Genomic DNA, 72,089 nt, shown 5'->3' with positions numbered 1-72,089 from the left:
TTGTAACATTCTGTAATATGTGGAATATATTTTACAAATGAACCTCAATATACCTGGCAAATGCGCAATTACACCTTGTTCCCGAAATATTTTGCGGTACCGCAAGACCTTATGCAGGTACATGCAACTGGGAAACTGTTAATTCGTCGGAAGTTTGCAACTTGAATGGATCTTATTTCAGTCGTTATGAATTCAAGAGAATCGGAAATGAACGGCGAAATTGTTGTGCTGTTTATGTAGGACCTCCACACAATTCCACATTGATTCCAAAGGGATGACAACATAATGAAGCACGAAGGCAAAGCTGGTCTCGTAAATGTTTTTAATAATATGTGGTTTTCATCGTGACTTGGTTAACATGTCTAATGTTTTAAATATGTGCACAGCTGCATTTGAGATGTAAACTGACTGTACAACATTGAATTTATCTCCCATATAATTATACTAGAGAGAATGTGAATAACAACGAATTTGTTAACAAAACGCATTTTGTCCCCCCCCCCCCCCACAAAACGCCCCCCCCCCCCTCCAAAAAAAAACAACAAAAAACAGTAAAGGAGTAAACATGGTTTGTATTTTAACCCAAAAGAACATAACAATAATAAAATCCTGAATTAAATCCCATATACAATTCCATTCAAAGAAAAGAAACGTTCACAGGAATTAAATTTCATAAACATTGCGCATGCCACCTAAACGGTATTTATCAATGGAGGTCTTTATAATAGCTCATATCATGGACATATTGTGCGAAAATGGGAAAGCGTGTCTGTTTTTTTGTTATATAGGGTGAGAAGACATGAGCCCCCGAACGCTGGCGTACTGATGGGGGGGGGGTGTATTTCTTATTCGATACCAGTAATTTACAAATGTTGTTGTTATGACATGATTTTCCGGTATTTTTTCTCCATTTTTTTTTGTAAGTCTTACCTTTTTATGCGTTTGTTGGACGATAAGAAATTCCCAAATTACAGTCGAGCGAAAAATACGCTTATTTAGAAGCCTTTATGTCATGGTCTGCAAAGTGGCTGGGCTCGAGCCTCCCCCCCCCCCCCCACCTCACTTTTTGAAAAAGTATGTTAAAGAGAAAAAGAAAGAAAGACGGAGAGAAGAAATAAGTGACCTGCCAATGTCACAAATAAGGTATAAAAAATGCTCATCTGACCGTAATTAAATGCCTTAAACCCCAGAGCTTAAGGGGGCTCCGCCCCGAACCCCACCAAGAGCCTTAAGGCGGCCCCCTTGATGCTCATCTGACAGTAATATACCTAAAACCCTGAGCTTCAGGGGCTCTGTCCTTTGGATGCTCATCTGACCGTAATTAAATACCTAAAAAACTCGAGCTTTCGGGGGGTTATGCCCCCTAGACCCCACCAATGTCCCTAAGGCGGGCTCCTGGATGCTCATCTGACCGTAATTAAATACCTTAGCCCCTGAGCTTCCGCGGGCTCTGCCCCCTGGAGCCCACCAGGGGCCCTAAGGCGGGCCCGTGGATGCTCATCTGATCGTAATTAAATACCTAAAACCCCTGAGCTTCCGGGGGCTCTGCCCCCTGGACCCACTATAGGGTGTGCCCCTTGATGCTCATCTGTCCGTAGTTAGATATTAAAACCTCTGGGCTTCTGGGGGCTCCCCCCCCCCCTGGAACACGTCAATGGCCCTAAGGCGGGCCCTGGATGCTCATCTGACCGTAATTAAATACCTAAGCCCCTGAGCTTCCGCGGGCTCTGCCCCCTGGACCCCACCAAGGGCCCTAAGGCGGGCCCGTGGATGCTCATCTGACCGTAATTAAATACCTAAAACCCCTGAGCTTCCGGGGGCTCTGCCCCCTGGACCCACTATAGGGCGGGCCCCTGGATGCTCATCTGACTGTAGTTAAATATTAAAACCTCTGGGCTTCTGGGGGCTCCCCACCTGGAACACGTCAATGGCCTTAAAGAGGGCCCCTGGATGCTCATCTAGCCGTAATTTAATACCTAAAACCCCTGAGCTTCCGGGGCTGAGCCCCTTGACCCCCCTACCGAGACTCATGCCCTGGACCCTATGCCAATTTACGCTCTACCTGATCGTTAATACTCCACTTTGAAAAACGTTCCGCGGGAGCTGCATGTAACATGTAAGACTGGTGGTGATGCAGATTTTTTTCGTCTGCCCCCCCCCTTCCGAACGTTTTTTCTCATTACGTCACTGCCCCTGGAAGGTGAGCCCCCTGGAATGTTTGCCACCCCCAACCCCCCCCCCCCCCATCCCAAACTGTTTCCGGCGCGCCTGATCTATACAGTTCTAGCAATGATTCTTTATTCTAATGTTGCCATGTATTACCGTAGGGGCTATGTCTACGAGAACGAAGAAGAGAAAATAGAATTGAAAGGAAAAAAAAGTCATATATGCATTGGCATTTCCTGTAAATTCTCAATAAATGTTTATTAGTTTTCAAAATATTCTGGTGTCCGCAGTCTTAATATTGTTTTTAAACTTCAGATGTGTATCATTGTGAGAATTTCATGAGAGCTTTTGTCCCCGTCTTATAGAGTTACGATTGATCCAAATCAGACGTAAGTCCTCCAATCAATCGCAAGTTTGTAGTCTCCACTCACTGGGGAAAAGGGGCGGCCGAGCGACTTCAAAAGTTGGGGGGTGGGGCACCAAGAAAAAAGGACACTTTCTGAAGAAAAAAAGGCACCTAGGCTACAAAGGGAAATCTCAAAGAGAAAATAGACATTGTTTAGACTTCGGTATATACCCCTACATTGTGTTTACATTATCAGGGATGATTTCAATATTTGTTTCACTTTATACACCATACAAGATATTGCATAATGCATCATGCTTTGCAGTTGGGTGTGATGGTCTGAACATTTATTTGCGAGCGAGGAAAAGTGTTAAGATTTGTGAGGTCGCAGTGCGAAAAATTACATCTTATAAAGAGGAAAAAACCCAATCCTGATAGGGTTATAAGTACATTTTCATAACGGAAGACTGAAAAGACCTTAGATAAAATAACATAAGTATATTTTGATTTGATTATATTTTCTTCTGCATTCGTGTAATCATACAGTTTTTCGATAACAATAATAATATAAAGTACAATAAGTATTTTTCTGACAATGAATCATAAATTAGCAAATACATATATATATATATATATATATATATATATATATATATTTATATATATATATATATATAGATATAAAATGTCATAAATACTAAGTTTCCTCAAACATTATAAAACATGATACAATTATTTGCGGAAGAAGGACTGTCATTGTAAGCAGATTGCTTGATAAAACGACAACCCCAGACAAAAACTCATGAATATATTAACACATATTAAGCAGATACGGATAGGTAATTGAAAATACAAATTTCGATGATGGTGATATTGACAATGCAGATGAGGATGATGATGATGATGAAGACGATGATTGTTGTGACAGTTGCACTTAATTAAGTTATCACCCAAGTCATTTGTTTTTGTATTATTGATGCATGACATGAACACATATATTTGTAATAGCACTTCCTCAGGCAAGGTGCCTAATATAGCGCCACCTATTGATAACCACTTGATATCAAACTCTCAGAAGGCTACATTAACATGGTTGTGCTGAGGTCCAAGAATCCCCTTTTTGCCAGAGCATCAAGGAGATTTCAGTCTTAAGATTTGTCATTATGTCAGGCAAAGAGGTTAGTTTTGTTATATATTGAATGTATTTCTATGAATTGTTGAAACATAAAGTGTAAATTAGTGTGTGTATTTTGTACTGAGAGATGTTGATGTTAGTATGTAGTGTAAGACATGCAAGCCCATGCTGGTTTAATATGTACATTTGATTTGATATTAAGAACAATGATGACAGTAAAGATGCTTTAAATAATGTGAAGATATTGTGAAATACTTTGAAGAATATTATGAGAGTGCTGAAGCACTAAGTAGAGATTCAGAATTTATAATTGTTTAGTTAATTGTTTAAACATGCTATAGTGAAGTCTAGTTGTGATACTTGTAGTGTGAGTTTGTATTTATGTAAAGCCATTTAATGCAGATGGACTAGAATAGTGACTGAGGTTATTTTAATGAGTTATAAAGATCATGACAGAATGTACATTATTTTATGACTTTCTCAAAGAGACTGTGTTTATTGCTATATTGATGATGTTATGATGTACTTATATTTATTATTCTTTATCTGTGATTTATCCACAGTTTTCACGGAATTTACTGGAACGAAAATGACTCCAATTAAAGCAAAGAATTCCCGTAGAAGCCTTTGTTCAGACTTTTGATTTAGTATCGACCTCGCTGCAGCCACAGTGAAAACTCTTCTGTGGGATGACATCAGATCGAGCAGAGTGGTTCATTCCAAGAAGTGAATCTTCCATCACTAGCTAGAGACCGTCATCATGTCTGAAGGAGAAGAAGCGAGCAAAAGGGATAGAAGACCCACAGAGAAGGGTATCAAGCACCAAGCGGATGTCGCAGTGAAGTCATGGAAAGTCGCCATTCGACTTTGGAGTAGAATGGCAAATAAGCATCGTCAGCTTATTGTAGAAGACGACATCCAAGCTGAGGTGATCAAGGAATCCCGCAACAACGTACAGGAAGCTATGGACAAAGCCATTGTTGTACAACAAGAGCTCACTGATTTAGATCCTTCAGCAAATCTCGATGATGATGGCGAAGATAAGCTTGATGAGATGGAAGAGGACCACTCATCCTTGATGAGAGAGACCATGCGAATCATTATCCAGTTGAAAGGCGGAACTCACGCTTCAAAGTCTGGTTCCCGCTCAGCAAAACCAAGAGTTCGAGAATGGGTCAACGACCAAGCACCCGTCTCTCCCATGGAGCCTGCAATCAAGAAAGATGATGAAGTTATTCATCAACCAGCAGAAAAGTCCAGCAACGAAGATGTTCTCGCCAACAGTTTAAAGGAGCTGCTCTGCTTGAATAGACTACCTCTTCCGGAGCCCGGACATTTCTCAGGCAATCCGCTTGATTATACATCATGGAAGAGAAGCTACGACGCCTTAATCGAGCATCGAGGAATTCCCATTGAAGAAAGGTTCTACTTTCTTTTAAAGTATCTCAGTGGTGAGCCGAGATCCCTGGTTCAAGGTTATTCCATGATTGGAGATGCTTCAGGATACAACGAGGCAAAGAAGGTATTGGAGCAGAGATATGGAGATCCATTTGTGGTATCCAATGCCTATCGTGATAAGCTAGACTCCTGGCCAAGAGTGGGTTCCAGAGATGCATTTGGTCTAAGGAGACTTGGAGACTTTTTGAAGCAGTGTGACACAGCTTCAAGGTACGTTCATCACTTAAGTCATCTTGATGATGAACGAGAGAACCGGAAGCTACTAATGAAACTCCCAGATTGGTTGGTCGTGAAATGGAGCAGAAAGGTCGTGCAGTGGAGGCGAGAGTGGGGGACATTCCCACCCTTTTCTGTTTTCACCGACTTCATTGAAGAAGAAGCTATAGTAGCTTGTGACCCTGTAACATCTCTTCAATCTCTGCAGACCTCGAATGAAAGGAAGAAATCAGCTACTTCCAGCTTTATGCAGACAGAAACTAATCATCAGAATCAGAGAGATGGCTCTGCTGAGAGAGAGACTTTTTCATGCATCTTCTGCAAGGGTCGACATCACCTCACTGAATGTTCTTCCTTCAACTCAGAGACGATGCAGAAGAAGAGAAAGATTGTTATGGATAATGGACTCTGTTTTGGCTGCCTTAAGAAGGGACATATATCTAGGAGATGCACGAAGAGGGATACATGCTCTTCATGCAGAGGGAATCATCCTACTGTTCTACATGATGATGAGTGGAAAGAAAGACGACAGGATGCTACCAACAGAGATAGAGATAACATTGAAACCTTGGAGTCAACATCCTATGCATCAAATTCTGATTCCAGTCATACTACAAAGTCAACAATGATCGTTCCTGTGTGGCTGTCTCACGAGTCCTGCGACAAGGATAAATTAGTGTATGCCTTGCTGGACACTCAATCGGACACGTCCTTTATTCTCACGAAAACTAAGGAGACGATGGGAATTAAAGGAACAGAGGTAAACCTGCTACTCTCTACCATGACCAAAGCGAATGAGAGAATTGCAAGTGAAAAGGTGACTGGTCTTCAGGTGAAAGCATTCAACGACTCCACGAAGATCATCAGCCTCCCTCCTACCTTCACAAGAGACATCATGCCAGCAGATCGACATCACATCCCTACTCCTGACATGGCAAGATCCTTCCAACATCTGTCCAGGATTGCTGACATGGTAGCTCCTCTTCAAGATGTTGAAATAGGACTCCTGATCGGCTACGACTGTGCCAAGGCTCTTGCTCCACGTGCTGTTATCCACTCTCCTGATGATAGATGTCCATACGCAATCCAGACGGATCTGGGATGGAGCATAGTGGGCACAGTAAAGGCATGGTATGGAGGTAGTCACAACGATCCTTTGGGTGTGAGCCATCACACAACAGTACGATTTGTGCCTGATGAGGTACAGCTACATGTAAATGGACATCGATCAGAAATGAACTTCACTCATTCAGCGACCATGAAGGAAGAGAAAGCACCTCTTCATGTTGATCGACTTCTAGAGGCCGACTTCACTCCAGATGAGGGAAAGCCAGAAGCTGTAGATCTTTCTAAAGATCCTGAAGTGAAAAGTCGGACCCATGTGCAGAAAGTAGACAAGCTCGAGTTGGAACGATTTGATAATCTCTCTAGTTGGTGTCGAGCGAAGAAAGCTGTGGCAAACTGTCTACGTCTCAGATCTTACTTACCGAAACGTTGCTATGCAAGATGGGACAAGAATGTTGTGATGGAACCTCTATCTTCTGAACTACACATGCAAGCTGAAAGGGAGAGCATAAAGTTGACTCAAAGGAAGACCTTTAATGATGTAATGCAAGCAGTAGAGGGTGACAAACGCTACAATGAAAGTCGTCTGCATCATCTTGACCCCTTCATAGACAATGATGACATCCTAAGAGCGAAGGACTTTCTTCAGAGAGAGGAGTGTGACTTCATTGCCTTCAAATGCAATGTACCTACTTCGAGCCACATGGGTGGAGTGAGGGAGAGACAGAGTACCTCGAGTTACCTCGATCGCCCTATCCAAGCTAGTTCTTCTCGTGTCGAACGTAGACCAGGAAGAATTCCCGGCCAAGGAGCCACGTACAGGACTGTGAAGACCGATACTTTTATTTACGAACTATAACTTAAATGATCAAACTTCAGACATTGCATTTAATTTGAACTTGAATTCACCGAGAATGATTCAGTGAATGTGCAAAGTACAGGCTCAAGTCAAGAATACTGATATCTAATTTATGCATTTGTTTGTTTTTTCAGGGTCCGAGAGACTACGGATTACTGTTTGAAGAATATGATGTATAATCTAAGATTCACCATTTAAATGCTTCTATTTGATTATGTACTTACCGTAATTCCATTTTTTGGACAGTGTATTATAACATGAGTACTTTGTTCGTACTTGTGTGATTTTGAATTTAAGCGACATATATTATGCTATGCAAGTTTAAGCTTTACAATTGTATTCTGATGCTTTAGATTTAGACGAGGCTGTCAACCATTTTGTTTATTTGTAATGACGTTCTTAGAGTAAATTAATTCTTAATTTAAAGGAGCCATGTTGTGACAGTTGCACTTAATTAAGTTATCACCCAAGTCATTTGTTTTTGTATTATTGATGCATGACATGAACACATATATTTGTAATAGCACTTCCTCAGGCAAGGTGCCTAATATAGCGCCACCTATTGATAACCACTTGATATCAAACTCTCAGAAGGCTACATTAACATGGTTGTGCTGAGGTCCAAGAATCCCCTTTTTGCCAGAGCATCAAGGAGATTTCAGTCTTAAGATTTGTCATTATGTCAGGCAAAGAGGTTAGTTTTGTTATATATTGAATGTATTTCTATGAATTGTTGAAACATAAAGTGTAAATTAGTGTGTGTATTTTGTACTGAGAGATGTTGATGTTAGTATGTAGTGTAAGACATGCAAGCCCATGCTGGTTTAATATGTACATTTGATTTGATATTAAGAACAATGATGACAGTAAAGATGCTTTAAATAATGTGAAGATATTGTGAAATACTTTGAAGAATATTATGAGAGTGCTGAAGCACTAAGTAGAGATTCAGAATTTATAATTGTTTAGTTAATTGTTTAAACATGCTATAGTGAAGTCTAGTTGTGATACTTGTAGTGTGAGTTTGTATTTATGTAAAGCCATTTAATGCAGATGGACTAGAATAGTGACTGAGGTTATTTTAATGAGTTATAAAGATCATGACAGAATGTACATTATTTTATGACTTTCTCAAAGAGACTGTGTTTATTGCTATATTGATGATGTTATGATGTACTTATATTTATTATTCTTTATCTGTGATTTATCCACAGTTTTCACGGAATTTACTGGAACGAAAATGACTCCAATTAAAGCAAAGAATTCCCGTAGAAGCCTTTGTTCAGACTTTTGATTTAGTATCGACCTCGCTGCAGCCACAATGATGATGATGATGATGATGATAATGATTCGAATGAAAGAAGAGATGACATGATAAACAATGAAGAGTTGACACAGAAATTCTACCTTGAGTATTCTGATGATAACATCGTTTTAACTTTGGCCTTAAATGAGTAGAGTGAGCAGGCCCGTAGCCAGGGGGGGGGGGGGGGGGGGGGGGGGCACGTGCCCCCCCACAAAAAATTGAAATTGTTTAGACCCCTCCCCAGAACGTCGATCAATTACATGTATGTGTCCCCCCCCCCCCCCTAAACATCAAACTCTGGCTACGGCCCTGAGAGGGAGCAACATGATTTAATAGACTCTGGGAGAAAGTTCCATAGGTCAGGACCATGGTGTCTTATGGATTTATTTCGGGTATACTAGATGAAAATTTGAGGAATTACGAGTAGGGTAAGAGTGAATAGCTTTATTCATAGTGTAACAGTTTTGAAATGAAAGAGGGAGCATATTTTTTAAATACTTAAACATGATCAGTAAACATTGTAGCGAATTTATGTCAAATACTGTAAGGGTTTTCAGTTTGTAAAATATTGGACTTGTGTGAGATAAATAATGGTGAACCAGTACAAAATACGAAGGGCTTTCTTTTGCAATAAATAAATAGAGTTGATTTTGATTTTGGCGCTGGTGGCCAATACCAAATTGCAATATGTTATATACTGTAATATCAATAAATTATAAAGCATAACAAGCGGATAACATGGGATTAATTTCTTCTTTCAAAATCGTTTCAAAATTACAGTAAGTTCATTGGCTGCATGTATCTCTTTCAAAAAGTGTTTGAACTAACTATAACAATCCCATTTTTGTCTTGATGTCTTGATTTGAAATGTCTTGATTTGTAACTGTCCCTTATTACCTACGCATGTTGGTAATGAGAGACCTTTGGTGATGACGTCATAAATTATTTTTATCTTATTAATCAGTTACATCATGACCACAATTTTGTTTCCCAATAAAGAGAAGAAGTTACTAAAGAGAAAACAAAACTTTCTGTATGTGTAACATTTTTCATGTTTATGTAAATTATGGAAATGTGCTTAAGGGTCTCCAATTCCCCACACCTACCCTAGTACTAGAAATTAAAGAGGGCACTTACGAGAATGGAAAATGGACACTTATTGCAATGGAAAATGGGAACTTGTCGAAGGAAAAGGGGCACGTGTCAAAATAAAAGGGGCACTTATCAGAGTAAAAGGAGCACTATTCCTATGTAAAAAGGGGCACTTTTCGAGTGTTTGAAAAAGTGGGGGGAGGGGGCACTGTGCCCCTACTCCCCCAGGAGTGCGGCCTCTGCTGGGGAGTATTCCTACCATTATGGTCACCGTGAAGGCATAGGCATAACTAACACAAACTAACACGGTAAAGAGTTAATATTCCAGTTTATAGACTATGTACATGGCGCTATAGGGTGGTGAAAAGTTAGCGTAGGGTGGTGAAAAATTAAGAGTGCAGTTTATCCATAGACAATGTACATGGCGCTGTAGGGTGGTGAAAAGTTAGCGTAGGGTGGTGAAGAGTTAATATTCCAGTTTATCCATAGACAATGTACATGGTGCTAGGGTGGTGAAAAGTTAGCGTAGGGTGGTGAAAAATTAATATTCCACTTTATCCATAGACAATGTACATGACGCTAGGGTGGTGAAAAGTTAGCGTAGGGTGGTGAAGAGTTAATATTCCAGTTTATCCATAGACAATGTACATGACGCTAGGGTGGTGAAAAGTTAATATTCCAGTTTATCCATAGACAATGTACATGACGCTAGGGTGGTGAAAAGTTAGCGTTGGGTGGTGAAGAGTTAATATTCCAGCTTATCCATAGACAATGTACATAAAGGAAGGGTGGTGAAAAGTTATCGTTGGGTGGTGAAGAGTTAATATTCCAGCTTATCCATAGACAATGTACATAAAGGAAGGGTGGTGAAAAGTTAGCGTAGGGTGGTGAAAAATTAATATTCCAGCTTATCCATAGACAATGTACATGACGCTAGGGTGGTGAAAAGATAGCGTTGGGTGGTGAAGAGTTAATATTCCAGCTTATCCATATAGACAATGTACATGACGCTAGGGTGGTGAAAAGATAGCGTAGGGTGGTGAAGAGTTAATATTACCATTTATCCATAGATAATGTACATGACGCTAGGGTGGTGAAAAGTTAGCGTAGGGTGCATGGTGAAGAGTTAATATTACCATTTATCCATAGACAATGTACATGGCGCTAGGGTGGTGAAAAGTTAGCGTAGGGTGGTGAAAGTTAATATTCCAGCTTATCCATAGATAATGCAAGGTGGTGAAAAGTTAGCGTAGGGTGGTGAAAAAATAATATTACCATTTATCCATAGACAATGTACATGACGCTAGGGTGGTGAAAAGATAGCGTAGGGTGGTGAAGAGTTACTTTATCCATAGACAATGTACATGACGCTAGGGTGGTGAAAAGTTAGCGTAGGGTGGTGAAGAGTTAATATTCCAGTTTATCCATAGACAATGTACATGGCGCTAGGGTGGTGAAAAGTTAGCGTAGGGTGGTGAAAGTTAATATTCCAGCTTATCCATAGATAATGCAAGGTGGTGAAAAGTTAGCGTAGGGTGGTGAAAAATTAATATTCCAGCTTATCCATAGACAATGTACATGACGCTAGGGTGGTGAAAAGATAGCGTAGGGTGGTGAAGAGTTAATATTCCAGTTTATCCATAGACAATGTACATGGCGCTAGGGTGGTGAAATGTTAGCGTAGGGTGGTGAAAAATTAATATTCCAGTTTATCCATAGACAATGTACATGACGCTAGGGTGGTGAAAAGATAGCGTAGGGTGGTGAAGAGTTACTTTATCCATAGACAATGTACATGACGCTAGGGTGGTGAAAAGTTAGCGTAGGGTGGTGAAGAGTTAATATTCCAGTTTATCCATAGACAATGTACATGGCGCTAGGGTGGTGAAAAGTTAGCGTAGGGTGGTGAAAGTTAATATTCCAGCTTATCCATAGATAATGCAAGGTGGTGAAAAGTTAGCGTAGGGTGGTGAAAAATTAATATTCCAGCTTATCCATAGACAATGTACATGACGCTAGGGTGGTGAAAAGATAGCGTAGGGTGGTGAAGAGTTAATATTCCAGTTTATCCATAGACAATGTACATGGCGCTAGGGTGGTGAAATGTTAGCGTAGGGTGGTGAAAAATTAATATTCCAGTTTATCCATAGACAATGCACATGGTGCTAGGGTGGTGAAAAGTTAGCGTAGGATGGTGAAGAGTTAATATTCCAGTTTATCCATAGACACTGCACATGACGCTAGGTTCGTGAAAAGTTAGCGTAGGGTGGTGAAGAATAAATATTCCACTTTATCCATCGACAATGTACATGTACATGACGCTGATGTGGTAAAGAGTTGAGATTTTAAAAAATATATCCATAGAAAATATGTACATGACGGTGACATAATGGTGAATAGTTTCTGTGATTTGGTATTTAAAGAGTCAATGCCCCTTTTCCCAGAGAAGGCATATTTATTTATTTATTTATTTATTTATTTATGCATGCATGCATGTTCACAATTTCACAATTCATTGAAGTTAACATCGCATGAAAATGAATATAAAATAATATAACAAATCATTTCAATTTTACAATCCATTTGAATTGACTTCACATGAAAAAGAATATAACAATGATTTATCATACACACGTTGCAACTAATATACAGTTTGAAGAAAGAACACACAAAGGTGATGAAACATAAGCAAATAGAGCTTGAATCGTGTACCACCTTTCAAATATATAACATAGACTATGACAAATAACATTCATTCATGACTTATAATTATGGTGCGGGGATATATTGCAATTCAAAAGAAGATAATAACTTTTTAATTTCTAACATACATGAGGTGAGGTCTTAGTATAATTCTTTGATTTGCCCCTAAGTACTGCGCCTAACCCCCCCCCCCCCCCCCCCTCCATCATCTACTCTCATTATATCCGACCACAATGCCTATTTTAATTGGTAGCCAGCCATCGTTGCACTGATCATGCCTGACGGATACAATACACAAAGAATATATTGCGTGTGTGTAGTATAGCTGTTGTATGTGTACAATGCGATCCTTACACTTATCAAATTGGCAATTTTTACACATTGGATGGGCTACCTTCATCTCCGATTAGGTGTGTGAAGAAAAGCTTCACCCGTTATATATCTGTGATAGGAGAAAAGATGGCGGGCAGCGGCGGCTTTAAATTTGGGACGACAGCGACAGGAACAAGTGGAGGTGGTGCAGCTGGTGCCTTTTCGTTTGGGAATCCTAGGTAAATATATAATGATAGCCATGATGTGAGTTTTTTAAAATAAACTGTACCGTTTTTGATGTTCTTCACGAAGGAGATTGCTCACTCGTACTCGTGGGCCTTCAATCGGGCACGTTTTTCATGCAATGGTGTGTGCCTGCCGGCGATCCGCCACAGTTCATCGGGTGAGCTGTGGCCAACCATTAACCTCTGGCCGGGGGTGTTCTTTGCAGACGGGAGGTATGTATGTGAACAAAATAAATAGAAATCATTGAATCCCCTTGAAACTAGTACCATTTGAAAGAGCATAAAGAATACATCTAAACTTATACCAAGACTATCACCCTAGGTCAACGAATAGAGAAATAATGGTAGTTTAATGTTTACAAAACCAAAACACCCATTTTCAGTCCTTAACTTAAGGCAGCACACAAGTCAATGGAGGGTTGTGACATTTTTGAATGATCATTTGTGTGACTGCTTGAGCAAGCAGCAAGATATGTGTGCACTCATCGGCTAGCGGCTGTGATACACAAAGTTTCAGAGCAAAAAAACATTGTTACGGAAATCAAATCACCTAGATACAGATCTACTCATCTAGATCTATTTCAAATTCAATGCAGGTATATAAATTAATATTCAATCAAAACACATAATATTTGAAACTCAGCTCGCGTTCCTTCTAGTTCCTTCATTGAAATCCGACGCATTGATTGCTCGTGGCACAGGTTCTGATCGTCATACACGAAAAATATCAAAAACAAGACGAAATGAAATTTCCCCATGTCTAGATTGATTACCCTATTCATGATTTAAGTGCTAAAAATAGCACCACTATAGCGATTTGAATCTCTTTCAACTGTTGTGGGCTGCAATCAGACATTAAAAATCAGAGATGAAATCTATGAGATTTCTTCAAAATCGAACTAAAACAATAGAATTTGGCCTTGAGCCACATTTACAATCGGGTCTCCCATGGAATGGAAAAACCTGAAAAGTCATTGAAATATAAAGTCTTCTGGAAAGTACATGTAGTCATGGAAAAAGGAGAAAAAAAAAATCTTCTAAAGTCACGGAAAGTCTGGTAAGTAATCGTGGCAGGTAGATCCATCAAACTATGCAGGAAAAAAAAAATGCTGAATAAGCAAATTTGGAACTAAAACTTATATGCTTAATGTAGAGGCTTTATTTGTTTAAAGGGGCAAACATTCTTCTAATACTTGCCTTCACAGTGCGACAGCAAAACCAACTGGACTGTCCTTTGGCACTCCTGCACCTAACCCACAAGCTCCGACTGGAGTGGCAACAGGCTTTAAGTTTGCAGGAACATCATCACCAGCAACAAACCTATCTGGTGGACTGCAACTAGGAGCTGCAACAGGTATGTTTAGATATTTGTCCTGCAGAAAATATGTGTTTTGGTGAATTGGGTGTGCTTATTTGGGAATTAGTGTCCAGAGGTCCTGACATAATTTTTTAAATCGTAGTAGTGACGCTGATACCATTTCAGACTTCCACGATGTTACATGATCTGTTGAGGTATGAATACCCCACCCTATACCTTTTCATGTGGAATAAGTATTTACTGCTTCTAGAAAAATTGAGTTGAATTGAGTTTGAACTCTGGAGTTAGTAACTACAACATAAAAAGACAGGAACACCCCTGTAGGTGGTTATCTAATACAGGTACTAGTAAAATACAGTCTCGGATCAGGCAACAGTTTAAAATTCAAAATTGTTTGTGCAGTGTGTACTAGAACAAGTTGTCATACTTCATATATTCTATACCACTATCTTAACACATTCATTTTTGTCTGACTTCTTTTATATATATCTCAGCAGCATCTCCAGCTAGTAAAGGTCTTGGTTTTGGGCTTGGTTCCACAACAGCTACACCCGCTGCAGGTAAGTGATTTAGAATATGTCGGGCCATATTACTTAAAGGTACTATGTCCCATTTGCAGGCCAAAAAAATGAAAAAGTTAAATTCCAACTGCATTTGAAAGATAATACTTATTTAGAACTTCCCTAAAAAAGGTGGGGCTTGAAAATGTCTTCAAGTGGGAAAATAATGACTATTAGTTGTCAAATCGACTTTAGGGCTATAGAGCCCAAAAGTAATAGTCTTGATTTTCAGACAATTGTACCGAATGGTCATACGTTTTATGCTGCGCAAAGATTCAATCAGTTTAATCTTGGCCATCACAAGAAGTGGGTTATTGATGTAGACAAATGCTCATGTACCCTTTACAACTCTTTTCATGTATGTTATTACTAAAGAAGAAAAAAAGCCAGTCAGTCACTCAATAGTGTCTGACAGTGAAGTCTAGCAAGTAAATGGGTTTCCTTGCATAATTTGAATATGAGGACACTGCTAACGTTTAAATTTCACAGATAGGACATACATGACATATTCATAATTCCTGCAAAGTTCTACAGAATTTGAGGTTGGCTGCAAAAGGGACATAGTACCTTTAACATTTCAACTAAAAACAGTGTTGGTAAAATGTGAAGATGTAAAAACAGATTTGGGATTACGCAAGAGTATTTGTTCTGGAATACCTGCATTTTTTAAAGAAATCAAAATGAAAAGTTAGTTATGGACCAAGTATAGAAGAAGTATTATTGTATAAGAGAGAAATTTCCAAAGAATTTCAGAAGAGGAGAATAACTGCTAATTTATTAAAATATATCATTTTAATGAACTTGGCATTGAATGTGGGCAGTAAAGTATGATACATTGATTATTCTAGTTTGTAAGCTTGTAAGGTTACATGTATGTAAAATTTCCCATCAATTTCCTGCAGTTGTATACCAACTGATATTTCCTGTATCCCTTAGTTTAAGGTTACTTTGTATTATTTTTATTTTAGGTACTGGTCTAACCCTTGGAACACCAAGTACTGGTACAGGTCTATCTCTAGGGGGTACCATAGGAGGTACCAGCGCTGGAACAGGTCTGTCTTTAGGTGTAGCTAAACCAGGTGGGTTGAGCCTTGCCGGAGCTAAACCAGCTGGAGCAGGTTTTAGTTTGAGTGGAACTTCTGGGACAGGATTAACTCTGGGAGGTACAACAGGAACAGGCTTTGGCATCGGAGGGACTGCAGCCACATCTTCCGGACTTACACTAGGTGGTATTTCCACTAGTGGGGCATCGACTGGCCTTACGCTTGGTAATGAAAATACATGCATTTGTGTTCTGAAAGTAACAATGCCAAAGTCATGTGGGTTTATTTTTAACCCCTTAATTGCACCCAGATTATGTTACAGGTATGCGTTTAAGACAATTCAGTTCTGTGTTGTAATCATTTCATGCATCTCTTGGAAATTCTTAATTGAAACAATTTTTCATGTTTATTTTTCTTAATTCTTTGTAAAAAGAATTCAGAACAGTCATAGCTGTTGAAGGACATGAATGGATGTCACTGTATGTTCACATTTATGCATCATTTTTTTTGTTGTAGATGTTCAATTTCACATTGTAGGTGTTTACAATTTCTACGTCCTTGTGGTTTGCAGGTGTTGTTGCACCCACAGCTAAGGTTGGCCTGGGTGGTGTGGACCCTTCAACTCTGTCTACCTCCATAGCAACCACAAGTACTACTTCAGATTCAACCAGGTAATCTTCTTGACGTCATTGTTCAGATTGTCCATTGATTGCACAAATTGCAAAGATAAAAACAACTAACAAATCTTATTGAGACTCGGGGGCTGTCAACACTGGACAGATACATGTAATGGGGATGTTGAGTTGAATAATGATAAATATTTATCGCAAAGTTTCACTCTTAGGGCTAAAGCTTCATGTTAGCAAAAAGGGAACTTTACATTAACACATATTCCTGGAGATCAAGATAGTAGAGGAAGGAGTACCGGTATGTTGATTTATTTGACTTGTGATCCTTAGTTTGTGTGTCTCACTCCATCTCTCTCCCTCTCTCTCTCTCTCTCTCTCTCTCTCACTCCCTCCCTCTCTCTCACTCCCTCCCTCCCTCTCTTCCCTCCCTCTCTTCCCTCCCTCTCTCTCATTTATCTTTGAACAAATTGTAGCAAAGGACAAGGTGTAAAGGAAACCAATGTGCCTCAACCAATATGTCAGAACGTCAAGGCATTCAAGTGAGTATCAGTATAATGTTTATGAAATAGGAGTTTGATGCTTTAAATAGAACTGCTTATTGCCTACATGTATGTGAAGGAAAGGTTTTGAAGGCCACTATTTTTGAAAATGGTGTGTTGTGTTGTTGAATGGGTTGTTTTCTCTATAAGCTTGTGATATTGAACAGAGATGAGAAATTGTATTGCTTTGATAAATGTTAATTGTTATGAAATTATGTACTCCCTTATTTCATCTGATTCAGCATTGTGATGTCATTTTTTTTTTTTTTCTTTTTTTTTTTTCTTCAAAATGTGTCAAAATTTCTTTCCACAGTTATTCCAAGTTGTGCTCAACATATCTTGGTTTGTAGTTTGTATGTGGAATTTTATTCAATTATAACAAGAAATACTGGTATTAATAGATGATAGTTGAGAGCTAACAATTTATTTCTATATTTATTTTGTCATTGTTATTATTACTCTCTGTCACTTGCAGGGCGTACGTCAAAAAGCAGAAGTCCACCCGAGAGGAGATCTTGCGTTTCTCTGACAAACCCCTCCATCGGGTGCGGGAGGAGACAGCAGCTCTCCATCAGCTCCTCCGGCAGGCTTCCAGCAGTCTCCAGCGTAATGCTGCTGCCGTACGCAAGCTGAAGGAGCAGTCTGCTCAGCAGCTGAAGGATGTAGAGATTGCTCAGAGGACCAGGGAGATACCAGCTGCTCTGCAATTAGAATACTCTGCACCTACTGAGTGAGTCTTAAAGATAAAGTTGAGTTCTGGTCATGAGACTGCATTGTGAAAGAAACGGTGTGGAATCGATCAGAAAAAGTTGACCATCTAGCATATCAGTATTGGTGTGTACTGCAAGGTTCTGGAATCATCAAAATGATAAGAAATTTGGCCCAGTCTTGGTAAAGTTACAAGCACTGTACACAGCAAGATGTATATAGGAATACACGAACATGTGGCATAAAAATCCTACCCTGGATTTTTATGATGTTACATGCCATATTTAGAATATTAAGGCATGTGAAGAGCCATGCTTTTCAGGGAACATTCTTTATCTGATGTTCTTCCACACTGGCATAATAACAATGATAGCGCTCACAAATTATTGTTCACCTCTTCCTAGAACTCAACCTTCTCTTTAAAGAGATCTTGCTATAATATTTATTTTTGTCTGAAATTTAAATGAACTGGTACTGAAGTACCCTAGGGGTTGGAGTGAGAGATGTGACAACTTGTATATTGAAATCCTTTATTGATATACTTACTACCCATTCAAGGGAGAATTTACCCTTTACTCTTTTTGAAGTCCCTCGCATTATCACATTTATAACAAAATATAGAACGTTAGGTTTTATTCCAGGAGGTGCTTGAACAAGTTTCAGTTGTAAAAAATTCTGTTATTCATTGTTTTGTTGCCTCCCCAATCCTTTTTCAACAGACTATTTTTGTCTCTGTATGTTTGCAGTAATAGCAATCACATTGCACAATGTGTCGCTTCTTGTACTTGCATTCTCACACTATTTCTATTACTCCAGTCTGGACAGCTGTCAACAAAGCTTTAGGAATGCAACAAATTCATGATTACAATTTTTGAAATTGTTTTCTCCCCAGGTATTTCCAGAGACTTGTGTACCAGTTTGAGCAAGACATGGTGTTATGTAGACAACAGATTGAACAGATGGAGAGCTTCATGGCAGCCCTAGAGCAACCTGCTTCATACTCACCTCAAGGTATACATCAGCAATGTTCTGTATAAAGCCATAGCTTTGGGTTATGATGATGATGGTGATGATGATGATGATGATGATGATGATGATGATGATGACGACGATGCGGACCTCGATTTTAGCAAGGCTGCCATTATGGCACTCTAGCATTTCAAGGAATTAATTCCTGCAAGGTTCCAATTTACCTCATCTGGGTCGAGTATGGCATATGTAGATTAATGTCTTGCCAAAGGACATTAGTGCCGCGGGGAGATCGGATGGCAAACCATGTGATCCACAGTCCAGTGATGTATCCAATAGACCACGTCACCTCTATCAGTATACCTTTTATCAGTGCCAACTAATGAATGCCAAGAAAAACAAAAATAATGAGAATTGCAATTGAAAGTCGGCAAACTGCTGCTGATGATACCATACAATCATTTTTCTCACAAGAAATGTTTCATTGACTGTCTTCTAAATTGTTCAAATCTATTAATGTTTAATGATACCATCGTTTATCGACATGATTTTCATCAATATGAATTTACCTCTCTTTGTTCATGTCATTCAACTTTAGTTTGTTTACATTTTCCCCCCTAATTTATTTTTTCTACAGAACTCTCTAATATCATGGTGAAACTCAACGAGACATTCGTAGCTCTGGCTGCCCAACTTCAAGGTGTCCATGAGATAATCAAGGTTAGTACATCTATACACATCAGTATTAGCCATGTACATTAATATTAATATTGCTACTCAACATTTCTAGTGAATAGGTAAATAAGCACATGTATTGCAATACTATCTTACTAATTACATTCTCGAAATGTCTTTTTAGCACATGTCCTAAAGTTCTAAATTTGCAAGCATAGTGATTGGACCAAGTTTGTTGACATCACATGAGTTTCTTTACTTATTTTGGTAGTTAATAAACATGTCTCATATGTGAAGTACTTTCATACAGAAGGAATGTTTGATAGGATGATTATGTGAGATTACATGAGAATCTGGAATAGACTACCCTATGTAGCTGGAAATACACTCTCACTTGCTACGTTCCGGGAGGCTGCCATCCCTACTATCAGAAGTTTGCAGCCTCTTGCTGGATCCGGCTCCTGCAAACTGAGCAGCGATGTTTTTACTTGCACTTCTCAATTTTTACTGTACATACTCTTTATAAACTTCACTCCATTAATACTTCAGGGTTCAAGATTATGACCCAAATTTTGCCCCTGAATAGGACACTGTGTACTATGTATTTCCTTCTTACAATTGAGCAAGAGGTAATCTCAAGGGTTTTTCTCGAACCCCACATTTCAAACGGGGCAGCCGCAGGTGTATTTTTCATATATTCTGAAGTAATCCTATGACACTGTTCTTTTCCTCCAGGCCCAGAAAGAGCAGTACCTGAACTACCGTCGGGTCTATCTGGGAGACTCCACAGATGTATTCTCAGCCCGTCGTAAGCTTGCTGAGAGACAGACCAGGTCAAAGACACAATCCAAGGGTCCTCAGCCCTTCACACAGTTTCCTAATATGGCCCTGGTTATGGCCACAGCTATGCAGTCTGCTCAAAAACCAACTGGTGAGAATATTGATGTACTATCATGTTTTTTTGTTTACTTCATCTATTTGCTAGGTATGTTTCTTCTGTTAGTGGAGAGAACTACAGATATCCATTTTTATATGCCAATGTGTTAATTGTAGATTGAGATTTGGTTGCAAAAAGCCACAAATAGGTTTCAGTGTTTAGTTATAGGGCATCTAATATATGTAGTGCTGGGTATACCCTTTTTAAAGCCCCCTAAAGTGTTTGGACCCCCAAATTTACTAAGAAATTTGATGACAAAATTTCACTTCAATTGTGTAATGATGTGAAAGAGGATGTCATATAACACTCAGCTCTGTAAGGATTTTCAAAACAAATGTGTTTGAAGACGAATATTGATGAAAGAATACAAAACTTTTGTGTTTTGTGTTGTCTTTTGTGTTGTACGCAGAAAACCTAAATTTTGTATTCTTTCATCAATATTCGTCTTAAACACATTTATTCTGAAAATCCTTGCAGAAGTCAGTGTTAAATGACATCCTCTTTCACTTCATTAAACAAAATAAAGTGAATGTTTGTCATCAAATGTTGGGGGCTCCTAACACCTCAGTAGTTGCTTGGATAGAGTTAATCTTATTAGAGAAGCGGAAAAAAGAAAATCTAATGTTAGGTGAGATTTACTTTGGATTTTGATTTTCCAAAGTTGATAACTTGTGAGCATTAGTGATAATTAGTTGGTGAGAGAGGATGTTTGTTTTATCTTTGAACACTATGATCTCACTCTACTCTTACCAGGTATGGGAGGTGCCATGGGAGGTGCCATGGGAGGTGGCTTGCAAACTGGTCTCGGCGCCAGGACAGGCTTAGGAGGTACAGCTGGAGGATTGGGTGGTACCGCAACAGGATTGGGCGGTACTGGCTCAACCTTCGGTGCCACATCAGGCTTTGGTGCTGGCTTCCAGAACAAGGGTTTCGGAACTGGCACTGGGACCTTTGGAACAGGCTCTACCTTAGGAACGGGCCTGGGTCAGACCGCGTCAACCTTTGGTGGTGGTGGTGGAACAGGGGGTCTGTTTGGAACCAATCCAGCGGCAGCTACTACCTCAGCACCTGGATTTAACTTTGGAGGTAGTCTCAGTGCAGGTCCTAATCCAGGGACTACCGGTACAGCAGCTACTGGCTTTGGAGGTTTCGGGACCACAGCAGGTTAGTTATCATTGGTATTCTTTCAAATTAATCTGTGATTTTTATCCTTTTTTTGTTGTTTGGAATTTAAGTTCACAAAATATTACTATTTCGGAAAATTTGATCACAAAGAAAAGAATGTAATGATCGGCTAGAATTTCAGCTTCTATTCTACAAAGCTCCCTGAACTATGATTTAAATTTGATTCAACTTTTATATAATTATTGAAGAAAAAGAATTATGTATATTTCATAGTGCACATTTAGTAGAGAGTTACAAGAAAAGTTTCCCATTGTAAATCTGTAAAAGAAATTACAATAACCCTGTCAATCAATTGAGATTTAATTAAACTTTAATCTGTTTACTAAAGTTATGAGGTAAAAGTAAAGTTGTTCATTCAAAAGCTTCTCAATAAACACTGCAATTCTAATGAAATCTCAGACTTAAAAGAATATTGCAAAAAATGCTTCTAGAACTTTGCTTAGAAGTCTTAGAATTGTATGCTGGGGCAAATATCTTTAAAAATCAATCATTTTACAAGACTATTTTCAGTAATACACATATTCAGTACTAATATTTTAGACTGCATGTGAATCTAAAATAGCTGGCTTTCTTTTCTTCTATTAGTATTATAGACTTGTCTGTGTTCTATTCTGGACCATTTTCTCTCTCATGTGAAAACTATTTCAGCCCCAACTTTCAAGAGTTAGTAGCATCTTCACAGTGCAACTAATAAACCATCTGGTAGGTTAAAAAGTTGTATCAAATCTGGATTATTTGGAAATCCCCTTTTATTACTGTTTATATTGTACCTTCTATCCAAGTTTTTTTTTTTCTTCAATTGCTTGTTCACATACTATCTTAATGTTACTTAATTAGAATGGAGCAATTTGCATGTGGTGTCTTCCTTAGTCATATTATGTCTTTCTTCGGAATGTACTATGGTGTATACCTCATGTTTTTATTCTCATTTTACATGTGAAGCAAAGTTTGAGAAATCATTTGGAAATTTAGTCGTTAATTGTGTTATAGAAGATCAGAAACAGAATAATATTATAAAGAATTTTCATATATGATATTCTTAGGAAGTTTATTATTCTTCATTTTCTGAATGAAATTTCTAATCCAGTTCCTAAGTTTTGCTTTAACAAGGACCTTATCTTGTAGTATGAAAACTAATATGACTTGCAACCACTGCACGTTTTAATGAGCATTAGAATTACCACGGACATGAAAATTTTCACCTCATTTACATAATCTCCTTCTTCTTTTTCTTTGTCTTCTTGGTTTTTTTTTTCTTCTTCTTCATTTTATCAACATTTTCCCAACCACTTTGGCAAATCCTGGTATCCCCATCTTGTAATTGTTATGGAATCTACAAATTAACATTATTATTGTTATTATTATTTTCACAAAAATTCACCATTACCAATTAATTAAGGTGATAACCCTAACACCGGTCTAGCATTTTATCTGTCACATATTTTTTGAAACAGCTATCACTGGATTTAAAGATAAAATAATCATCTAGTGCATTATTATTCCATTCTATGCTGTCATGATCACACAACATATCATGCTATCACTTGTTTTTTTGGACCATCGAACAGATATTTTATGCACCTTGATAGATGTAAAGTGATGTGAAGGTATTAAAAATGTCTATTATAATTGTGACATTGTGACTTCGGTGTACATGGGCAAGAGGCACGGGAGGCATGGTATAATTTTGTTGATATACTTTTTGATCGGGGGGGGGGGGGGGGGGGAGGTGAGGGGGCACCATGACACTTTTTCATTTGGGGACATTGTTTTAAGGAGCCAATGGGCTAATTGGCTATGCCGTTGATGTAGCCCTAGCTTGCAGTTTAGGGTTATGGTCTATTTTATTGCCGTTTATTTTTTGTTGCCGTGTTTGGAGTCTTGATGTGTTTTGGTGAAGATTGTTAAGGAGTTCTGTAAGATTTCTTGTAAATACATGGCATCAATGATGTGTCTTGTCTGATGTGTAGATGATCATCATGTTCAAAGAGATCCATTATGTAATCATCTTCCTTTTCAAAGTGGTTGGATGTAATAATGGATATTAATTCTTTAAAGTAGTTCTTTGTTTTTCTTTTTGTTCCTTCTTGAAGTGTTCTCCTTGTTGTGACAATATGTAGGCTTGTTAGTTGTGTTGTTAAATTGCTGCAAAATAGGCATCAGCTGATATGAAGATGGTTGTTTACAAGATTTGTCTCATTGTTTATAAAATTAGATTATTCCTTTGACATATTGCAGTGTTGTTCATATGATTTCTGACCCATAGAGTTTGGCTTGTTGTGTTTTTGTGATGGTAACATTTCCCTCATCAATGCTGTTTTTTCACTCTTGTCTTGGTTTTAGTGTATTCGTCCAACAGTTGATTTGATTTGGTATGTTTTGCCTGGATTCTAATTTTATCACATGCAGTTTATACATGTCATGTATCCCTGGTTGGTAGATCATTTTGAACACTCCCGTCGATGTTCCCTGCAACTTTGTGTGTAATTGTATCAGTTTCCCATAACGGCATGTCGAGTTTCTTTTGGAATCATGTTTCTTCTATATATATTATGTTTCATGGACACTGTTACTAACACCTAATAAAGAAATAAGTTAAACACACCTATACTCAAAACTTTTTAGACTCTATTTGATGGTACACTCATTTGATTCTGGTCACAAGGAGAAATATTTACAATGCATACTAGCCAATGAATGGGGAAAATGGGCATTTCCGAGTATGTTAATACCCTATTATAGGCTATATGTATTAATCTTCCAATGTACTTTGGGGAACCCTCTGGTTATTTACGTGGATGAGTGCCTGGGAGGAGAATTGCATATTATATATAAACATATATCATGAATTGTTGGTATTACCAAGATTTTTTGGGAGTCAGTTTCCAGGTATTTTATGGAGAATGACTTGATAAATTTAATATTGAATTAATGATTCCTACATGTAATTTTTTTGCTACCACAAAAACACAAAAAGCCAAGTTTGTTTTTACCAAGATAAGAATTTTTAAAAAAATCACGATATGACAATTTCATGCACATTAACAACTTGAAGCAAAATGTTTTAATGTGAATGGCAAAAAGTTATTCTTGTATCTATTTTGCTCTATACTCCTGCTAAATGATAATAAGAATATGTTATGTGAAATCACTCTTCATTCCGTAACACATACAGGATATTAAAAATGTGTTTTATAGTTCTTGAAGAGGATTTCCCAGTTGATAGAATATTCACACAAGTCTAAAGGTCAGGTCAATCAGACTAAAGTCCCATTGGACAGAAAAGCTAACAAGACTCAATTTAGAAGTCTAAAAGATCTTTGGATATCTCATTATCTTAAAGCTTCCGTCATTTATTTGTTAACGAGTCATATGAATCTTAAGAATTATAATGTTGTGATGAATCAAACAACCGGAGGAGCAGATTGATGTAACCAACATTTTTCTTATCCATCATTTGCAGTGAGAGAATTTATATAGGACTACATCTGGTTATATTCAGCGTCGTAGGATTTTTTCCCCTTTCTTCTGATTTAGTACATACCATGTATATGTAATTGTGTATAGCAAGATTAAGCTAAGATGGATTTCTTCTTTATTTTTCTTTGTGTGCATAGCAGGATCTTCGTTTGGATCGACCACCACAGGGAAGCCGCTACAACTTCAGAAACCTCCTCTAAAGACACGGAAGAGCACACGCTGAGATGAGTTGGGGATGCAGGACACCAATTAGAAGCATGTCACTCTTACCAATGGCCACAGTTTAAGCTGCACCTGATATTACAAGCTGTGAACATTAGTTAGGAGCACACAACAATCTGTTAGCCTTAAGTTTAGATCAGGGTTTGAAACTGTCTTTTATTTGGGGAGCGTGCGAATGCTCTTGTGGTTATGAAGATTTAAGTTTACTCAAAATTACAAACCAAGAGTGATCTTAAGGTTAGCTCAGTAACCTTGAGTAGTTTGGGGTCCTCACCCAAAGTTATGTGCTATGTGGATATATGAACTCTGAGGTTACGCCAGGTTGTAGTTAAAAACTTTGAACACTTGTTGTTTTGGAGCGTTTGAACCGTCGTTATAGATTGTTGTTGATAACTTTGAGGTTTGGCAAACTTAAAGTTTAAACTGCAATGGTCCTAGCTTTTGACTTACTGGTAGAAGAAGGAGTATGGTTTAGTTAATGAATTATTGATAATTACTTATTGATAATTACTTAAGATCCATCAGTCATAACAATATCCTTTCATGATCATTACACTTGGATTGATAACTAGAGGATGGTCCAAATCAAAACAATTTCAAATCATACATACTGTCTTCTCTGTCTATATCAACAGTCAATTGTTGAAATTCCTATACGTCGAGTACAATATACCTCAAGATTTTTAAGTGAATTGGCTGAACTCATATTAGAAATTGTCATAATAGAAAATTAAGGAACTATCCCTCACAATTTACAAAGATAATAGGTACATGTAGTAACATAGATTCTTTGGTTTGGGGTATGAAATGTATCTGGTTAACTTTCTGTAATGTCTGTACTCTGTAGGCAGGTTATTGTACAATTTATTGCAATATTTTTAAACTGTTCATGAAAACTGCATGTAAGTTTCAAGATTTTCCTAAGGTGTTTTATATGTATTGATACCAATTATTTATTGACCTTGTTGGAGACTTCCATAATTATACGTGTGCATTCAGCAATGGCATTCTGGGCAAGTCTTTATGAAGTTTGGTGTCTGAAAGAAATGTGTGTAAATTGGATTGCATTTTTGTCACCACATTCCAACCGCAGCAAACTAAATTTAGTGAAAGAGTACAACATTGACATTTAAGTAGGTTTCTTTATTTAATGCAAAGAGGTTCATGTACTATACATGTACTACTAAACTGATGTCAACACACCATGTTTGTCCTCTTTCTGATGGTACAAAGTTGATCATGTGACAATGATCAATTGTCAACTTTTCTTCTATTCTTCAAGTTTTTTGCAAACTTCTGGATCAAAACATGGTAAACACATCACCTTTGGAGTGTAGTACACATGGCCCTACTCTACATGTGTTTCAAAATACAAATCGAACCATCAAAAGGGGCTTGAATTGTTACTACAGCAATATCATTTCAAGTGGTCAAGTACATGTAGCAGTCAATACTTTTTGTTTTGTTTTGTTTTAGGACAAGTTGGGGTGACAGCTCTGTTTTCAGCACACATTTTAGGAAGTGAATGCAAGTACCCAGACAAATAAGTACCCATACTAAAGCATTGACATACATGCACAATGTAAATTCTCCTAAAAACTTCTGTTTTGAACAAAATATTTAGAGAATGTCAAAAATGATGCATTTCTTTAAAGCTTCAAAAATTAATGTATAGAGAAATGTATAAAATCACTACCAAATCAATATAGGAATTTACTATTTCACTTTGCTTTTATCATACTTGGAATTGAAGGTAAAAGGGAAATGTCACAAATTCTGTAGTCCATTCTGATGCATAATCTTAAATCATGATATATTGTCAAATACGAGAAGATGAATGGTCTAGTAATCATATACAACATGAAATGTTCTGTTTTGTTAAAAAAATAAAGTAAGTTATGTGATATGATTGTTCGATATATCATTATGCCTTTCAAATCCAGCAAAGGGAATAAATAAATGAATTGTATGAAAAATTTCAGGATGTTTGGTCACTTTTGTGCATAAAAAGCATTTAATTATATGAAATATGTTTACATATGATACATAGAATACACATGCGACCCAACTTTCCAATGACAGTCCTACTGGAAACTACATTGAAATGAATTAAAAGGATATTCATCTCCAAGACCTCTAATCATTAATACAGAAATTTCTAAAAGGATGACTTTAAAGATGTAAATGACATAAAACTTATCATTTCAGAAAGCAGAACATGTTTCTGCATTATTCCCCTCCATTCTCTGCCTTTTTTTTCTTCTTCCTATTCTGTAATGTACGAGTTGTGTCAGAAATTATGGGAAAATCTGAAAATTTATGTACATAATGATCTTGATCTAATGTTGTCACAGACATAACAAACAAATACTGCACATAGTATAGCAATTGAATTGTAATGAATGTGAATTTTTGACAGTATTACAACATAACGTTTTGAGGGTAATTTGTTCATTTCTCTGTACCAAGTACAAAGGTTTTTCTTGTACAGAATTATTGCTCAATTTACTCTACTCTTATGAAAACGGAATAATCCGAACATACAATGCACACTCATTACCTAAAAGTGTGCTTTATGGTGCTATACAAAAGCAGTAAATTATCATGATGTAGACTGAGTTCTCACCAAACAAACACATTGCAACACTTTAAATATTCCATCATTTATAAATCATGTGTTCTTATTATAATACAAGAGTCACCATACCAGACATAATTTGAATAAAGAATCTGAATTTTAAGTATACAAGTAAATGACTATACATGTCTAAAATCTATGCAAATGATGCATTACTGTACCGTATCCAGCAACTGAACACATTCATACTTAATATTTTCCTTTTTACATAATTATACATGACAAAGCAACAAATATTGAGCATTCCACATGATCATAATGAAAGAATAACCATTACATAGAATATATTTCATTTGACTACAAGAATCGATATCAGCATACTGAGTCAACACATAATTACCAGACGGAAGAAATGCAGATAACAAAGAAGAGAACAAGAACATGAAAATAACCACACTAATACCCAATATCACTAATATATATCCTTTTATCCCTAGAACCTATGTATCATTTAAGTCTATTAAAATCTAATGGAAATCTTAATTCATTCATTTCCAGGGAAACCTCAAAAGCAACAATGAATTAGTGATGGAAGCAAAAAGAAATAAGTGAAATTAGAGAAAAACAGACAGAGCTCTTAATGATTCATTTGATTGTATTTTATTTACACAGCATGAAGATCATGCTTCTCCAGATGATGCTAACGTTTACGCAGTGGAAGCCGTTTGTTAAGATAATAAGAACCAATGTGTCTTCATACTTTAACAAGGATTTTGAATCAGATATAACTGAAAATTTCTCTGACATTGACTGTGATGATGGTGACGATGGTGACGATGGCAGTGATGATGATGATGATGATGATGATGATGATGATGATGATGATGATGATGATGATGATGATGATGATGATATGATAACGATGAAATATTGATGAGAATGACGAGCAGAGTGAAAATATGTGGTAACATAAATCTGAACAAAAATATTATGTTGAACGTACAACCACTGCCTTTAAACAATTACAATGAAATTTATGAATCATGAATATAGCACATATTCTCTACCAACTAACAAAGTCTCTCAGCACTTTGATGAATATACCCCAATATATACGTTTCGCAAAAAAATAGCATTTCTATAGCACAAAATATGAATGACTCTAAGAACATTTCGGTGACAGACCCCCATCCTTGGACATATACATACACAAAATATGTGCACCATCTCCACAATGAGGAGTAAGCTTCAGGGTCACTGCAAGGTCAAAGGGCAAGTACCGTGACACAAAGACTTACTTCATCCTAGCAAGTCCTTATATCTTGTTTGGGTATTAGGCAGGAAACAGGGATTATAAATGATAATCGGAGCTGCAGGTTGGGAAATGTTTATTACTCTTTCACCAGAGGATAATATACATCTGCCGCTTGGATTGCAACTCGGACCATTTGACCCATAACCTGATGACCTATCCACAAGGTATGACACCTCCACAACATGAACACTATTTCATGTGATAATCTACGGATACCCTGGCTACATCTTGCAAATTACACTGAAACAGTTCTTGTATCTGTCAAGAATTTCTTCAAATGGTGTTGATCGAGGGACGATATCACAGTAATAATATTTCAGTCTTTTCCAATATTGCTCCTGTAAAGTGAGATCCCATTTAAAAGTGATGAGAACTTATTGTGCACTATGATGCCTCCTCCTCCGCTGAGTTCAATGTCGTCACAACAATGTCTTGCATGATGGGGAGCAGTAGCTGGAATGCATCTTGGATGTATGATGCGCTGTTGGAAGCCTGTAGGAGTAAATGAGTAAATTGAGCAAGATTTGGTCAATTGAAGAAAATAGAAACGTGAATAAAATGGGATCAATCAAGGAAAAATAGGTTTTAAAAAGTGATATATTTTTAACCAACTTCAGTGATGAGTAATTTTTTACAAGCATTTTTTTTTTTGCGGGTGTTTATTTTCGCGAATTTCGCTAATCGGTCATTGTTCGCAAATTTAACATGTGAAAATATTTCCAGTTAGTAATGTCGCATGTCGAAATCACTCGAGTAAGCCCCATTGCATGTCACTGTAGCATGAGCCGTCAACGGGTCATGCAACGTAGTTTGAGACCACACTGATCATAACGGGGCTTTTTGATATATTTGTTTTGTTTTAGTCAATTCTCTACCTTTCTATCAAATGAGCATTCACAATTGCTTTTTTTTCATCCCTTTCTCCTCATACCATCATACATTATCAATCTAGTATTATCTATCTACCTACCTCTAGATATATGTTGGTAATGATGGTGTTGACTTCCTCTGAGCCCTGATCACCCATGGAACTCAACAGCTCACAGAATTTGGTCGCGACTGAGCTGACTTCAGCAGACAGAATGCTAGCTAACCTGCAGGGACAACATAAGAAATAAAGAAAGTCATCTACATGGTTTCAGATCAATCATTAGAATGCTAGCTCACGTTGAGTGGCAACAAAAGAGGGTAGGGGATACATAATAAAATTAGCTATCAGATATGAATTTCTGAATGTCGGTAAAGTGAAATAAGTGACAGATTGAACCAAAAAACAAAAACAGTCAAAGGTCTCATATATATTTGCTGACTTTAGGAAGTGCCCAATTTCTCTTAGCTACATTAGGAGTATATCCTGTCTAATACTAAATAGTAAAGATTCTTCAGCTCACAGGACCTTGTAACTTTGCTAGAACCAGACTAATTTCAATCTACTCATGACCATGTTCATGATGAAATATCTATATTTTCATATTTCATATGATACTTTATTTTTATGTAATTACACTTACAAAAATTATATATTTTGCTAACATCTGAACAGTCTAAAATACATTTATACATACACCTAATATCATGTCTCAGCTTACTTAGATAGGGTGGTAGCTCTTTCCACTGGACTCTTTGCCTTTGCCTGCTCTGTCTCCTGACCTAGCAGCATGAGTTCTGCTACCTTATGGAACTGCTCAATGGTCCTAGCTGTGAGCTCTGCAAGGGTCTGCATGGCCTTGGCATGAACTTCCTGATCATCAAAACAAAAGAAGTGAAGCTGTCTCCATTTAAAATTGTTTATTTCTGTATTTTAACCAACATCTTCAAAATAGACAAGCTATCTCCAAAAGGAAAACTAGAACATAGATTATGTATGAATATGGAAAGCAAAATCCATAATTGCATTATTTATTCTTCATTTTTTTTTCTTAATTTCCAAATTGAGATAAAATTAAGACAATACAGAATCTTTGATCACTTGACCAGGAGATTTGGTGATATTCACTTTCATTACTTTTTAGAGCAAATTGAATTTTAAAAGTCCTGAATGATTCTCCTGGTCTTATTTTCAACCAATATATGTAATCAGTGTTACTTACACATTTAAAATTAAAACAATACTTTTGCAAAACATCATGTAAAAAAGGTAAAGCTCAACTATGATTAAAATATAGCTTCACAGAACACTTAGAGAAAGTAAAAATGGTAGAAACCAATCAAGTAAACTCAAATCTAGAACAATATCTTGACAAGAAAGATGCCCTTATTTACCTTGATATCTGCCTTGTCCTTATCTTCCTCGTCACCATCTCCCTTCAGCTGGGTTATATGATTCGCTAACCAGTCTCTGGTCTCCTTCTGCACCTGCATGTCCAACAACAAAAAATGAAAATGATTTTTGAATCTGACAATGACACCAAGCATCTCTAGTTCATATCATTCAGGATCATGTCCCATCTGTAAGAGCAAGATGTAAAATGGAGGTCCCATGTATAAATTATCATATCAAGCTAATAAATATGTAACTTAAAGACCGTCAATACTACTGGGCCAGAAGGGATTAGACCACTAAGCGAGGTCACTAGCAGGTGGCTATCTCATTAACTCAGCTCTCAACTAACATAAGAAAAAGAGGATCATGGGGGACCAACAGGCACCGATTGGGGAAGTTTTCTATATAGAGGGAGCAAGTAGCTACAAGTAGGACAGTGGGGCTTTAATACTAAGAAAAGTCAAAGTTTTGTAATTTGTTGTCATAGTGCCCATATCTTTAATTTTATTGCAAGTAAAAAGAATCCATGAAATCAGTAAGGACCTGTAAATAGATACATATGTAGACACATGTTTTACTTCTTTTTCATTTTCTCTCTATTATCCCTCTCTCATTTTCTCTCTACCACCCCCCCCCTCTCTCTCTCTCTCTCTCTCTCTTTCTCTCTCCCTCTCTCTCTCTCTCTCATTCTCTCTCTCTCTCATTCTTGCTCTCTCATAACTTTCATCACTTAAACACAAAAGTGATGTTCTATGCTGTTGAACAAATACCAATAGGCCAGCCGAGCAACTACTTATATTAAATGTAGTTCTATAATATCTGGTAGCATTAATGATAATCTATCTCATATATCAAAATCATATCTTACCCTCTGTAACTTGTTTGGAGTGGCAGCCACACTCAGACTGAACAGCAACTCAGTGATAACATTCACAAAGTCCTGATCACTAGCAGTATCTAAGTAGGGAAATGAACATTTATCAAAGCTGTTATGTGGGAGGAAAATAATAGATATAAGGATTCTTTAAAGAACTCAACATTATTTCAACCAACACATAAGATGAAGCCAAGCAGCAGGACATTACCTTCTGTCATCGTTGCTCCCCCTCCCAAACTAATCTCTTTTCCTCTTCTAACCTCATCTCTTTTTCTCTCCCTTTATTCAAAAAGGTTTCCTGAAGTATCAGAAAATCCTGATATTACATTTACATATCATATTATTGTGTTAGCATATCTTTTTACTCTGCATCCAAAAGAAGAAACTCAAAGAAAAATGATATTCAATGAGCATGAAATCCACTCAGGGATTTGAACCCCAAACTCTCCTACATCCAGGTATCTTCCTGGTTCACACTGACGCACCTTCATCGACTGCATCCAGGTCTTCCAGCTGGAATGCATCCCTCACCTCCAGGAGCTCCGTCTTCAGCTCATCTAGTTTCTCATCCGTTACTATGGAGATAGATGACTGGACCTTGGTCTCGCTCTGATTACATAGCATCTCAAGGGCTTCTAGATGAGCTAGACCTGAGTGGGCAGTAATGGTAGCAAGACATCCATACACTTCAATGGATAGGACTACAGTGTCTCACAACAACAACATCAACAACAGCTCATGCCTTTGGTATATTATGCAAGGCTTCAGAATATTAAGTTTTCAGTGCACAAAGAGCCTAATTTGTTTAGTTAAGACCCCAAGAAGAGGAAAAAATGGAGCCCTATATCATAGTGCTACAGATTCAAGATGTGGTTAGTTTCATGATTCTACAGTTTCTATTATTCAATGATATTGTAATTCATGGGTAGAAAATGTTTTTTAAGGACTACAGATTCTTCTTTCTAAGAATTTTTAACATGATATATAAAATCTAACAAAATAAAAAAGGTTAAAAGCACCTACAGTTCATGGCAATATATAGCAAAATAATCTCAGTAGGCAAATTGCTTGATCAACAGCAATACAGATTGCTCATAACAAACGTTTAAAAGCGCAATCCAACCCTTCTTATAAGTTTGTTTGTATGACAGTAGAAGCATAAGATAAACAGAATGGCAAAGTTTAAACAAAATTAGACCACTGATAAGAAAGTTTGCTATCAGAGTTGGACTTCCCTATAAAGAATTGCTTGAAATGTTGGATACTCATAAATTACTCACTTTTAAAGTCACCCTACAACAAAACATACACAAGAATTCATCTGATCAGTATTCACCAATGCTCAACGTTTACTTTAGTTTTGACCCATCACTTTAGAGTAAAATATGAAAAATGAATAATAACACAATTTTAATCTTTCTATCCTTCCAAATTAACATCTATATAACAAACATCGTAATGTCTTTATTGCTTACAAACCTTGATATTGATCAAAGAGGAAACTATAGTTGTACTTCTGATGTTCTTCTTCCTCCTGTCTTCTAGTAGCCTCTTCGTCTGCATCTTTCTTGGCTTGTTTTAAAACCTACAACAAAACACAAGTGATTGATGGTACCTGAAGCTGTTCAGCTGGATTGCAGTCAAACACATTACCATGACCTGAAAATTACCAAAGCATACTTTGGCTTGTCTAAGCGCTATAGAGATTTAAAAACCATAATAGATCCCCCCCCCCCCCCCAAGTTAGAAATTATGTCCACTGTATGAAACAACATAAAGTAAGTCAGACAAAACTCTCAATTCAGATCATTATTCACCGAGCTTAGGAAAAAAATCTATACAAAATTTTGAATGTATCAGATTCTATCAAAGGAGTAAGTTTTGACCTTCAATAGTTTGATAAACACAGCATGGAAAAGGTAGTTCTTTTAATCATGAGTGCAACCATGTCTCTGAATGTATAGCAATATGTTGATAAGCGCTTTATAATTAACATTTTTATTATTATTATTGTTATTAATATCTTTTACTTACATCAGATAGGTTGGTTTTATCTCTCTTAGGGATAACCATTCCTTTCTTCTTCTCCAACCTTGGGTCACCTTCTTGTAGGATGTCCATTGTCTTACGACCAAGCATCTCCAGGGCATCAAGACCACCGGTCACCTATGGTCAAACAAACAAGATATTTTGTACTTCTATTCACCAAAGTCAAACTAAGGTTCATTTGATTATTTTAATAACAATTAAATTAGTTTACAAACCAGCATTCTGCTCTACTATTGACACAAATTTCCTATCAATTCCTAGAACATACTCATGTGAAAAAAAGTTATTATGTCTTCATCCCTGAAGCACCACATTTTCACTAATGATACTGACATACAAAAAAATATAACTACCGGTAATAAAATGGAAGCCTCTATGTTAGTACGACCAGTTTGTATAGGCCCATTTCAATGCAAAAAGCAAATGTGTGTTATATAACATATAATATCTTGAATGACCGACTCTCTATTGTAGTTGTTTTTAAACACTTTCCTAGGAATGGTCTTTGCATCAAGTAGAATATTGGTTTGTATAAATGTGCCAACACATAAAGCTATAGTCGTTCTTAAATCCTTTTAGGCAATCCTTTTATTTGAAATAAAAACAAACAAGGGATAAGTAACCCAAAATGTCCATGAATTTTCTTTAAATGGCCTACCTTGTACTTCATTCCCCAAATTAATTAATTTTTTAACATTAAAGAAAATAATTTACTTAGAAATCATAAAAATGTATTTACTGAGAAAACATTATTCTGTATTTTAAGTTATATGACATAAGAATATCTTACTGTCTTGCCCATGGCACTGGTGAAGACTGATGCACCAGATGAGAAGAAACCACCGATCCCAGCTCCTGCTTTCTCCTTCTCTTCTTTCTCTTCTTTTTCTTCTTTCTCTTCTTTCTCTTTACCCTCACTCTCATCCTGCCGAGAGTCTCCCTCTGTAGAGTAGAAAATATACATGAATCATTGCACTGATATCTAGAATATTCAAGATTTTTCGAGAATGCTTGTAGGGAGATAATTCAAAACAAGTGTCATTAATGGTTTGAGAATTATAGGAAGCATACTTTCCGGACAATTTTCAGTTTCACTTTCAATCATATCCAATTTGGATCAAATTACAAGATTATATTTTCAAGATGTGTATACCTTTCTAGAGACAGTTCTGTATTCAACATGGGCAAGATAAATAATTTGGTAACTTTGAGGATCTAATTTGTTTGTAAATTGTAGGTATTATATCATCATCAAAAATTTATTTGCATGCTATCGTGACAAAATATATTTGCAAAACATTAGCACAAGAGAATTTCAAGAAGCACATGGTACATTTTAAAGGACAGAGGTGCATCTTTTTCTAGATACAAATCCATACCACAGGTTCGATGATAGAAGTATACCTTGTGTTTCTTGGTCGCCTTCCTTTGGTTGAGATGACTGTTCTTCTTTCTCTTTGGCCTTTTTCTCTGCTTCCTGTTTCTCAATCTCTCTCAGTTCCTCTGGCTTTAGTACACCCAGCGATGTCTCCACGTTCTCCAAGACATGGGTAAGACCCTTTCCTAAAGTTATCCAGATAGATTGATTGGCGTAAGGAATTATTATCCATCCATTATCCCATTTGTTTTTTCTGTATCTTGCAAGCATTCTATTTCAATTAGTTTTGTCTACACTTGAGCAGTAGCTATGGAAACTAGTAAAAGAATAACAGAAATCTTCTATTTATCAATCAAAGTAATTTCCCTCATATTGACAAGAAATATACTTGTCTTTCAGGTTATGATCAACGGGTGAATCATCAATTACTCATTTTGATTGAAAATCAAGAACTGTCTCAAAAATTTTAATAGAATATTACTTTTTTTTCTCCAAACTTTGATAGTAAAGCCTTTATCTAAGAAAAATAGGAAGTAAAGTCAATCTTCTGTCAATGAAAATATGTCAATCCAACTCACCAACATTATCTGAAACCTTGGTGACTGTTGCTGCCGCAGACGACAGGAGGGATGTTCCCCATCCGCCCCACCCCCAAGAACCACCACCTGATGCTGGTGCAGCAGAGGCATTCTGTGGGGCACCACCAGCTTTAGCATTGCTCTCTGTGTCCTCTGTCTCTGTCACAGGGGCTCCTCTGTTCACAATCTCTTCTCCTTCTGGCTCCTCCTGTTCTTTCTCATCTCCTGGGGTTCCTTCTGCTTCATTTCCATCATCAGTTTGCACCATGTCCTTTACATCTCCTGCTTTATCCGATGCAGCAGTTCTTTCAGTTTTGTTGACACTGCCCTCTGTATGTTCACCACTATTCTCATCGTCTTGTTTCCCGCCATCCGTTTCTTCCATCTCATCTTCGGCTTTAGTTCTTGATTCATCCACAGACCCTTCTGTTCTGGAGCTCTTAGCAGCTGCATCATCTTGAGCAGAGTGTTCAGTTGTACTTTCATGATCCTGTGGTTGAGATGAATCTGATTCAGCAGTATCTTTCTCCTCGTTGGTGACTTTCTCCTCGGTGACTTCCTCAACTACCTCCCCCTCGTCACCTTCATCTGCACTTTCAAATGTAACCTCAGCCTCGCTGTCAGAATCAGCCATGGTGAGGTTGCTTCAGCTTAGCTCAACTCAGCTAACAATGACACAGAAATACAAAGAAAAACAAAACATTTGTTAATCTTAAAAAATCCTAAATCCCCTCCTTCCCATTTTTAGGTCACCTGCTTTCATATTTGGAAATAATGTTGGGTGACACTGTTGTGATTCAAGATCAAAACAAGAAAGTTGTGCCTTTTTTTCTTCTTGCAAAATGGTGGGATACTAGGCACACCCCCCCCCCCCCCCCCCCTCATTGGCTTAGTTTGATGTTTGCATGGGATCAAAACAAGCAAATCTAGGCCTTTTCAAAGCATTTAGATTTGCATTCCATAATATATTTATTATTGTTGTTCATTATCAATTATCATCATTAAAATGGTTTTGATCCTCTTCTCCCTCCAATGCCCAATGGCCTCCATCTCCTCCTCTGTCTTCTTGTTATCATTTCACTTCTTCTTCTCCTTCACCTCCTCTACCTTCTCCCCCTCCTTCTCCTGCTCCCCCTACTATCCAGATTTCAAAGACCAGCTAACTAGTGCCTAATAATAAGATAACAGAAATTACAACATATGGGACTGTGCGAATCTTACAGCCGGTAGAAAATCGCAATAAAATTAAGGTCATATTATAAAAACAGCACCACACACTTTACTAACCAATGCAAATTGCACTTTTGGTGATACAGACATGATAGGATTCAATATATTTACCAAAATTGTCAGAATGAACCCTTTCCACAGCAAAATACACGCATTGATATATTATCACGTAGGCCTACTACACAATATGTCGTGTTTACGTACACGTCATAACTCTCATCGTGTTCATCACTAGTGGTAGATTCGAGGGGGGGGGGGGGGGGGGGGTTAACAATTTCTGCAAATATTTAACATGTATCGTCCCTCCCCCTTCCTGAATCGCCTACTGTTATTCTTTGTCGTAGAAATGCAAGAATTAATCAAAATAATTTTGTAATGCCTAATTCGATCGATCGAGGTCAATTTTCATTGTTTCTGTCTTAATTTATAGAAACTGGACCTAGTCTAGGCCTATACTAGCTTGCAGCCTTTCATACATTAATGTGTATGTGTAAGAAAATTAAATGAACTTAAACGGTAGAAGTCCAGCAAAAATAGGCGCCCTTCCCCAGTGGCAGATCCAGGGGCCAGGGGGCGCCTGGGGGAAAAAACATGTAAAAACTCGTTAATTTTACCCTTCTTTTTAGATCCCCCTCCCCCTGGCGCTCAAGGGGGGTGCGAATAAAAAAAAAAAAATTAGTGCTCGCAACCCCCCCCCCCCCCCCTCCCCACTGAGCGAAATATTGGCCGGCACGATTTTCAAATTTCAGCACAAAGAAATCCTGGATCCGCGCCTGCCCTAATTCCCTTCCCGTGTGGAGTAAACGACAAAGCTGAAGAGAAAAAAAAGAAGAAAAAGAAATTCCTTTTATATCATTTCCTCAAATTCCTTTCAATTTTTCTTTAATTTTCATCGATTTCCTTGATTTTCCTTGAAACAATTTGGGCACTTTGAGTCCTTACTTTTTCCTTGAATAATTAAGTTCTCATTCCTCTACATCCTTGGATCCTGTGGATACGAAGCGCTGCTCAACAGGCTCTTGCGAATTATAGGTTGACCAAATTATATGCAGAAGTCTATTAATCAGAGCGCCATCTATACCTGACGGATTGCATTCAATCATCATAAATTATAAGACGAGGGGGGGGGGGGGGGGAATAATTTAAAACAAAACCATGCATTTGAAGTGAAATTTAATGCAGGCCTATACCTCCTCTGAATTTCTCACGGGAAGTTGAAGGGTTCGGATTGAGCAATGTAATAATGTATTTTTTCCCTATGGTGTTGGGGGTTGCCGGGGAATCGAGGGTTAATTCAAGACCATTAAATTGCCTTTATGGGGTTCCAATCAAAATTAGATTTGTGGAGGGCATCAACAACAATGTAAAATTCATTACTTTAAAGTCTACCTTGCCCCAAACTTGAAGATTTCATAATCATAATATATGAAAATCATATCCAAATATTGAATTTAGCTCGATATACAACAATTTTCTTTGCCCTGTTAAATTTATTTTCTATAGATGGCGGTCATCATGATTATATTCTTAAAAATGAATTCAATATTACCTCTCATTCACTACATACAAAAATCATCCTAATGCAGATAGACGTTTGGAAACTTCATTATGAGCCCGTTAAGCGAGTCGCCCCCCCCCCCCCCCCCATACCTGTGATTTCCCCTAGAAAATATATTTGATAAAAATCATTTTTGTACGCCAAAAAAAAGTCAGTACCTTTACTAAATAAGTAAAGTATTAACCAAGATATATGTACTTGATGTAGATTTGTCAAAAGATTTCCCGATTTGTTTTTAATGTCACGCGAGTCAAGCTGGAATGGCTGTGAACACTGACTTATCGCATATTGAACGGATTTGTTTGAATAGTGATTTGTAAATCAGCATTGAAGGATTATGGTTGATAATAGTGAGGACATTCGTTTTAGGCAAATAGATCAGTTTGACCATATATGATATGTAATTAGTTATCCAGTTCAAGATTAAGAAGTGGAAGAAGAATCCGAGAGGAGAAATAGAAGAAGTTAAAAAAAAATGAAAAGCATAAGAAAAGAAAGAAGAAATATCTTCTTTTTTAAACGGGATCCGTCATGCCCGTGGCCCCCCTCTGAATCTTCTAATGGAATTATGCATGCAGAAACAGCTGTTGACAAAAATGGAATATGAAATAAATAATTTACAACATTTCTGAATGCCATATAACCTTTAATGTGGATCCGGGATTTTGTTATTGGAGTTGGTGATAATTTAAAAATCGCACAACTTGTCAAGTTTAATTCTTTGCAAAACATCCCCGGGGATGGTGGGGGAGATTACGCCTATTATAGGCTAGTAAAATTTGTTATAATGCATAACAGGATGATAGGCCGAAACGCAGCAGGGTGGATGTAAGAGGGGGTATTCCTGCAACCGTAACGCGTGGAATATTTGACCCCCCCCCTCAACTTGTTATAATTACAATTTTTTAAAAAGGGAAGGAAATTGATGGATGAGACAACGAATGTATACGCCCATAATGTCTACAGGACGGGAGGGGGTCCCAGTTCACTCAGAAATATTTCTTTTTAGATTTAGAATTGAAATTCAGTCAAGTCAAGGGCACCAACAACTCAGCTGGCCCAGACAGCAATGTATCCGTGATCCAATCATTGCTTGTATAAATATTAACCTGCCTTTACCATTACTTTTATTTATAGAAATGTTCCTAACTTTTAAGTGAGAAACATGAATAAATAAGAACTGTAGTCTGTACACTCAGTAAGCTCAGAAAAAAAAACCTACCCATTTGTAATTACGCAGTAGTAGATGTTTTGTCAAGAAAACGATTCCTGTCCTGCTACCTCTATTATATCTATAACGCTTACACAGCAACGATAGGTTATCAAAATAGACGTTGTACGACTGCTCATGTATATTTACTTTGCTTTTGATCTCAAAACTCTGTTCCAGTTCTCAATACTATTTGATTTATTTTATTTCTTTATTAAATGGTTTGTTTTATTAAAACTCATCTCGCAGCCCGAAGGCTGAATTGTGTGATTTTTTACAAATTGATAAAAACATTACAATACAATAAATACATGTGAAATCAGACATTACATGATATAAATTAAAAATTTGTTCAAGTTGATAGTAAAGATATGAACATGCTGTAAAGAGAAAATGAGCGAGATTATTACAGTGTTATATACTATCAGGCGCGTACGCAGGATTTTTTCAAGGGGGGGGGGGGGGGGGGTTAACATTTCGCAACGACTCAGCCAGCCGCTGAATAAGCCGGGGGGGGGGGGTCTCGAAATTTGAAAAATTGACATTTTGCTCCGTTGGGGGGGGGGGGGGGGGTAAGGTCAGCTTTTTTAGGTCAGCCATGGGAATATTTTTTTTTTTTTTTAAATAAAAAAAAATAAAAAAGGGGGGGTTGGGGGGGGTTGAGGGGGGATTACACACAGAGAAAAATTCCCAAAGGGGGAGGGGTTTAACCCCCCAAACCCCCCCCCCCCCCCTGTGTACGCGCCTGTATACTATTGAGAAAGAGAGTGTATAGAGGTGACCGTATATTTTACATTTCGTTTAGCATTACAAGAGTGACATAACAGACAGACTGATTTACATGATAACAAGAATATGAATATTGGGTACAACAAAGGGCTTTGTTCTTGAACAATATTTATTTGATAACATTTTCAATTTTCTTGGGGTTTTTGAAGAAAAAAAATTGCTTTTTATTCTGTTTAGTAAATTTGTTTCTAATTATGTAAATTATTTGTAAATATTGTGATTTCTGTTGATTTTCCAATAAAAATATAAATATAATTTAAAAAACAAAAAACAAACTCAAGTGCACCAAGGTATATACAGGCGGGAATGAAAGCGAACTTCATTATTTGCATAGCCAGCTGACTTTAATATTATATATTCCAATGGAAATGATTGTGTTTTTTTTTAATTAAAACATAAAGTAAGAAGAAGAGAAACAAATAGTGGCAAGTACAGGTTTAAGGTACAATTATGATTACATGTGCTTTGAAGATCATAATCTAAAACAATAACTTTATTAGCCGAATTTTAAATCCATCTTTTTGTACACTGACAACATTCCTCACTTGCACATAAATTCATATAGCTTTTGTTGTAGGCCTATGCGTTAATGATTTCATCCAATGAACTAATATCAGGATGGATTAACAATAAGAGTATATCTTGAATGATTCTGCACACACTTATCCCAATCATGCACACCTCACAACTTTACACAATCTCCGACCTTCGTAATAGCATACGCCCAAGATAATTATCTATAGCGTATATATGATCAACAATTCGGAACTACACCAGCTTCTCCCGCCCCCCCCCCCCCCCCCTCCCCCAAAAGCATAGCATAATCAAAGCTAAAATTATTCATAATTATTGGCTGTCAATCTTGTTTTTGTCACAACAAAACAGATTAACTAACATTCGTAAAGGACTTTGAATCGATGTTTATTGCACGACCCCCTCTCTCCCACCATTGAACGATTTTGCGTGGATACGCCCATTATGCTGAGCATTAAGACATTCTTATCTCGACAGATAGCTGTAATTGATTTGGAAACCTGCTGAGGAAGTATATAATATATGCTTTATTTGATCTAGCTGGAGTGTACTGTCGAAAGCTGCATGTGTCTTCGCTAAGATCGTTATTATTATTTTATTTGTTGTTACATTTTGTCAAAATTCAACGATGGCTGAGGATCCGAGTACATCCCTAGAAGCAGTCGATATCGTGATCATTGTTCTCCATTTCGTCATCGTTTTCTCCGTCGGATTGTTTGTAAGTCAGAAAGATCTTTCTTTTATTACGTGACTTGTTTTCGCATCACTCCAATCTACAAATCTATCAACTTCATTTATTCATATACACCCAGGCACTGTCTAAATATTTGACAGCGTTACAGAACTTGCAGAAAAGAAGGCTAGAGCAAATTCATAAATTATGTCAGCGAATTTGTAGAAATGAGTTTCCATTTCTTATTTGCCCAAAGCTATACTTTAGAAGAAACACTCCGTTGCAGCTATTTAGATGAATGTGTGTCTTGCTGTGTATTAACAACAATCAAGAAAATCGTGACAGTTTTATATATACGGGTACCAAATAATATAACGCAGACAGACAACGTTTGGTATTTTATTCATGATGTTCTTTGGGACAATTGAATTTTTCTGTCGTAGCATTTGCAAAAGAGTTGATATCTTGTGTATCTTTGAGAATTGAAGTTGCTGATGTATTGTTATTGAAATAGTTTTGATGACAAAAGAGCCATTAATAATGTATACAAAACAGGACTGTAGTTTTGCAACGAAAACACACTTAGATAAATGTTATGCGTCTCTTTACTTTCTAGTCCTTTTCTTTTCGTAATCTATAATCGCAAAAGACACGTTAAATATGAATTTTCAATGTACTCTGTTTGATTTTTTACAATATCTTTCGAGTTGCTGTTATAACAGTCTTTTACCCTGACAGCTTGGAAATATGATAATAAAGTTCAAAATTCAGTAGCTTGCAAAATTATGTTTGGCTATAAGGCTTCGGATAGGCGGGTCGAGGATGGAGGTGGAGGTAGAGGCAACTGCCCCCCCCCCCCCCCCCCCCCCCCCCCTCCCTGCAAAAGAATCACGGATTCACCACTGGTGTGATCAGATGGACAACCAAGAACAGGCCGCACTTATTATATCATGACATATACACGACTTGTAGCCTACCTCGGTCTTTTCAAGGGCTTACCAATGACCGGTCAATCATAAGGAGGCTCCCCTCCAGTGTAAATACTGAAAATGAAATGTTAATAAATATCTTATCTCGCCCTTTTGTTATAGAATAAACATTGTGTATTACGTATACATTGGTGTCATATTCTTCAGCACAACTTCGTGTGTGAAAATAATCTGCATGTATTTTATAGTTTTTTTTAAAATACTTTACGCTTCTTCGTTTCCCTAAGAATTTCTTTGTTCAACACAATTCCGCTATTCATGCTTTGTTGCTTAGCAACACAATAATTTTAATGCCTATTTTGGTTTCTTGTTTGGAAAAGAAACAACATTGTGTGAATATGGTCTGCACTTTGTTACTTTTTCCCCACCATTAAGGCTTGTTGTATGCCTAACCTAATTTCATTATAATCCCTTTTTTTGGTCCAACCCGACTGCGCAATAATCATGCCAAGATGCTTGGTAACAAAATTACGTTGAATGCATATTTTGGTATTCTCTATTTGGAAGAAGGATCGCGTAGCACTGAGTGTTACTCTAATGTGTGTCTAGAAATTTAAAATAGATAGATAGATCGATGGGTAAAGGTCATACGTAGGAACCAAGAGTATATGTCAATATTGATCGACCGAGATTTAGGCGTTCAACAAGATCACTAAAGCTTAATTAACAAGAAGTCTTCTCAGGGGGTATCTCAATAAATTGTTTAGTCACAGACTTTTAATTATCAGATGATAAATAACAAGACTAGGGTGTATCATGGTGACCGGCATCTCTATATCAAGTAGACAATTGTTGATTACTCAATGCACTATCAAGCGGCCCTTGGCCTATAGATTGAAACCTTCGATAACAAATGCTTCATAACAAAACTGGGAGGTACAGAGAGAATAATGTTCACATGGGTTCATTGACGTATGGCCCTTAATGAAACGATATATTACTGAACTGTTATCATGATATAATCATAGATATATAGACCCATGTGAAAACCTCCATTGCATTATCGTTACCTATACCCTAAGGAAATACGTCTTTATACAGGAAAATGGAAAACCATACAATATTATAAACCTGTCCCGTTAAAATTATGGATATCTTAGTTTTTAAATCTGTTAAAAACGATGAGTTTAGTTTAAGAACCCAACAATTAGATATTGGATCTGGAAGATATTTCAAAGACATTGGGAAAATTAAAAAAAAAATTAAACATAAAATTGGATTCCTTCAACAAAGGAAGATAGTCTGAGGTCTAAATCTTCCATTGTCAAAGTTTTTATCTTAGATACAGGGTCAGCTTAAAATGAATTAATAGAATACGGCCCTAAGATATGTAAGCGTTTTATATTCTGTGAAATAGAGTAGTCAATATAAGTAGAAGACAATAATAATTTGAATTTAATCACACAGACCAGGATGTTCTTATCCCAGTAATAAGTTCATAAGCATAGCAAATGTGTGCACCATCTCCAGTACAAGGAGAATTACGCATGGCACTGTTAATTATGTATACATGAATGATAAACTATTCAATGTGTAGATGAGGCTAGACTGGATCAGAAGGTAAAACTTCAATTCAGTTTTCCAGCTTTTGTGTCATTTTACAATAGACCTGTTTTTATTTCAATTTATGGATGTTTTACTTTCTATAACCCATGGTTACCAGTCATTTTATTCATCCGCTATAAAATGATGGCATATTATATGGATAGAATCCACTTTGCATACACTAGTTGTTGTTATGTCGGACACTCCTCTATCAAGCTTTTTAGTTTTCAAGAGAAACCTCTGTTCAAAAATTTTGCATGAAATTAGTTAACGGGTCTATTGATAACTCCGATGAGTATAGCTTTTCAATTTCTGGTAATTTATATAACATGTAATTCCTTCTGATTGTTATATTCAGGTATCATGGCGCTCAGGCAACAAGAACACGACCAGTGGGTACTTTTTAGCAGGGAGAGATATGTCATGGTGGCTGGTGAGCTCTAGTGTTATGATTTAAAATAAATGAAATAAAATACGACAAACAGAAAATCGTGACAAGCTTTTTTGTATTCCCTCATTATTTTGTTTTAGTTAAAGACAATGCTGCTGATATAACGCCTAATTATTATCGAAAATCAGAAACAGATGATGATATTAGAATTTTCTTCGGGTTTGAAGTGTTGTAATCATTATTATTGTCAACTCTGCATGAGTCTATTTCCTAAAACTGTATGATAAGACATTTTGTTCAAAGTACATTATTAAAATTGCATAAAAATTCATAGGATATGGTATGGATATGTGGGAATGTGGACTGCGACAAATATATGCTTGTACTTTGAATAAAAAGTAAGCATACTAGCGATAGACGTTTCAAATAATATAATGCATTATAAGAAATCAGTAAATAGCTAATATCAAATTAAAATACATGAGTTGAATTGAACTGACTTGAAACGAACTGAATTAAATTTGAATGAATTGAACTGATTTAAATTAAATATGATGCTTTTTACTTAATCCAGGTTGGTTTATCGTTGTACGTGAGTAACATTGGTAGCAGTTCATTTATTGGTTTGGCTAGTTCAGCAGCAGCATCGGGGTATGCCGTCATAGCATATGAGTTTCATGTAAGTCTACCCTTTCTTCACTAGTATTTAAAGAAGCCTTGATTGAAATGTTCCCAACCAACCGTGATCAAGACGTCTTTTGAGATGTTTGTTCAAAGGGTATTTTGCCTCATCGATTTTTGATAAAGAGATAGTGGAACATTGATGCTACAGGGGACAAATCAAATCCGTCCTTTTCTCAAAATTGTGTTCAAATAAAATCTCTCTGTATGCCTTTCAAGACATTGTCGGGTTCTGGCTCTTAAAAGTATCCTATCGACCCTTAAACAATTTTGTCTTTAAATAGTCCTGATCATCAGATCATTGTATATTTTCATTTTCTCTAAGAAAAAGATGCATTTACGAACATTCATTCACATGGGGGGGGGGGGTCACTTGGCTACTGATCATAAATTATTAATGCTCTACTTAAAGCACTGGGATTAGGTCTAATAATCCTGAATTAAACGATAAAACTGAAATGGATTTCAAAGCTTATCAAACTAACCTACAAATTATATTGTAACATTTATTCTGCCACTTACCCCCCCCCCTCTCTCTCTCTCTCTCTCTCTCTCCCTCTCTCTCCTTCTCTCTCTCTCTCTCTCTCTCTCTCTCCTTATCTCCCTCCTCACTCTTTCTCTATGTTTATTATCTTCCTATAGGGTATATTTTGTCTCCTTCTGTTGGGATTTGTGTTTGTACCTGTCTACTTTTCATCTGGGGTAAGTAGATGCATGTCAAATATATTTCAAAAAAAATAACCGAACTTCAAATCAGTCACTTTCATTTATTAGTTTTTTGAAAAACTATAAATTAATTTTCAGTTATACGAGCATGGTAATTGACAATAACTCTAGGTAAATTGACAAATGAATGTACTGTACAATAAAATGTATCATTCGGATTAAATGTTGCTTAATGTAGATCCAGATAGCGGAAATTGTTTATCCATCCGAAATCCGCGATAATGCTTATCAAATGCAAATAAAATGTTATCCACAATGGCCGCAATGTATCATGATGAATAAGCATCTTGTTGAGATATGAGCCAATATAACCCACTGATGGACAAACAGATTTAGACCACTGATACATCAAATCTATTGTAATTCTGCATCTATTTATATGAATTACTAAAATATTCCGTGGTTTGTGACAATATTTTGATTTATTCTGATTTATATACAACCTTATATTAGTTACATGAATATAAATAATGCAGGAATTACAATAATCTTGTCAAATACGAAGTTAAACGCATATATCAAACAACTGTTTTATTCAATGTTTTGTTTTTACTGAAATTGAATGCATTATTTCTTCACTCAGATCACCACGGTACCAGAATATTTAAAGAAACGATTTGGAGGAGAGCGACTTCAAGTTGGCATCTCAGTGATCAATCTCTTCCTACTTGTTTTAGCATCGCTTTCGGTAAGAAAAGAAGGGGCGAATTTTACCCTTTATAAGGACAAGCTCAATAATATTTTTTGTAAGACACAGGCTCTATAGCTAATGGGAAAAATAAAGATAATCGGGCACTTTTTTCTTTAACATTTTCATTAGATATAAAAATGATATAGCCTATATCATATACAGCTGATTTAATCGAATTTATTGATATCATTTTTGGAGGGAAATTATGTGATACTTACTCGTACATAAATATTATAAAGGTAAATAATAATTCATTGTATTTATTCATAAAGTAGAATTTTGTTGATGGACTTTGTACTGCATCTGACTAAAAGAAAGGTTGATGTTTCCACTCGGAGTGTTTTCAATGTATCAATGTGTGGAAGTAATGCGAAGAAAAATCTAAATAAAAAAAATCTGTGTATCTATTATTCATATTATAACCACAGTTCTCAGTGACCAAGATTAGAATACCTAAAATATTATAATTCATGGTTTTGCTTTGTTACAGGCTGAGATGTATGCAGGTTCAATCATCATCAGAGAAGCATTAGGATGGAATATTTATCTCTCAACCATCGTCCTTCTTGCATTGACCGCTATCTATACAGTAGCAGGTGGATTAAAGGCTGTCATCGTCACCGATGCGCTCCAAACGGTTGTTATGGTTACCGGTGCATTTATTCTTATGGGTATTGGTAAGTACTATGATAGGATGAATAATATTCAAGTGACAGTAGCACTGGAGAAATCTTGTGAAGGGTTTGCCTGCTGCAAAGTTAGATATTGTTCACCGTTGATGACTTGTGTGGAAAAATAATGATGTCAGAAAGTGTGCGATGAAGGGAAATAATTGCGACAAAGAAGATTACAGTGAGGGTGATTTCAATGGTGGGGATATAATTGTTTTTATTATCCCAATCGACATGTTAGAAAAGTTGATTTAAGAGACTAGCCAAATGTATGTGTCTGTTCAAGGAGTAGATCCATGATTCTGTAAAAAAAAATATGAAAATCTCCATAGCAACTGCTTAATAACAACACTGGGAGGTAGAGAGAGAATAATGTTCACATGGGTTATTGGAAATGAAGTATGGCCCTTAATTGTTTCTCCTATTTTAGATGCCCTTTGGGGGGGGGGGTTGCATTCGAAAGGAGCACAAGAACACAATTCATTTTGTGTTATGGTATGCCAACTTCAAAATATATGACGTTGATCACACACAAGATACAGGATATCCTTTTTCGGTTTATTTTTCCCTCCCTCTTTTACAGCCATCAATGAAATCGGTGGATTAGATAACCTTCGACTCGACTACATGACCGCAATCCCAAACACCACAGCTAAATATGGAAACACGTCATGTGGTATCCCTACTAGTGATGCCTTTCATATCTTTAGAGATGCTAGTGCATCCAACCCCAACGATCTCCCGTGGCCTGGAGTGCTTATGGGTATCTTTCTGCTCTCTGCGTGGTACTTCTGCACAAACCAGGTATAACAATAAAAGAAATATAAACATTCCATAATCAGATTTTATTAGGAAGGACAAGAATACAATGACATTCAAACATGCAAACAAAACGGGGAATTTCATTTTTTAAATGTGAAGCTATGGCCTGCTGATTATCCGAGAAAAAAACACAAGGAAAGTTTATCGATTACGATAAACTTTCCTTGTTGACCAGTTGAATCTTGCACTTTTTACTCGAGCATGCGGAACCATTATTATTTCTATTAATGTGTTTTAAAATTATTTTCCCTTGATTAGCCTTTTCGATAGTAACAATAATCAGAAAACGAATGTCACATAACATCATGTCGAAATATGAAGTTTAGAATATTGGTGTCATTAACCTTCATCAAATGCCAACTTCTGATCCTGTTTCATCTCTGAATGTCTTGTTACCAGGTGATCGTTCAGAGAACCTTAGCTTCTACTAACCTATCTCATGCCAAGGCTGGTTGTATCTTAGCAGGATTCTGTAAAATCTTACCTTTCTTTCTCATGATCATACCCGGTATGATCAGCCGAGCTCTTTGGCCGGGTAAGACACTAAGTTTTTTTTTTATTTTTTTTATTTAACACATTCGGTTAACCTGAAACGTGTAAGAGGTGTTTTTATTTTTTATTTTGATTTTATTTCTGCATTTTTTCCAAATATAATAACTGAATAACATAGAACATATAATGTAAGGTATGATACAAAATTTACAAACAATAATAGGCCTACAGTATCTATAATTATAAATCATATTTAATGTACGGATTTTATGAGGCAGGAATGTTGATAATCGTTTGGCACTCTTTAAAATTACGTTTCTCTATTATTTTTATTATTTCATATCTCGTATATTCTTATTACTCAATTATCATTATATATTTTGACGATTTGAAATGAAAGAAATTTTTTCTAACTGCGGAGAGGGGCAATGTAAAATCAGTTAAACTCATGTACTGAGGGGGTGGGTGGGGTCCGAGTGTGACCAAAAGGAAAACACGGTTACATCGACGTCATATCATACAAATATGCATGTCAAACGAAATCAATGAAGTAAATGTAATTATTCATTAGCTTTATTCTTGTTATTGTTATTATTCCATTTCCATGGTAATAGATGAGGTTGGATGTGTAGACCCTGATGTGTGTGAGGAGATATGTGGTAATCCCAATGGATGCTCAAACATCGCCTACCCTCGGCTGCTTGTCTATCTCATGCCAGCTGGTAAGTTACATTCCTTCTCTTAATTAAGCATAATCATCAGGCTTAATGAGATATGACTGTGTGGTGTTGAAATAATTAATAACACCGTATTTAGTAATCAAAGAAATAATAATCAGCATAACATACTCTCCTTTATGTCTAATTGTTTTTAAAGAAGTAAATGGGTACCAGGTAGGAATCTATTCTTTGATGCTAGAGCGCCGTATGGCAGCCTTGCTAAAGCCAGTGTAATAATCGGGAGCGCCAGGAGGGTCAAATATGACTGACATGAGCGCTATACAAGAACCCATTATTATTATTATTATTATTATTATAAGAAAATAACAAAGGAATTTTAAAAAAATCATGAATATGAATTTATGCCAATTTTACCCAAAACAATGTCAGACAATTTATTTAGCCCTCTTTCTTGATTCCCGGCCGTTTTCTGTATAATTCTGTATTATTTATTAAGGGTATGTCATTGGCAGAGATAAAGCAATGATTAACCAGATTCTTTTCCATTGTTAACCATCAATTGAATTCTTTTGGTTTGATATCAAACAAATCAGTTCATTCTCTGTCAAGTGCTCTCAATCAGTTTTATCACTCATGGACTGCACAGAAGGAGTTCATAAGAATTTAAATGAACTTTGATCTCTCGTTATAGAATGGCTAGGTGCCGACTGGGCTGGCTTAAAGAAATAAGAACGGAATCATAATTATGATAATTAATTTGTACTTTGACCGAAAAATGGATCAGATTTTTTCTCTCCAAAAGTGGCGTGATGCTAGTTGCGTTATTTCGATTTCAATACAGTTGGCCCAAGGAGATCTCCCTGGTTAGCCTATGTATAATTCATTCTAAAGAGCTGATGTATCAAAGTTCTGCATATTAAGCAAAGTAAAAACATAACATTAATTCATAGCTTTCTTGGGGAACATCTAGGTTTCGTATATAGTCTTTCTATCAGTTTATAGATGTGACCTTCTTATTTTTACTTTGTCTCTTTATTTTTCTCTGTTTGATATTTTCTGTATTCTATCTCCCCTTTCTTTCTTTCTTTTGCTCTCTCTCTCTCTCTCTCTCTCCCTCTCCCCATCTCTCCCCCTCTCTCTCCCTCTCTCTCTCTCTCTCTCTCACATACACACACGCACACACACGCGCACACATTCTATCTCCTCCCCCTCTCACCCTATCCACTCCCCCTCTCTCCTACCCCTCTCTCTAGGTCTAAAGGGTCTAATGCTTGCTGCTATGTTAGCTGCTCTGATGAGTTCATTGACCTCTATATTTAACAGTGCAAGTTCTATGTTTGTGATTGATATTTGGCTTAAGATCAGACCTTCATCAACCGAGCTTGAACTTGTCATTGCTGGAAAGTAAGTTAATTTGAATATTGTTGTTGTTATTTAAAATAATTTTGTAATGTATTCGTTTAGAGTATCCATTTATTTGTATAATTATTATACTATTACGTAGTTCTGTGTTAAATTTGTGTTATTTTGTATTAAATGTGATATGTAGGGCTTCCTTGGAAAGCAGGCCATAAAATTTAAACTTTGGCTTGAATGGAACTACCCTACTGAAATAAAACTTAATAAATAAATAAGTAATTTTTTTCACATACTTTCTTTTTCTATGCGACATACCGGTACACTTTAGTGATATCTACAATAAATAACACATAAAAAAGATGTGTAGAATCTGCCCGAAGTTACAAAAATAGAGGAAACAGAAGTAACTATATACAGGTCTAAATCGTTGTTTTTATCTCTGCTTGTAATCCACTTCACAAAAAAGAAAGAATTTTAAGCATCTGACTATTCATTAATTAAATATAAAACAAACAAACAAATTATTAAACGAAATACTTTTTAGACATACCAAATACCGGTTTGGATTTTTACCGGAAGATATAAAAACTTGGAGGATATCCATACTGATTCTCATTTTGGTTGCCTTTTTCCCTCACCAAGTAAAGCGATAAATACATCAAATGACATTTAAACTAAATGGAGGACTAATATTTCTACAATGTGTTACAAGTGGCCTAAACCAATGATTTGTTGTTTCTCTTGCATCCTGGTAGATTCTGTACCTTAATCCTGGTAGTGGTCAGTGTACTTTGGCTCCCAGTCATTGAAGCGTTTGGTTCAGGGGAACTCTTCGTTTATATCCAGTCTATCTCATCATACTTCTCACCAACCATGTTTGCTCTCTATACGTCCGCCATCCTATCCGAGAGAATCAATGAACCAGTAAGTAAGCTTGAAACAAATAACAGATCGAAGAAAACGCTAACACATGTACGCATTATTTCTGGAGTTCCGAGCTGCAATAGGCCTGACTTATCGAGTTACAAGGACGCAGTATGTTGCTCCGTGAATGAATAGAGTAATATTGGAGGTTCCCAAAGCCTCGTGATTACTTTTATTTATCTTTGCATAAAAAGTGCACAAACAGATAGTTTGCTCCTTTGAGAAGTGGAGATGGTGCACATAATTGTGGACATTGAGTCCTATATACCTAAAGAGTTCCTGCCATTGTTGTGAGGTAGCACAAAGTAGATGACTGCATTTCACATTATCGTCACTATTAAAAGTTTTCACCTTAATCATGTAAACTTATTTTTGTTTTTTTGTTGTTGTTATTTGTTTACAAACAGGGAGCTTTCTACGGATTGATATGTGGTTTTATCATTGGATTGAGTCGAGCTATTTGTGACGTCATCTTTGGTGTTCCCGGGTGCGGACAAGTGGACGACCGACCCGCTATCGTAAAGAACTTTCATTACCTTCACTTTGCTTGTTTCCTCTACGCTGCTGCACTCTTCTTCACCATAGCAATCAGCCTCATCACCCAACCTATAGAATCTTCGAAGGTATGTACCATCTCACCATCATCTCCCGGTACCATTGAAGAGAGAGCTTAAGTGATAGACTGGGGATGGAGTGAGGAGGTGGAGGGGGGGGGGGGGGGCTGGAGATACACAACCAACTATTTTTTGTTTGGTTTTTTACTTGTTGCAATTATTCATATCACCTTTTGCACCTCTACGATGATTTCCCTCCCCTACCCTCCACCCCCATTAAACTATTCAAATCCTTGATCTACCGTTACCTTGTCTTAAACATACATTACGTCTCGAATGATTATCATGGTTGTTGCATTTCGTTTCATTTTTTACGATTTCTCATCTTCCTTCTTCAAACAGTTAATACGTCTCACGTGGTGGACGAAAGGTAATCAGTTACCAAGGAAACCGATGTCTGAGGAAGAAGAGAAGAAAGATATAGAGAACGAAGCCATCAAAGCTGAGAAGATGAAGGAATTAGCTCAAAGTAAGTTAATTCAGTTGCCGACAATTAATGAGGAGATGCATTGCAGTGGCGCTTTGGACATTTTTGGAAAATCCTTAATTTGAGCTCTAATGCCAATTATTCAAAACCGAAACAAAAATCAACACTAATACATTAAAATCAAAGCATGATAATATCATAATTTGAATAGTATGTTCTATAACTGATTTCGGGAAAAGTGGTAAACTTTTCAAAAATTGATAGGTCATCTTCGTCTAGTCATTGATAAAGGTACTTATAGTTACCAATGGCAGCACGCACACCGATGTTGTTGTGAAAGGTTATCGCTGCAGAATTTATTTTCTAGATGACGGGATACCTTCTTTGCAACATGTATCCAGCATGTTTGAAGAAGTGAAAACCAACAGTTAGTATAAAGTATAACCAAAGGAATGAATTTGAACGGATCTTAACGAAAGACATCACACCTGTATTTTCTTATTCTCACAGAGGCGGCAGCTAGGACGAGCTTCCTGGGTAAATCTTGGAATTTCTTATGCAACATCGACACAACTATCGATGAAAAACCACCGTTGTCGGAGAAAGAAAAGATGGAGTTGGACAAAAAACTGACATCGATCGAAGAAAATCCTCTAGTGAAGAAGATTGTGGCCTGGAACGGGGTTTTGTTGTTCGGTGTTGGTGTGTTCTTATTTGCATTCTATGGGTGATGCTTTGGCAGCTAGATCAGAATTCAGAAGGACTTAGTAATGTGGACCATAATGTGGCATGATCGGTCGTAATCAGAAATAAACTCTATCATAAGCCACCCCAACGTTTGTTAATAGCAGGACCCATGAGAGTGTCATATCAGAAAGTGATAATGTGCCTTTATGTCCAGCGCTAAAGATCTAGGCCATTTTCGAACAAAGAAACTAAATAATGTTTGAAATATTGAAACTGTTTTCTAGCAGTTTGGGTCATACTGCTGAGATGTGCTGCTTAAAATGATTGATTTGTTTTGTGATCTGGGTCCACCAAGTCAGAAGGAGGGGAGGGGAAGGGAGAATTAGAAAATGAAAGCAAATTCAACTGCACACTCAACGCCACTGAATGATACGGATGGAGTTATTTCAAAGAGAGGACAAAAAGAGATTTTCTAATACGCTCGACTGTAATCGAGTGTGCGCATTGGCCAAATATAATAAACACTGCAATGTTGAAAATACAATAATAGTTAACATAATAGTATGGGACAGTAAAGAACAATGGGGTAGAAAATTAAACCAAACCCATATCAAAGTAGGTTTGTGCTTGTTTCTGTATTCTCTTTCTTATACACGTAACGGGATGGTAACGCGTGAAAATAATTCGTCAATTTCGTCACCCTCCAGTTGTGCCGATTTAGATGGCGTCCTACTAATAAACTTAAATCACATGACAAATTAAAGCCACAAGCATGAGAGGAGGAAAGGGCAATGAAAATATTTTGGACTACAGCAGAAAGGCTCAGGGATGATAGTGAGCACTAAAAAAAAAAAAAAAAAAAAAAAAAAAAAAAAAAAAAAAAAATCGTTTTTTTTGTTTTCCCCTCAACCACGCCCCCCTTGAGTAAAAAAAAAAGAAAAAGAAGAGGATTCGCGGGGAAAAAATAGCATCTAACAGCATTCCCCGCTTTCGAGTAAGAAAATTGGGAAAAAATTAGGGCAAAATAGGGAAGAAGAGAGAAAATAAGGAGGAAATCGGGAAAATCAGGATAAAATCGGGAAGATTTTTTTTTAATGTTTTTAATCTGGAAGAAAGAAAAAAAAATCGGAAAAAATAAAATAAAATCAGGAAACCGATTTAAATCGGGTTTTTATCAGGCCCAAGGGCTATAATGAACGTGTATTTATGAATATCTTTTTAAGTCTCCACACCCTCACCTACCGTCTCTGTCTCCCCCCCCCCCCACCCCCACCCCCAAAGATCATACTCAATGAAACTATTCGCAAACTAATATATTTTGTCGTGGTAACAAAATCACTGTATATTCAATAATTTTCGAGTTATGACTTCATGTATACCTGAATTAATAAACTGACGTGCCAGGGTACATAGCAAGTCTACTGTTTGTTTTGTTATTCTCGTATTCCTTAGGTGTAGTTAGGGAACGATCCGTTATTGTCTCAGTGTATACCATACATCTTACTATATTCTTTTATGCAACATTTTTTACTACCAATTTTTTTAAAGAGTAAATTGAAAAGAAGCCTTTTCAATTCAGGTTTCTGCAGCTTTTTGTAAATTTGAACAAGGGTGAATATATCCCACTGTGCCTTCAGCCTCATTGTTAACATTACGCTGTTTTCACGAAGTGACGGTAGTGAAAAAAAATTGCATTCACTTTGCGTGACGATTTTCCTCACTACCGTCACTTCGTGAAAACAAGGACGAATTGAAGCATTACCAATAGTATGTACACACTATTTTATGTCACAGTATTAACGATACATACAAGATGTTGATATCGCCACAAGCAAAACAAGGAGTTGTCATAACTTTTACTTTTAACTAAATACCAATATTATCCCCATCGCCATCAGAATTATGATTCTAATTACCATCACCATCATTATTTTCATAATCACTTTTTAACATCATCCCAAGCCTTTGGACAACCATCATCACCACCACCATCACCATCATTTTTGTCATAACCACCATCATAACAATCTACATTCACCATCATCATTACAAGCCCCTTTTATCACTACCACTACCATCACCACCATTGTCATCATTACCACCATGATTTTTTTCATAACCACTATTCACCACCATCATCATAAAAACCATTGATCATCAGATTTAAAACACAATACATATATATTTAATTAATAATTGCAAACCAGACAAGGTAACTGAAGAGGCAGTCAGCTTTTATTATGTACACATTACTGTACATGGCTATTGTAAATAAATTTACACGTAAATGTAAAAAATTGTAATTGAAAATAAATTTCCACATTCATTGTTCATCATTTAAGCTATTGGAAGAACAAATTCAATTGTCAGATTTGAGTGTATTTTGCAAGGTTATCGTCATAGCAGGGTCATAACACTGTGTTCCAATTTTTAGCCATCTAAAAAATTGGAACAAGTGCATATACGGTAATGTTGTAATTGAGTTTTACTCTCTTCATAAATAATGCTCTTCTGATTTTTTTTTTCTCATAATTTTTTGTAGAATTTCATTTGATTTTTTTTTCTTCAATAAACAAAAACACAAAGGACATACACACAATTGGGGAACAGTCTATACATATTGGATACATGAGGAATCATTAGGTTGGAGGTCGACAAGGTGAAATACACTTTGAGAATATCTCACATGTTGATATTACAATTCCTAAAAATCTAGAGAAATCAAAAATATATCCATATGATCACTCATATGCTTATCCAGCTATAGCCCTGCTTTTAAATTAATGAGGTTTCTAAATATCATATAAAAGTATACATAACAAAAAAATTTACATATATTTACACATTTTATCCTACATTCCGACTAAAAGTGTTTCACAAAAGTAACAAGTATTTGTGCAAGGTTTCACTAAAGTATGTCTTAGGGAGAAATTTATTTAATCTGTCACTTTTAAAGACTAAGCAAACTAACTTGAGGCACACATAATCAGTAATAAATAAAGCTGCATGGCTTGTTAGTTAATCCATATCTAGTTAACACATCATATCAACAGGTTATGAAATCATAATGTGATTTCATAACACATTGAATATCGTACTCTCGTTTCACATCAAAAATCATTGCATGTTCACAATTTATTTGTTCCAGATTCTTAGTCAGAATGTTTGGAATCTTTCTTATATGTAAGATCGGAGACCTTCCGAAAATATATTTTTAGCTTTTTACAAAAGGGCCATGAAATTGCATACAAAGTTATGAAAACTTACGTCGCATTACACATTCTTTCACATCAAGGTCAACTAAAGAGCAGAACCAATGATCTTTGACCTTCCTTACCAGATGCATGATTTCATGGTCCATATTTCAAGGCTCTCAGATCTTACATACAAGATTTGCAATATTTCATGTCAAAGGTTAAACTTAACACAGCAGATGACCTTCAACACAAAATGTGAACTTTCTTCACATCAAAGGTCAATGACATAGAGCAGTAAGTTGATGACATTTAAAAGTGCAATGTTATGAATATTCCACATCAAAGGTCAAAAGCCTACAACATGTACAACGGGTCAATGACCTTTAATATGCAAGTTTAGGAAAATTTCATGTCGAAGGTCAAATACCTACTACACAAGGTAAATGCACTGATCTAAGATCCGCATGAAACGCAGGCATCCTTGTTTTCCAGAGAGCACATCATGGCTGCCTCGTTCTTAGCCCTCTCCTTCTCCTCAGCCTCCGTCAGCTTGGCTCCAGACTTTTCCTTCAAGCTCAGCTTATCCAGAGTGAACTTGATAGGATCGGCAGCTGGACGTGTGCGCAGGTAGTACATGCCAGTCTTCAAGCCCTGTAATGGTGCAGATCAAGAGATGACCAATAATAAATAACTATTTCCAAATGTTATATTCTGTCTTTATTCTGAGCAATTTGGTTAGGAAATAACACAGAATTTGCTACATTTTGTACAAATGAAATTACTATTTCACTACTATACAACAAAACCCTTTGCAATTTCCCCCAAAATGCATAAGACTACTGATTTTCCTATCTGGAGTCTAACTACAACAGTCGACTATGGAGGCAGGATGGAAGCAGCTTACGAAAATCATGGCAAACAATGGAAATTTTCACTTAACCCTATTTTAACTGGGCTATTTCAGACCAGGTTTTTACTGGGGGGGGGGGGGGGGGGGGGGTCAATTTGACCCCCCCTAAGATCTCGGCCGTGTCACCGCCGATCGCCGCGAAAATTCGCATGCATGTCAAGTGAAGTGTATAGAATACTATGGTAATTTCAAATTTTTGAAAAATTCACTCATTTGCATATTTATGGTAATTTATGCAAATAAGGTCATCAAATTCACATTTCTGCCCATAAATCATAGATTATTCATGTTTACGTATTCTTTTTCACTATATATATTTATTAGACCATTTGGAATAATAATACAACACAAAAAATTGGAAGAGCCAGGTTATTCCTTATGTTATCTCTTGTTTTTGTTGTTTTATTTCATTTATAACTACAATTCAACTATTTTGACCCCAAAACAAACATCTAAACTTTAAACAAGACTGAATAACCAATGTTTTATCTATTTTTAGGAAAAATGACTTTTACATATGTTTTGTACACAAATCACGAAAATGAGCGATTTTCGGGCTGACATGCAAAGACAAAAGGTCACGTGACCTTGTAACCGTAGGTCCGATTTTCAAAAAAAATCGTTTTAAAAGATGCGTAAGACTCGAAAGTAAAAAGTCATGAAAGGAAAATTTTATATCTGCCGCGGTTTCGGAGTAGTCGCGAAATTTCTACAGGGGGGGGTCAAATTGACCCCCCCCCCCAGTTAACGTAGGGTTAATTAACTATGTTTCAAATAAATGTTAAAAGCAATCCCTATAATGCAAATGATCAAGAAATGTTCTTCACACAAAGTCCCAAACAATTAAAAAAATCTGAGGCTGCAAGCCTTCAAGGATGAAATCATCTGTTTTCATACAACTGATGTTTGATTTACATGCTGAATACCAATGACCGACAAATTCACAAAAACTCACAGATTTCCAGGCGAAGAAGTGCATACTGGTGAGCTTGCCATAGTTTGGTTCAGCAATGTGAATGTTAAGTGATTGACTCTGATCAATGTATGCACCACGGTCTACAGCCATCTGAATGATGGTCTTCTGTGAGATCTCCCAAACGGTCTTATAGAGTGCCTTGATGTCATCAGGGATTGTTGGAATGTTCTAGAAGCAATGGAATGGTAAAGAAATAAACAAACATTTATTTTTAAGGGATTGACCTTGTTCTAAACACTGAGATCTCTTCAATTTGAGAGAATAATGAATTATTATTTCTTGAAACTATTCACAATTCAGTTGTCATGACTGTATTAAAGGAAAGATTGAAATAACAGTAAGAAAAAGTTTCTGCAAACTACAATGATTCAAGTTGTAAAACGAGGTCAAGAATTCTTATGGCAGGGTTTGGATTTAAAGATATAAATCATATCCTAATCTAGATACCACACTTATCTATATACACCGTCATTAAAGCAACAAAATAAAACAAGTAGCGATGAATATCAAAAACCAATAGGCAGTGCAATTTATTGTTCAATTATCTAAAGTACTACAATTTCTCTTCTCTATTTGTCTCTACAAATTTTTTCAAAACCATAGATATAACAGTTCAATAGAATAATTTGATGCAGAATATTGAAAAATATGAGTGAAGGGTATGACTATAGACACCTACCTGGATGGAGCCATTGTTAGCAATAAGATTGTTCTTCATTTCATCAGACCACAGACCCATATCAGTCAGGTCTCTTAGGAGATGATGATTGACCACCTGGAACTCTCCTGACAGCACACGGCGCGTGTAGATGTTACTCGTGTAAGGCTCGATGGCCTCATTGTTACCCAGGATCTGAGCGGTGGATGCGGTCGGCATGGGAGCAAGGAGGAGACTGTTTCGGACGCCGTGCTTGGCGATGTCAGCCTTGAGGGATGCCCAGTCGTGGAGGTCGGTAGGGGTCACACCCCACATGTCTTGCTGAAGGATCTGTAAGGGATAGTTACAGAAAGAGAGTAAGTTGTATGTTCAGGGCATGTATCAAGGAAATCTTTCTGATTGGACATGATTCTAATTCAATTTTCCTTCTTTTTAATTTTAACCCTGGTTGGGAGACTGTATTTAGAAAATCTGGTTTGCAAGTTGATGTCAAGGGGTAAATTGAAGAAGAAAAATGTAATTTTTTTTGACTGATCATTAGAATTCACCTCCATCGATAAGTATATGTGGGGTATTGTCTTTCTCTATACGTCTTATCAATCTCTGGTTTCTTACACTTAGATTCAAGGCCATTATACTCATACTTTGTTCTGAATTTAATTTTCGCTAGGGCTCATAATATTAAACTCACCTATATTCTCAAATAAACAGCGAGCTTAATGTTCGAATTTTTCACCTGGAATGCCATGTTTATGTTATACTGCAATCATGTATTCGTTTTGTTCCGTTTCCATTGCAACAATCACTTTCAAAATGTAACTACGTTTGTAACGATGTACATTTGATAAATATTGTATTATGTATTGTTCCTGTATTATGTATATATGTACAAAGACTGTTAAACCAGTGAAAAAAAGAATTTCCCGTAAAGGACAATAAATTTTCAATTCAATTCAATTCAATTCAATTACTTTCAATAAACTGGGGTGGTAATTTTCTCTACGACTGGACAAGTTTCTTTGGTGACAGTATCTTGTATTAGAAAAGGTTGCTTACTCCTTTGCTGACTGGTGAGCCCTTGTATGTCTCATAAGGACCAAGCTTAGCAGCAATCTTGCAGCTAGCCTTGAGAGCAGCATAGTAGATAGTCTCAAAGATCTGGATGTTGAGTTTCTTAGCCTCGACGCTCTCAAAGGGGAATCTCATGAGGATGAATGCATCAGCTAGACCCTGCACACCAATACCGATGGGACGATGGCGGAAGTTGCTACGCTTTGCCTGAATCGGAAGAGGAATCATCGGGGTGAAATTATGTCTTCTATTCATTTACAGGAAGAATGGAGATGTTCTGGGGGCCATTTATAAATTTGTCTATGTTTTCTGATTTTGTTAAGCTTTCCACAGATGAGTTGCTCCCCTCGTTACTCTTATTTCTTCTCTTTGATTGTTTTTTTGCTGCTAAACACACAATGACAACATTTCAATTAATTTTGGTGAACATTTTGAAGGAGATCTTCTGAGAAAAAAAAATGCAGTTATCATGATCAGTCACTTTCAACAATGTTTTCATGAGCAAAATATAACTTTAAGGGTACTATGTCCCATTTGCAGGCCCAAAAAATGAAAAGGTTAATTTCCAACAGCATTTGAAAGATAATACTAATTTAGAACTCCCCTTAAAAAAGGGGGGATTGAAAATGTCTTCAAGTTGGAAAATAATGACTATTAGTTGTCAAATTGACTTAGGAGTTATAGAGCCAATAAGTAATAGTCTTGATTTTCAGACCATTGTACCGCATGGTTGTACGTTTTATGCTGCGCAAAGATTCAATCAGTTTAATTTTGGCCATTACAAGAAGTAGGTTATTGATGTAGACAAATGCTCATGTACCCTTTACAGCTCATTTTATGTATGTTATTACCAAAGAAGGAAAAAAGCCAGTCAGTCACTCAATAGTGTCTGACAGTGGAGTCTAGCAAGTAAACGGGTTTCCTTGCATAACTTGAATATTCGGACACTGCTAACGTTTAAATTTCACAGATAGGACATACATGACATATTCATAATTCCTGCAAAGTCCTACAGCATTTGAGGTTGGCTGCAAAAGGGACATAGTACCTTTAATATAGCCTTTTATTTGGATTTTACCATGATACCCTTTCAATAAAATCTTCAGATTCAATCGATCAAATAATGAACTTGCTTACCTCTGGGACTGGGTAGTAGTTGATGTCAATAATCTTGTTGAGATTTTCAGTGATTACCATGGTAACCTCTTCAAGCTTCTTGAAGTCAAATGTACGGTCTTGTACAAACCGCGGCAGAGCGATGGAGGCAAGATTACATACAGCTACCTGTATGACGAGCACAAAGAAACAAAACATGAAAAATAATGCTTCTAACTGCCAAGTTTCAACATAAGATAACACAACTTTGACCAACTTTTGAAATTTCTACACAGCGGTCTGTCAAACAGATCCTTCATATTCCTTCATATTTCAATAGTGATCTGTCCAAAGACAGATCTAGTAACCTATCATTTAATCAAACAACTGTGTTTAAATATTGAGCCGACTACTTCACTACCCATATCTCACATATCCACAATTCCTACCAATTATTCAAACAAATTTATTCAATATGCTCAATTTTGGACTACTCTATTTCTTATAACATATTCAATATGTTCTAGTATGTCATTTGTTTTCATAAAATTGAAGACTCGAAAAAATCACAAACGATTACAAATTTTTGGGAATAAATTGAACTGAACTGAGCGTACTGACCTCATCAGCACTGGAGTACTCTACGATCTCTGTACACAGATTACTGCACTTGATGGTGCCCAAGTTTTGTTGGTTACTCTTCTTGTTACAATGGTCCTTGTAGACCATGTAAGGGGTACCAGTCTCTGTCTGGGATTCGATGATGGCATACCACAGAGCCTGAGCCTTGATTGTCTTCCTTCCACGACCTGCTTTCTCATAACTGGAAAAAAAGGAAAATGGGTTCAATGTTAATTGAAGGGATGAACTGCTCACAATTGTCCATTTTTAATATTCTACCACTCTTACTGGAGAGACTATTAGACATCGTAGTCAGCAAAAATAGACTTACTCTATCAGAGGGGACAGGGTCTGGTAAAATTATTATCAGCTATAAGTCACATTGGTCGAAAGCCAACTTAATATTATCTGAGTTTGAATTACTAGTCAGCAAAAACCTACATAATCATTCACATTAGCAAGGAAGGAATTCTTTGAAAGCTAGAGCCTCTTTTCACAGAAGCTCGGCTAAAGCTGGTGTGAAAATATGATTGCAGGGCCCTAATGGAGAATGGTATTAATACGGATAAGGCTACTCTGGGCAAACAAGAGATATCATTATTATCATTATTACTCTTTCTCCATGATCTTTACTTTGGATTGCATCATTGCACTCATGATATTGAGGAGGTGAAAGTTGGCCATCTGAAATCTCTAAATGTCTCTACTGCACAGCTGACAGAGAGCAATAGCAGATATCAATGCTGCATATATCATCCCGAACTAACATATTTCACAAAGGATAAAGACTTGAGACCATTTTGTTCTTCAAATACTTACCCCTCATAAAGAGTTTCAAACTCCTCTCCCCATACTTCATGTAGCCCTGGGCTTTCATGAGGGCACATAAGGGTCCAGTCTCCGTCAGCTTCCACCCTTTTCATGAATAGATCTGGGATCCAGAGACCGTAGAACAGGTCCCGAGCCCTCTGCTCCTCCTTACCATGGTTCTTCTTACAGTCTAGGAAGTCAAAGATGTCTGCATGCCACGGCTCCAGGTAGATTGCGAAAGCACCAGGACGCTGCAAGAAGGGACATAAGGAGACGATTATACTGCTTCTATACAGCGTGACTGTATTCTACAAGTTGTCTGGCAACCTACACCTCAATCCATGTGAGCTCAACTGTTTCCGATGTTCATGTTCAAATTAGCATTAGTAGAAGGTAAGGTTCATGATAGTAGACATTCATTGAAAATTACAAGTATGGACAATAATTTATCACCAGAAACCATGGCGATGCCCATGTCATGCTGAAAACTGTACATTATTTTTGCTATATACCTCTTTCACAGTTCGGTGAGGAATCTTGTAGATTAATTGGCAAGAATACAATAAATCTCTCAAAATTTCTTGGGGTGAAGTTTCCTTGAATACTATGCATTCTCTCACATCGCTTGTTTTGAAAACATGGTATAACCGTATTCTCTGAAAATGAGATGTTTGAAGTGAATCCTTACCTTGTTTCCTCCTTGGTCTACATATCTAGCTGTATTGTTGTATACACGCAACATGGGGAGTAAACCATTGGAGTTACCGTTGGTCTGAAAAAGAGAATAACAACCAATTAGTACATGTATGAAATAATAATATCAGATACTTCTCTATAGAGTTCATATCCATCGCAAAGCGGCTCCTTTACACGATGGATTTTAAAAGGCATTCTGTTGGCAACTGTCAGTTCTGAAATCATCTTGTAAATTACATTTATCTAAGCGGCAACCAAAATAAGAGGTTTCACAGTCTAAATGACAATATTATCAATATCAATATGCTAAATGGACAAGACATAACGGCTCCTTACCCCTGCAATGTAGCTACCCGATGCCCTGATGTTGTGTATGTTGAGACCGATACCGCCAGCCGTCTTGGAGATGAGGGCGCAATTCTTTAGTGTCTCATAGATACCGTCAATGCTGTCATCTTTCATCGTCAGGAGGAAGCAACTGATTATAGAAGAACAAAATCAGAGATTAATAAAGAAAACTGAGCTACACAGCTGGTCGAGTTGATACAACACAACCTTACAAAACAATTCAATCCTGACAGTTTTGTGTACTGTGCCTTTACCTTGCAGTATAGGGATTGCTTAAATACCAATCCATACTCTCTCTAAAAAAGATAAAGAGGGCCTGCAAAAGCTTCTAGAATTGGTCCACAGATGTAGCATTGCGAATAAGTGCTGTAAAACCGGAAACTTCCATGCACATGGAATGTTCATGAATTTTGTAAGTAGTTTGATTTGCAAAGGTCGCCCTGTAACCTAAATCACCTGTCAAGGTATTTCCATGTCTCACCTTGATAGCTGTGGTCTGTTGGTACCAGCGTTGAAGAGAGTCGGTGAAGCGTGCGTGAACCACCTATCTGAGAGGAGATTGTAAGTCTGGTGAGAGAGAGAGAGAGAGAGGGAGGTAAAAAATGATTAATAATCATATCAGAACGTCATCTTAAGGGCATGCAATGTGACTCAATCAAATATGATATTGTAATGAATAGAAGAGCGTAAATGGAGAAACACAATACAGAAAGCAATGAACAAAAAATGAAAATGAACATCAAAATTTATATTTAGGAAAACAAATATTTGGGTGATTGGTTCTTGTGTTATAGTAAAGGTTTCCATTTTCCAACATGCATTCTTTCTGTAACACCTGTCCAAAACAGAAAAGTAATGCAATCATGATGCAAGATTTTACACACAGGCTGTAGCAGTAAAGAGTATTGATGTTTTTGTTTAAAGGGCAAAAGATTTGAACATTTATGAAGTATTGTGGGAAGGCAGAAATTACCTGTATTGCTGCATCAATATCCTTTCCATGGATACCCACAGAAACCCTCATCAACATGTGCTGGGGTCTCTCGGCGACTACAGGGAAACAGAGAAGACAAATTACAATGATTAGACAATTAGTATGTCACAGATGATCAGGTTTTTTTTCTGGTAAAAATCTGTAAAGGTAGAAATTCAATAGTATGTCACAGACCCCAAAGACCAAACTAAATGTACATGTAGGCATCATATTGATAAAACATAATAAATCATACCATTCTTAAACCTATGATCTGCCACTGTCAGGTAATCATTTTGATTTGTTCATATCAAAATCTTTGCTTTGGTAGTTACACCCTGCAATATAATTCCTATATATACGTCTTATAAAAATCTTTTACAATTTCACTATTTTGCACTTACCTTTTCCATTAATCTTCAGGAGGTAGGATCGTTCTAGTGTCTGCAAAGAATAAGACGATATATTATGGTACTTGGGGAGAAAATGATAAATGGATACCACGTCTTTATTCCAAGATAATCTTTAATCTCTCAGTCTCCCCACAATTCAATCAATTTGGCTCAAGTCTACCTCGGAATCACTGTTTGAATAATTAATTCAAAGAAATACTAACTCATTATAGTATTTGACATAAATTCTATTTTAGAAGAGCAGAGGGGCATGAGGCCACATTAAATGTTATTATCAAATTTTTAAAATCTTCCTGTTACTACAAATCTTTAACATAAACTAGGCCTGATATGAAGGTTTGTAAAGGGAGTGTGGGGGTGGAGGTGAACAAAACAGTTCAAGTAATCCAAACCTAGAATCACAGAACAAATATTATTTGACACTAATATTCAGACGTCTCATCACCACTAAACAAACATTATCATAACTCGCTTCTCACCTTGAATCCAAAGTAGTTGTATTCAAAGTCCCTGTCGTAGAGTACTGCAGAGTTCAGCCTCTGTGGGAGGAAAATAACATCAACTTTATATAAAATATTGTGATAATAACTGAGCATTGATCAGGAACAAAATTAATTAGTGATTCATTTTATAAAAAAAAAAGGAAATATATGACATTAACCGTTATCATATCAGTTCAATTCCCCTTTTTCAAATTCACTTCAACATCATCCTCACTTTTTACATCAATATTAGTTGTAGAATAAAACGTCTGAGAACTAGTTGTTGATCTATTAATTTAATGGTTCATTTGATTATTTCTTCTTTCTACAAAATGTAGAATGTATGGGACTACATGGAAAAAGGGTGGCTTCCCTACTACTTGCTCTTGATATGGTGTTGGATAGCTGTCTACATTGTTACACATTACTTACATCAGCATTGTCATTGATGATTGTCATGGTTTCTTCGCTAATAAGAGGGGAATGTAGGCCGTTCCTTGGGTTTGTGTACTCAAAGAGATCCTTCATCACAGCTTTATAAAAATGAAACACATCAGAATATTACAGAGGTTTAGTTGAAATTCTTTCAATGGTAGATCAAAAATACTTTCAGTTTCTTCAATAAATTACATTTATGACCCCACATTCGACACATATATCTTGATAATCAAAATAAAATCAATCAATCCAGTTCAAAATCTGTTTTCTTCATATTATGAAGAGTTAAATGGATGAATGAATTATTAATTTTAACACAAATTAAGATTATGACCTTTGACCTCTCGATATCCACAGTTTGCCACCTTTCCTAATTAGGTATTGTGTGTGAAGAAGGGAGAGCAGACAAACTTTTAGAAGTTTAACAGATAGGAGTGTTTGCTTTATACTCTAAAATCAGTAACTTACCACTGAAGAGTTTCTTTGTCTCTTTATGGAGGTTAGAGACGGCGATACGGGCAGCAAGAACGGCGTAGTCAGGATGCTTGGTCGTCATGGTAGCAGCGGTCTCTGCCGCGAGGGTATCAAGCTCTACGGTCGTCACACCTGGGTAGACCCCGCTGATCACTTTCATGGTGATAACAGCCTGAAGAATGGCAAAGTAATTTTACAAACATCAATATGCATTTATGGGACTGAGTAATATCATTGGTTCTGACAGAGCCTTGTAAATTTTCATTTCAATAACCGGTAGTTAATATCATTCACTTCAAGTACAGCCCAACAAACTGGCTTGTTATAAAAAATACACAACATAAATAATAGCCGAAGCATTCCCCTACATTTAATTTTACCAGATCAACCCCCCCCCCCCCTTGAAATTAATAAAATGTCTCATTCTATAAATATACTGCACATTATTGGTTTTGCTTTCTCTTTTGTTGTGACTTTATGTACCAGGAAGGCTCATAAATTGTTGCAATGATATTTGTTCAATGTTTTCCCCAAATTTCATGTCATTTATAATGTTGTTGCCATGGTCTTCCATGATCCCCAAATACATGGCCAAAAGATCTGCAAGCTATCCAGCTCAACAGCTTTTACTCTATATAATTGCACACACTCTGAGATGGTGGGGCATATAACAAAATTCTATAAAACAGCATTGCTTGTAATTCCATTATTCCATCAATGCACAACAGACCTCTATGGACTTCCCTAGGAATGTGTAATACAAGAGAAATTTGTCAAAGAGATGTTTTGGTAAGAGGCACAGGGTTCATGCTGGACATGCCTTCCAATAACAAAGACCTCTTACACCAAATAGGTGTGAACTTGTCCTTGGTCCCATACTACTCCAAATCAAGTTTAATATCTGATTTAAGTACATCTCACTCAGATTTCCTATTACATACATGTTTAAATGATGTGATATATAAAATATGTATAAATAAATGGAAGAGTGTATTGCACATGTAGTTTTTATCTTGTGTCCCTAAAACTAAAAGGCCCTGATGAAAGATACAGATTTCCTGAAAACCAATTGGTGCAAACAAGTGTAGGCCACATTTGCCCCATTGAGTTAAATAATCAAAAAAAGTATTAGAGTACCCCCCCCCCCACAGCAAATCCATTCAATACCTCACCCCCCCCCCCCAACAAAAAAACAAAACAAAACAAAAAAACAACCCCAAGGTATACTTCATGCATGCTACATGTTTTAAACACGTATTACACATACAGTAAAATAGTTCTGATGGGTACATGGAAAGCATTGCTTAATCTCACAAAGGGAATTTTCTTGACTAGAGCTGCTCAAACAGATATTCCAAGCTCGGTTGTTTGGTTTGACAAGTTCAAGAAATTCCTAACAAAACTAAGTGACAGAACCCTCACCTCCAAAAACCTTTAGACTGCATATTTGTATTTGTTCAAATTTGGGGTTGTTTGCAAAGAGACAAAAAGCACAAGATCATCAAGAACTCAAGATGATAAAGATTTACATCTCTTTCTCACAATTGCTATGGGATATGCATTAGATAAACTGTTGGATTCAATGACTAGGCAATTTAAAAAATTGGATTCGTAGCCTAAAATTGTTCAATCATGTTCAATCTTGTTAATGTGAAGTCCAACAATAGTTTCATGTGACTGCCAATACCTACAAATTTTCCAGGCATTTTTTCACAGTAAAAACAAAAAACTTTTCTTACCGGGTCGATAAAGTCTGAATTCAGATTGTAACATAACCTCTGAATACGAGATGTGATCTTGTCAAACATGACAATCTCCTTCCTCCCATCTGAAATATAGAAATTAAGAAAAGCATGGATTTATTAAAGAGTAAAGACCTTATCATTCATTAGAATATCAATTCATTTTTCTGGCAGGAAGAACAGTTATGGCCACAACATAAAACTAGTGGAAATATCTAAATAAGGCCTAACAAAGTAATTATTCATTGTTGATTACAGAAAAACTCTGAAAAAGTTAAAAGCTGTAACTAAAATTCGGTCGGAACAAGATGAATGTGATAGCAAATCACATGATTTTACATGATTTTTTTCTCAAGGGGGGGGGGGGGGGGGGCCGGGAAGCCCGGAAAAACTGTGCGCCATCTACACGTTCGTAATGGCGTTATCACAGTTTTTCCTTCATAATCATTTTTGCCTTCGGCGTAGACTAGAAGGGATGGGATTGATTTAGATGACTCCGGCGGCGAGAGTTTAACACGGCTTGCAAGATTTTCAACATGGATGTCGATTTTGACCCATAATTTCCTTAAAAGGGACCATTAAACGGATTATTTCAATCAAGTTAGTAAGTGGAACCGATGTAAGTAATAGTATTATAGCCTAGGCCTAATTTACATTTGGATATACTCGAGGTAAAATGACATTTTGGGGGATTTTGGGGGCAAAACGCTACGACCTGAAATGGCCGTGGCGTTATCAAGGGAATGTGTATAGACGGTTTCCGTCTCTAGTCTAAAGAGAGAGCCGGCCGACCCTACCCCAATAAGAGGCAAACAAACGAAAGAGACGGAAAATTCGGTCTAACGCTGATGATGACTTGTAGTTGTAATTTAGGTAATTAACAGACTATGATTTAATGAATATGATGAAGTACGACTATCGACATTACTGTAGGCCTAGTATGACGAGGAAGTTTGACATAGACCCTAGTCTAGAGTAGAATCTAGACCCGAGACTAGTCTATCAGTATCAGTATCAATTATCACCATGGCCATGATCACAAATGTCATTTTTTAATTTTAAATTACCCGAGTCCACCAGCATTAGATATGGAGTGAATTCTTTAAGAAAAACATTTTTATTTTAACTTGGTTTTACTGATTTGAAACTGACATACAAGTAGAACATAAGACTCAATACAACTCAATAATTACAGTGTCACTCACAATAGCCAAAGTCACATCACACATTCACAAAATGCACAGTCACTCACTGCACCCTGACTCAAGTCTCAAATATTTAGTAATTTACAAAGAAAACACATGAAAGACTAATTCTTATTATCAGTATAATCTTACCTCTCTTCTGTACGTATGTTCGCTGCATCTTGGGAAAGTAACTTGGAATATACAACCAAATTGCAAGAAAAAGACAGACTGATCACGACACAATGACCGCTACCACTACCAGTTCACCGCTCTCTAGCTAGCTGTTGAAAACAGCGCCAAAATAAAAAAGATTCCCGCGGTATTACAACTCAATACGTACACATGTACGATTTATGGGCTACGGACGTAATTAAGAGCAGCCAGTCAGCTGATTGGCCAATGCAGGGGTGAATTTTCTGAATTCTGGCGCGCCAAGAAATTTCCATTGTTCGGTATTGTCAATCCATAGGCAGCCCGCCTGACTAAACAAGGAATTCGCTCCTTTAGTAAAGTTGCTGATTATATTATAACACTGTAAGACATCATAGACATAATATACGTTCTCTACCCGGTTATTTGCAGAATAGTAATAGTATTAAATAGTGGTAGTATAGTATGAAAAGTAGTAGTAATAGTTATAACAATAATTATCATAAAAAAGAAAATGACAATAATATTAACACTAATAATAATAATGATAATAATAATTCAATTCAATTCAATTTATTATTTCATAAAAAATCACATACAATATATACATTAAGAAGTGTACTGGATCATTAGCACCCGATAAAGCTGATGGCTTGAGGGAAGTGGGACACTTTTTTTTAGGTCAGCCAAGGAGGGGGGGGGGGAGGGGGTTCGCCAAAATACACACATAAAAAATAACAAAGGGGGGGGTTCAACCCCCCAAATTCCCCCCCCCCCCCCTGCGTACGCGCCTGATTAGGGTTAATTTTAGGGTACTTACCTTACCCTTAAACCTAGGACTCGACTGCATACTCACCATCACCTTCATTATCAGCAGCAGTATAATTCATTGCAATAATTCATAATATCCATCACCATCATCATGCAGAATCATCATCAAGGGCCCCAAAATCATCATCATCCTCGTCATGATCGTCATCTTATCTTCATCGTCTTCCTCACCATCCCCACTATCTCACTAGCACCATCACCAACATCATTATCAGAGGCGGCCCTCCGGGGGGGGGGGGGGGGCAAGGGGGTACAGTGCAGGGGCGGCGATTTCTTTTCATGACCGGGGGGGGGGGGGAACGAAATGCGAGGGACGAGGGAGCGGTGGTGTAATGAGCAAAAACCTTTTTTTTTGTTGGGGGGGGGGGAGAAAAAAAATCCGCATCCCCACCACTTTTGCATGTAAACGCAGGCCCTGGGAACGTTTTTCAAAGTGGGAGGGGGGGGGGGCTAAAGTACTTACGATCAGGTAGAGCAAAGCAAAGCAAAGTGGAGCGTAAATTGGCGTAGGGTCCAGGGGCAAAGGCGGGTGTCAAGAGGTGGAGCCTCACGAGGCTCAGGGGTTTTAGGCATTTATTAAGGTCAGATGAGCATCCTGCATGGGAGCAGAGCCCCCGGAAGCTCAGGAGTTTTAGGCATTTAATTACGATCAGATGAGCATCCAGGAGCCGCCTTAGGGCCCTTGGTGGGGTCCAAGGGGCATAGCCCCTGGAAGCTCAGGCGTTTTAGGCATTTATTTACGGTCAGATGAGCAACCAGGGGCCCGCGTTAGGGCCCTTTGTGGGGTCCAGGGTGCAGAGCCCCCAGAAGCTCAGGGAAAAATCATGCCATTTCAACAACATTTGTAAACCACTGGTATCGAATAAGAAATAAATCACGCTTGAATTTCATTTGGAGGGAACTGCCCCCAAAGCCCCCCCCCCCCCATCAGTACACAAGTGCGAGGGAGCATAGTGAATGAGAGAGTCGAAGGTGACGGAAGTGACTACCCCCTCACAGGTTTCTGAAGTTTTGTTGTATTAAAAGTTACATTCCTTAGCAAAACTATAGTATAAAAACAAGCAATAGGCCTATACTTCATATGGAAACGTTGTATCATCCGCTCAATCTGACTTGCG

General features: G+C 37.0%; 4 protein-coding genes across 9 annotated transcripts; 2 read left to right on the top strand and 2 right to left on the bottom strand.

Annotated features, from left to right (window-relative positions):
- The first annotated feature begins 12,785 nt into the window (after positions 1-12,785).
- LOC586431 (nucleoporin p58/p45) lies at positions 12,786-25,662 on the top strand. 6 transcript variants are annotated; one of them, XM_030980383.1, is made up of 13 exons: positions 12,786-12,897; positions 14,109-14,257; positions 14,716-14,781; positions 15,750-16,049; positions 16,396-16,495; positions 16,927-16,992; positions 17,468-17,722; positions 18,593-18,711; positions 19,307-19,389; positions 20,080-20,275; positions 21,035-21,445; positions 22,115-22,168; positions 25,084-25,185. In XM_030980383.1, the coding sequence occupies exons 1-12, from the start codon at positions 12,806-12,808 to the stop codon at positions 22,132-22,134; spliced, it is 1,857 nt and encodes a 618-aa protein (XP_030836243.1). In that variant the 5' UTR covers positions 12,786-12,805; the 3' UTR covers positions 22,135-22,168; positions 25,084-25,185. The 6 variants fall into 6 exon arrangements, with proteins under 6 accessions (XP_030836243.1, XP_030836244.1, XP_030836240.1 ...); XM_030980384.1 differs by having other exon boundaries at positions 25,087-25,173; XM_030980380.1 differs by lacking the exon at positions 22,115-22,168 and having other exon boundaries at positions 14,719-14,781; positions 25,084-25,662.
- Positions 25,663-26,291: 629 nt separating this feature from the next.
- Positions 26,292-37,648, bottom strand: LOC100891907 (protein FAM114A2). The gene is made up of 12 exons (XM_030980385.1): positions 37,548-37,648; positions 36,207-36,871; positions 35,655-35,813; positions 35,041-35,192; positions 34,236-34,367; positions 33,681-33,786; positions 32,687-32,851; positions 32,193-32,281; positions 31,324-31,416; positions 30,651-30,802; positions 30,032-30,155; positions 26,292-29,553 (listed from the first exon to the last, which is right to left on the bottom strand). Exons 2-12 carry the CDS (start codon positions 36,838-36,840, stop codon positions 29,446-29,448), a joined length of 1,914 nt encoding a protein of 637 aa, XP_030836245.1. The 5' UTR covers positions 36,841-36,871; positions 37,548-37,648; the 3' UTR covers positions 26,292-29,445.
- A 4,420-nt stretch (positions 37,649-42,068) lies between these two features.
- LOC586385 (sodium/glucose cotransporter 4) lies at positions 42,069-54,740 on the top strand. The gene is made up of 14 exons (XM_786169.4): positions 42,069-42,245; positions 45,093-45,167; positions 45,700-45,804; positions 46,449-46,508; positions 47,116-47,220; positions 47,714-47,900; positions 48,478-48,698; positions 49,116-49,251; positions 49,823-49,930; positions 51,142-51,292; positions 52,003-52,171; positions 52,579-52,794; positions 53,128-53,254; positions 53,723-54,740. The coding sequence occupies exons 1-14, from the start codon at positions 42,156-42,158 to the stop codon at positions 53,941-53,943; spliced, it is 1,971 nt and encodes a 656-aa protein (XP_791262.2). The 5' UTR covers positions 42,069-42,155; the 3' UTR covers positions 53,944-54,740.
- Positions 54,741-56,116: 1,376 nt separating this feature from the next.
- LOC581431 (ribonucleoside-diphosphate reductase large subunit) lies at positions 56,117-70,280 on the bottom strand. Its single transcript, XM_775332.5, has 17 exons — positions 70,141-70,280; positions 68,801-68,889; positions 67,056-67,233; positions 66,582-66,682; positions 66,147-66,206; positions 65,659-65,698; positions 65,255-65,331; positions 64,763-64,848; positions 64,270-64,411; positions 63,926-64,009; positions 63,247-63,488; positions 62,428-62,629; positions 61,849-61,995; positions 60,697-60,918; positions 59,662-59,970; positions 58,962-59,150; positions 56,117-57,747 (listed from the first exon to the last, which is right to left on the bottom strand). Exons 1-17 carry the CDS (start codon positions 70,166-70,168, stop codon positions 57,550-57,552), a joined length of 2,394 nt encoding a protein of 797 aa, XP_780425.2. The 5' UTR covers positions 70,169-70,280; the 3' UTR covers positions 56,117-57,549.
- Between the last annotated feature and the right edge of the window lie 1,809 nt (positions 70,281-72,089).

The sequence above is a fragment of the Strongylocentrotus purpuratus genome, unplaced genomic scaffold (genome assembly GCF_000002235.5).
Source record: "Strongylocentrotus purpuratus isolate Spur 01 unplaced genomic scaffold, Spur_5.0 spur5_scaffold_11, whole genome shotgun sequence".
In the NCBI taxonomy this organism is placed as follows: Eukaryota; Metazoa; Echinodermata; class Echinoidea; order Camarodonta; family Strongylocentrotidae; genus Strongylocentrotus; species Strongylocentrotus purpuratus.
The sequence above is the reverse complement of the archived record's forward strand: the minus strand, read 5'-3'. Positions and strand labels throughout refer to the sequence as shown.

What these genes read in the sequence shown, in the direction of transcription:
- LOC586431 (XM_030980379.1), top strand. Translation starts at nt 12,806, where the DNA reads ATGGCGGGCAGCGGCGGCTTTAAATTTGGGACGACAGCGACAGGAACA. An exon ending in CAGAACGTCAAGGCATTCAA is followed by an intron (nt 16,993 to 17,467) that starts GTGAGTATCAGT and finishes TGTCACTTGCAG; the next exon opens with GGCGTACGTCAAAAAGCAGA. An exon ending in GTGTCCATGAGATAATCAAG is followed by an intron (nt 19,390 to 20,079) that starts GTTAGTACATCT and finishes CTTTTCCTCCAG; the next exon opens with GCCCAGAAAGAGCAGTACCT.
- LOC100891907 (XM_030980385.1), bottom strand. Translation starts at nt 36,840, where the DNA reads ATGGCTGATTCTGACAGCGAGGCTGAGGTTACATTTGAAAGTGCAGAT. An exon ending in CAAGGTTTCAGATAATGTTG is followed by an intron (nt 35,814 to 36,206) that starts GTGAGTTGGATT and finishes GGATAACTTTAG; the next exon opens with GAAAGGGTCTTACCCATGTC. An exon ending in TTACCAACATATATCTAGAG is followed by an intron (nt 29,554 to 30,031) that starts GTAGGTAGATAG and finishes TTACTCCTACAG; the next exon opens with GCTTCCAACAGCGCATCATA.
- LOC586385 (XM_786169.4), top strand. Translation starts at nt 42,156, where the DNA reads ATGGCTGAGGATCCGAGTACATCCCTAGAAGCAGTCGATATCGTGATC. An exon ending in TTTTCTCCGTCGGATTGTTT is followed by an intron (nt 42,246 to 45,092) that starts GTAAGTCAGAAA and finishes TGTTATATTCAG; the next exon opens with GTATCATGGCGCTCAGGCAA. An exon ending in AACCTATAGAATCTTCGAAG is followed by an intron (nt 52,795 to 53,127) that starts GTATGTACCATC and finishes TTCTTCAAACAG; the next exon opens with TTAATACGTCTCACGTGGTG.
- LOC581431 (XM_775332.5), bottom strand. Translation starts at nt 70,168, where the DNA reads ATGCAGCGAACATACGTACAGAAGAGAG. An exon ending in AACATACGTACAGAAGAGAG is followed by an intron (nt 68,890 to 70,140) that starts GTAAGATTATAC and finishes TCTATATTTCAG; the next exon opens with ATGGGAGGAAGGAGATTGTC. An exon ending in ACAACTACTTTGGATTCAAG is followed by an intron (nt 65,699 to 66,146) that starts GTGAGAAGCGAG and finishes TATTCTTTGCAG; the next exon opens with ACACTAGAACGATCCTACCT.